The sequence below is a fragment of the Rhinoderma darwinii genome, chromosome 1 (assembly GCF_050947455.1).
Source record: "Rhinoderma darwinii isolate aRhiDar2 chromosome 1, aRhiDar2.hap1, whole genome shotgun sequence".
Lineage (NCBI taxonomy): Eukaryota > Metazoa > Chordata > Amphibia > Anura > Rhinodermatidae > Rhinoderma > Rhinoderma darwinii.
In genome coordinates this window covers 571,582,595-571,654,683 of record NC_134687.1, presented here as the reverse complement: position 1 = coordinate 571,654,683, position 72,089 = coordinate 571,582,595, and positions in this window count along the sequence as shown.

Below are 72,089 nucleotides of genomic sequence, written 5' to 3'. Positions count from 1 at the left end.
CGCTCTAGTGAGCTCTCAGCATCCCCCCCTCCTTTATCCTGGCTAGTGCCGGGATAAACGAGGGGTTTGAACGGTGTAACCTCCTACACTGTGTGTCGCCATTTTTTGAGCTAATACACAGTGTAGTAGGTTTACATACAGTAGTAAACACACACAAACACGAACATACATTGAAATCTCTTACCTGCTCCTGCCGCCGCGGCTCCCTCCGGCCCGTCCGCTCCGTTTGCTGCCGCTGGTCCAAGTGCGCAAATCCGGAAGCCGCGACCGGAAGTAGTAATATTACTGTCCGGCCGCGACTTCCGGTCCACAGGAAAATGGCGCCGGACGGCGCCAATTTCGAATTGGACTGTGTGGGAGCGGCGCATGCGCAGCTCCCACACAGACGCCGTACACTGCAGTCAATGGGACGGGAGCCGTTCGCAGTCCCTATGGGACTGTGGCTGCCGTATTCCATGTCTGTATGTGTCGTTAATCGACACACACAGAAATGGAACAAAAAATGGCAGCCCCCATAGGGAATAAAAAGTGTAAAAATAAGAAAAAGTAAAACACAAACACACAAATGAATATAAACGTTTTTAATAAAGCACTAACATCTTTAACATATAAAAAAATAATTTGTGATGACACTGTTCCTTTAACAGCAGCTCAGGCAAGATGGCTTCCCCATATTCATGTACTGAAAACAGATTTTTTAAAAACTACAATTAAAAAAAAAAAAACATATTCGACAAAACATTATGTTTCACTATCTGGTTTTAATTAGAAAAATATATGTGCAACATTCCCTTTAAAGAGATACTCCAGAAAACCCCTAAAATGTTTCCCATAACCCCTCTTGACCCAGCCCACATTATATCAAGGATTTTCTGATCCCCTCCTGCCACCTAACTTGCTTTTCAGAAGAGAATAATCCATTCTCTGTTCATCACCTTGATTGTAGAAATCTGGCAGTAGCTCTGATGACTGCATATCCCAAAATACCCTATCACACAGGAAGGTGTGACCAGATCACATATATCTGAAGTTATAGCTATGTAGATCATTTCACATGCTGACCAAAATGCTTTAGAGCCAACAATACAGGTCTAAGGCACAGGAGAGGCTGAAGTCTGTGCCCTATGCAGCAGCATGCAGGTTACAGGCAGTGTGAACACTTCAGCCCACAGTCTGCCACTGTTTTTTTTTTACAGCTTATACCAATATCATTACATGATCTTTATATCTATATTTGTAGCAGTTGTTGTGGTTACAGGGATACCAAATATGTGTATTTTTTTTATGTTTGGTGACATTTATTTAATGTAAATTGCTCCTTTGTTTAACATTTGTTTGGCCAGCAGTAGACTTAAACATTTAGTTTAAATGGACACTAACTTTTCAGAAAATTTATGCTAATTTAATAGTATACCTAAAATTGAACAACTTAAAGGGAATGTGTCGCGAATTAAACCTTTTTTTTTTATTATATTTTTTGTTTTTCTTCCACATGGTGGAAAGTATTAAAGATTAACCCCTTCCCACACCTTGCCGTTAATGCACGTCGAGGTGAGCAGTAACTTTGCGCACCTCGACGTGCAGTTAAGTCAGTGCTTTGACAGTTAACCGCCGCATGGCGCTACACCGCAGCGGAGGTTAACTGTGCAGGGTGTCTGCACTGCATTACCTGTTGCCGATCAATGGCCCATCGCCGCTGAATTCAGCAGTTAACCCCTTTGATGCGGCGGTCAATTCAGATCGCCACAATTAAGGAGTTTAGCGGAGATCAGAAGCCCCCACGTGAAATAACGGGGGCTGGCGATGGTACCCATGGCAACCGGACGCCAGACAATTGCCTCCGGACTGCCATGTACCGAAGCCTATGAGGACCAGCCGGAGGCTAGGCCTCGTAGGCTTCCTGTCAGAGTGACTGTCACGTCACAATGACAGTTAGAATACATTACACTACGTAGGTAGTGTAATGTATTCCAGCAGTGATCAGAGCTGCACGTCTAAATGTCCCCATGTGGGACTAGTAAAAAAAGTAAAAAAAATGATAACAATATATTTTTTTAAAAGTTTAAAAATAAAAGTTATAAGTGACATAAACAAGAACTGCTTTTTTTCCTATAATAAGTGTTTTATTATAGGAAAAAAAATGAACACGTAAAAAAGTACACATATTTGCTATCACCGCATTCATAACGGCCCCAACTGAAAAACTATAATATTATTTTTTCTGCACCGTGAACACCGCAAATAAAATAAACGAAAAACAATGCCAGAATCACAATATTTTGGTCACCACCTGTCAAGGATTTGCCTGACACAGCTTATGTGTCGACGCCCGTGCTTAATCAGCCTGCATCTGTTCCTAGGTCTGCTAGAGTGACTCGATCTGATACCACTCGGGCTGGTAGACTGAGGAGTGGGAGAGCCTATCGCAACCTGGCCAGACGGTTCTAGCTCCCGCCCTTGGTCTACTTATACCTTAATTTGCTGCTTGTCCTTTGCCTGTGATTCTCTTGTTTCCTGGCTCTACTGTTACCATTGACCTCTGCTTCATGTTGACCCTGGCTTGACTGACTATTCTCCTGCTCTGCATTTGTTACCACGTACACTCCTGGTTTGACTCGGCTCGTCCACTACTCTGTTGCTCACGGTGTTGCCGTGGGCATCTGCCCCACATCCCTTTGCTTTTGTCTTCCCTTGTCTTTTTTGTCTGTCATGCACATATTGAGCGTAGGGACCGTCGCCCAGTTGTACGCCGTCGCCTAGGACGGGCTATGCAAGTAGGCAGGGACTGAGTGGCGGGTAGATTGGGGCTAACCTGTCTGTCTCCCTATCCTGACATTACACCACCCCTCCCAAAATATACAATAAAAAGTGATCAAAAATTCGCAGAATATAGCGATGCAAAATGTGCAGTGTACCAAAAGATCAGGCTCCATTCATAAGTGTGACACTGGCCACATATCTGCGGATTGTTATTTATTTACCACATTATTATACCCTCTTATTATGCCCTGATGTACTCTGCCCAGCCTACATGTACCCCCACATTATAAACTGAAATACCAGCAAAACGCCAGAGCTACTACCAAGCTAAATCTATGCTCCAAAAGCCAAATGGTGCTCCCTTCCTTCTGAGCCCTACAGCGTGCCCAAACAGCCGTTTACGTCAACCGATATGGCATTGCCATACCCCGGAAGACCCCGGTTAATATTTTATTTGTGGTATTTGTGGCACAAACTGGGCACAACATATAGTGCACTAAAATGGCACATCAGTCGAAAATTTTAATTTTCACTTTGCACCATCCGCTGCACATGAAACCTTTCACGCACCATGACTTAAAGGGAATGTGTTGCCAGCAAAACATGTTTTGTTTTTTTTTAGTTAAACAGTTAGTGTATAGGTGATTAAACATTGTTCTAATTTTATTTATTTTTTTCACGAGTCAGGAAATATTATAAATTGGATTCAATTTATAATATTTCCCAGCACTGGTCACTAGATGGAGCCATTCCCAAAATTGCAGCATTGCATGTGGTAAAGCAACCACATTGCTTTATGCTGCAAAATTGGGTAAAAATCCCTCGCTCTAGTGAGCTCTCAGAATCCCCCCTCCTTTATCCTGGCTAGTGCCGGGAGAAACGAGGGGTTTGAACGGTCTAACCTCCTACACTGTGTGTCGCCATTTTTTGAGCTAACACACAGTGTAGAAGGTTAACATACAGTAGTAAACACACTGAAACACGAACATACATAGAAATATCTTACCTGCTCCAGTCGCCGCCGCTCCCTCCGGTCCATCCGCTCCGTCTGCTGCCGCTGCTCCATGTGCACAAGTCCGGAAGCCGCGACCGGAAGTAGTAATCTTACTGTCCGGCCGCGACTTCCGGTCCACAGTAAAATGGCGCCGGACGGCGCGCATTTCAAATTGAACTGTGTGGGAGCGGCGCATGCGCAGTTCCCACACAGCGGTGTACACGAAAGTGGATGGAACGGGCCCCGTTCGCAGTCCCTACGGGACTGGAGCTGCCGTATTCCATGTCTGTATGTGTCGTTAATCGACACATACAGAAATGGAAAAAAAAATGGCAGCCCCCATAGGGAAGAAAAAGTGTAAAAATAAAACAAAGTAACACATAAAACACACAAATTAATCTAAACGATTTTAATAAAGCACTAACATCTTTAACATATTAAAAAAAAAATTGTGGTGACACTGTTCCTTTAATAGCATGTCGTGGTGTGTGTGTGTGTGGGGGGGGGGTGATATATGGAGTGTCTCTCCACTGAGCCTGCGCCATACGCTGCGGGTGTCAGCTGTGTATTACAGCTGACACCCGGGATTAACGGACAGAAACAGCGATCGCGCTATTACAGGAGCATGTGAAAATGACAATACACTGCAATACATTAGTATTGCAGTGTATTCTACCAGTGATCTAACGATCGCTGGTTCAACTCTCCTATGGGGACTAATAAAATGTGTAAAAACAAAAGTAAATAGTTATAATTAGTCCAAAAAAAAAACCTTTTCACATTTTTTCTCTAAAGTAATGTAAAAAAATAAAAAAACACACAAAATTTGTATTCCTGCGTCCATAAAAGTCCAAACTATTACAATATACTATTATTTAAAAATAAAGATTTTTAATATGGCAAAATCGTTGTTTTTTTGGTCACCATTGGCTCTACCAAAAAATGTAATAAAAGTGCTAAAAAAACACCCAAAAGTACCAAAAAATTATACCAATGAAAACTACAGCTTGTCCCGCAAAAAAATAAGCCCTCACACAGCTCTATTGACGGAAAAATAAAAAAGTTATGGCTCTCGGAAAGCGGGGAGGGAAAAATTAAAAAGAAAAAGCAAAACATGGATCAGTCCGCAAAGGGTTAATTACTTTCTAATGAAAAAGCATTTATGACCACATGTGGGGTATAGCCGTACTCAGGGGAAATTGCTTTACAAATGTTGGGGTGCTTTTTCTCCTTTATCCTTTGTGAAATTGAAAAAAATTCATTTTAGTGGAAATAATGTTGATATTAATTTTCACGGCCTAATTCTAATAAATTCTGCAAAAGACCTATGGGGTCTGAATGCTCACTATACCCCTAGATAGATTCCTTAAGTGGTGTAGTTTTCCAGATGGGGTTACTCTTTGGGGGCTTCCACTGTTTTGGTCCCTCGGGGGCTTTGCATATTCGACATCACACCCAAAAACTATTCCAGCTAAATCTAAGCTCCAAAAGCCAAATAGCGCTCCTTCCCTTCTAAGCCCCACTATGGGTCCAAACAGCACTTTATTACCACATATGGCGTATTTACGTAATCGGGAGAAATTGTTTTACAAATGTTGTGGTGCTTTTTCTCCTTTATTCCTTGTAAAAATTAAAAATGTTTTTTCAGCAAAAAAGTTGATTTTTACCTTTACAGACTAATTCCAATGAATTCAGCAAAACAACTGTGGGGTCAAAATGATAACTTAACCCCTAAAAAAATTCCTTGAGGGGTGTAGTTTCCTGTTTCCATCCCTCCAGTGCATTGCAAACGCGACACTGAAAACTATTCCAGCAAAATCAGAAATCCAAAATCCAAATGGCGCTCCTTCACTTCTGAGCCCTGCTGTGGGTCCAAATATCAGTTCATTACCACATATGGGGTATTGCTATAATCAGAAGAAATTGCTTTACATATGTTGGGGTGTTTTTTCTACTTTATTCCTTGTAAAAATTAAAAATGTCTATGTTTTTTCAGAAAAAAAGTATATTTTTATCTTCACATACTAATTCAAATAAATTTAGCAATAAAACTGTGGGTTCAAAATGCTAGCTATACCCCAAGATAAATTCCACGAGGGGTGTAGTTTTCAAAATGTGGTCACTTTTGGGGGGTCTTTACTGTTTTGTCACCACAAGACCTATTCAAACCTGACATGGTGCATAAAATATATTCTAAAAAAATTAGGCCCCAAAATCCTCTAGGTGCTCCTTTGCTTCTGAGGCCGATGTTTCAGTTCATTAGCACGCATGGGCCACATGTGGGATATTTCTAAAAACTGCAGAATCTGGGCAATAAGTATTGAGTTGCGTATCTCTGGTAAAATTTGTAAATTTCACCTCTACATTGCTTTAATTCCTGTGAAACGCCTAAAGGGTTAAAACACTTTATGAATGCTGTTTTGAATACTTTGAGGGGTGCCGTTTTCAAAATGGGTGATTTATGGGGACTTTCTAATATATAAGGCCCTCAAAGCCACTTCAGAACTGAACTGGTCCCTGAAAAAATAGCCTTTTGAAATGTTCTTGAAAATATGAGAAATTGGTGCTAAAGTTCTAAGGGTATGTGCACACGACCTATTTTCAGACGTAATGGAGGCGTTTTACCCCTCGAATTACGCCCGAAAAGACGGCTCCAATACGTCTGCAAACATCTGCCCATTGCTTGCAATGGGTCTTACGATGTTCTGTGCAGACAAGCTGTCACTTTACGCGTCGCTGTCAAAATACGGCGCGTAAAATTACGGCCGCGTCAAAGAAGTGATTTTTGAAACTGTTTTTCAATGGAGTCAATGAAAAACGGCTCCAAAAACGTCCAAAGAAGTGACATACACTTGTTTGACGCGGGCATCTTTTTACGCGCCGTATTTTGACAGCGACACATAAAATTACACCTCGTCTGACACTGCGTTGTCGTGTGCACATACCCTAAGCCTTGTAATGTCCTATAAAAATAAAAGGATGTTCATAAAAATTATACAAACATAAAGTAGACATATGGGAAATAAAAACTAGTAAGTATTTTGTGTGGTATTACTATCTGTTTTACAAGTAGATACATTTAAATTTAGAAAAATGCAAATTTATACAAATTTTCTCAAAATTTTGGTGTTTTTTACAAATAAATATTGAATTTATCAACCACATTTTTTCACTAACATAAAGTACAATATGTCATGAGAAAACAATCTCAGAATCACTTGGATAGGTAAAAGCATTCCAGAGTTATTACCACATAAAGTGAAACATGTCAGATTTTAAAAATCAGCTTCATCCTGAAGGCCAAAACAGGCTCAGTCCTGAAGGGGTTAAATAATAATTTGACATATTTTCCTATGTTGGCCTCCAGAGGGAGCACTTCTCAGAATTACAGCAAGGTGAATAAGGCAATGCAGCCTGACTCACAGCTTCCGTAAATGTGGGAGGGAATCTCACCCTTCCTCCTCCTACAAGCCAGGAAAAGTTGTCTTCAAATTTCTAAGCAGTGTCCGGCTGCCATTTTGGGAGGGATTGTACAAATGGCAGCTGGCAGAAGCTATAGGACACACCAAAAGGCTAAGGGTATGTTCACACGCTTACTAAACAAAGGGAAAACAGCTCCTGATTTTCAGCCATATTTTATTTAAGGGTATGTTCACACGACAGCGTCCTTAACGGCTGAAATTGAGGCACATTTTTCGGACGTAATTCGGGGCAAAAACGCCCGAATTACGTCCATAATTACTGTGTGTGAACATACCCTAAACTTGCATTTTTGGCTGCGTTTTTGGAGCTGTTTTTCTATAGCGTCAATGAAAAATGGCTCCAAAAACGTCCCAAGAAGTGACATGCACTTCTTTTTGGCGGGCGTCTTTTTACATGCCGTTTTTGGAAAATGACCGCGTAAAAAACGCCCCGTCGGAACAGAACGCCGTATTGGGCAGATATTAGTAGGCGTTCTGCATCCGATTTTACAGCCGTTTTTCGGGACGTTTACGGCCCGAAAAACGGCATGAAAATGCAGCGTGTCTTAACAAATTACGTCTGAAATTACGGAGCTATTTTCAGGCGAAAACAGCTTCTGAATTTCAGACATTTTTGCAAGTACTCACGTTTTTTGCGGTGTCCATTACGGACGTAATTGGAGCTGTTTTTCAATGGAGTCAATGAAAAACGGCTCCAAAAACGTCCAAAGAAGTGACATGCACTTCTTTGACGCGGGCAACTTTTTACGCGCCGTCTTTTGACGGTGACGCGTAAAATTACACCTCCTCTGAACAGAACATCGTAAAACCCATTGCAAGCAATGGGCAGATGTTTGCAGGCGTAATGAAGCTGTCTTTTCAGGTGTAATTCAAGGCGTAAAATGCCCGAATTATGTCTGAAAACAGGCCGTGTGAACATATTTTTTTTGCGCATTTTACGTGCCAAAAATCGCATCAAAAAACGCCTGATTACAGTTTTTATTTACATAATTGGTAAAGTGCGCTGTTAGTACATACAACACACTTTTTTACACACACAGACACACACACACTGCACTGCTACACACAGACACACACACAGCACTGCTACACACAGACACACACACACACAGCACTGCTACACACACTCAGCTCGCCGACACACACACAGCACTGCTACACACAGACACACACACTCAGCCCTGCTACACAGACACACACACAGCACTGCTACACACAAACACACACATCACTGCTACACAGACACTCTCAGCTCTGCTACGCAGACACACACACTCAGCTCTGCTACACAGACACACACAGCACTACTACACACAGACACACTCTGCTCTGCTACACACAGACACACACTCAGCTCTGCTACACTGACACACACAGCACTGCTACACACAGACACACTCAGCCCTGCTACACACAGACACACACACAGCACTGCTACACACAGACACACACACAGCACTGCTACACACACTCAGCTCGCCGACACACACACAGCACTGCTACACACAGACACACACACTCAGCTCTGCTACACAGACACACACACAGCACTGCTACACACAAACACACACATCACTGCTACACAGACACTCTCAGCTCTGCTACACAGACACACACACTCAGCTCTGCTACACAGACACACACAGCACTACTACACACAGACACACTCTGCTCTGCTACACACAGACACACACTCAGCTCTGCTACACTGACACACACAGCACTGCTACACACAGACACACTCAGTCCTGCTACACACAGACACACACACTCAGCTCTGCTACACAGACATACACATGGCACTGCTACACACACACACACACACACACACACACACACACACACACACAGCACTGCTACACAGACACACGCAGCTCTACTACACAGACACACACACACACTCAGCTCTGCTACACAGACACACACTCAGCTCTGCTACACAGACACACACACAGCACTGCTACACACAGACACACTCAGCTCTGCTACACACAGACACACACACTCAGCTCTGCTGCACAGACACACACAGCACTGCTACACACAGACACACACACAGCACTGTTACACAGACACAGCTTTTTTCATAGAAGCCCGTCGTCTGTGTTCATTTATGGACAGTGACATCAGGAGCTTCTCCTGGAGTGGAATCCCCGGTCACAGCGTTGGCAACGCTGTGGACGGGGATTCTGCTTCAGGAGCTGCCCCTGATGTCACTGTCCATGTATGGACAGAGACATCAAGCGGAGCGCTCCAGAATCGGAATCCCAAGCCACACAGGGATTCTGATTCTTCGGGGAGCTACAGTGCGGTTTTAACATTTTGATGCAAAAATAGGTGCGGTTTTATGCTGTGGGTTTTGATGCGGTTTTTTTAAAATAAACTTGTCAGATACAATTCTGGGGTGAAAATGCAAGATAAGTTGACATGCTGCTGTTTTTTTAATTCACGTCGCAGATCAACTTACGCGTGGAAAAATTTAGCAATTTTGTGATTACTTGAGATCTAATTTTCTTTGCTGGTACTGTATTACGCTGCGGATTTGCAGTAGGAAAGTCTGCACAGCAAATCTGCACATGATACGCATAGTGTGAATGGTCTTAGGCTGAACACATGGCGGAATTTCACTTGAATTCCGCTGCGGACACTCCGCAGCGTTAAGCCGCAGCGGAGCCGTTTCTCCATTGACTTCCACTTAAATTTAGAAGTGTTCGTTTAGACGATGCGTAAAATTCCGCTGCGGAGCATAGGCTGCGGAGCAGAATTTGGTGTCCGCAGCATGCTCTGTCTGTTGCGGAGCAGTGGCGGACTGGTTGCGGACTCATGGCGGAATTTCTCCATTGACTTCAATGGAGATTCTAAATTCCGCAATGAAGTCCGCAGCTGTCATGCACATGTTATGTGTGCTGCGGATGCGTCTTGCTTTTTTGACATGACATTTCTTCATTCTGGCTGGACCTATGTATTTCTAGGTCTACAGCCAGACTGAGGAAGTCAATGGGGCTCCCGGAATTATGGGAGCGTTGCTAGGAGACGTCAGTAAATAGTCACTGTCCATGGTGCTGAAAGAGTTAAGCGATCGGCAGTAACTGTTTCTGCACCCTGGACAGTGACTACCGATCCCAATATACAGCAACCTGTAAAAAAATAGAAGTTCATACTTACCGAGAACTCCCTGCTTCTGTCTCCAGTCCGGCTTCCCAGGATGACGTTTCAGTCTAAGTGACAGCTGCAGCCAATCACAGGCTGCAGCGGTCACATGGACTGCCGCGTCATCCAGGGAGGTAGGGCTGGATACCGAAAGAGGGACGCGTCACCAAGACAACGGCCGGTAAGTATGAAATTCGTTTACTTTCACTAGGGAAAGTGCTGTCCCTTCTCTCTATCCTGCACTGATAGAGAGAAGGGAAGCACTTTTTCCGCAGTCCGCAGCAGCTAGTCCGCATCAATTTACTGCACATTTTGGGCAGATCCGCAGCCGTAATCCGCAACCCGGATTAGGTGCGGCATTGATGCGGACAGTTGCGGAGGAAATCCGCCACGTGGGGGCATGCCCTTATTGTGCAAAAAAAGGTCATATTCATATGTAACTGTAACAATAATTCAGCAGTTTTCGTTTTCTAGCATCGCTGAGGAGTTCTAATTGCTTCATTGAAGGAAGTCCTTCAAGACCTAAATTATGTCTTCATTCCACAACTTGAAGGCAATTACAGTCTGTCTGTGGGAAGGAAAGCAGAACTAGTGAGTTGGTACAATCACAGCGTGGACCTCACTTGAGGATGAATACATTTAAATGAATTAAATGTTACTGAATAATGTAGAATTGTTTTAGCATTCCTTAAGGGGAGTGCTTATTATTACTGATTATACTGATTGCTTTACTTTACAATGAAACCAAGAGATTTCAATTATCAAAACATTTGTTGTGTCATGAATGTAGGAAAAACCTACTAAATAATTGCTTCATGGAAAAGGACTGTATGTTTTTATTTACAGAAGGCATTGAATTTTTTTGTAGGGGAAAACTAAGTTTATCTTCACTTTCAGCTAGAGCTCTGTTTTTATTATACAGAGGTCCAAATCACCTGTATAGACAGAGATTAAAAAGTCAACATGCTGGTTGCCTGCAGCCGCCACTAGAGGGAGCATGGGAGTATACTGTCCACTCATTTAACTCATTGTATAAGGCTTTATTTACACGAGCGTAGTTCACGTCCGTGATATGCGCATGAAAATCACGCACCTCCCACGGACCTATCTTAGGGAATGGGGCCATTCAGACATTCCGTGATTATCACGCATCGTGTGTCCGCTGCGTAAAACTCACGACATGTCCTATACTTGTACGTTTTTCGCGCATCACGCACGCATTGAAGTCAATGGTTGCGTGAAAATCACACACAGCACACGGAAGCTCTTCCAGGTGTCGCACGTGATTCACGCTACAGTTGTTAAATAAATGAAGGGGGAAAAAAAGCACCTCATTCATTGCAGTTTCTAAGCATCAAAACCGCGTGTCATAAGGATGCCATATGCATATAAATCACGCAGCCACGCACCAGACAATGATGCCCAATGGAACTGCAACGCGCGCAAAATGCTGTGTTTTTTACGCACGCAAACCGCATACGTTCGTGTGAATTTCGCCTAAGGGTTTGCTCACATGGCTTATTTCCAGGCTGATTTTAGAGCTAAAAAGCCTTGTTTTACGCTCCAAAATACACTTGAAATAAGCCTGCACAGAGTTTCTCATTGATTATATTGAAAAATACACTGTGTTGTTCACAAGAGGCTTATTTTTACGCTGTTGAATTAAAAAAACGCCTCGTAAAAAAAGCCTCGTAAATGGATGGAGCATGTCACTTCTTGAGTCGTTTTTGGGGCTGTTTTTCATACTGTCAATTGAAAAATAGCTCTAAAAACGGCTACAGAAGAAGCCTAAAAAAATGTGTTCTGCTTCAAAAACGGCTGAAAATCAGAGGCTATATTCCCTTAAAAACAGCTCCGTAATTTTCAGCCGTTTTTAATTGTGTGTGTGTGAACATACCCTAGCGGTGCCAACAGTCCCAATTTTGGCAGGACTATCCCGCAAAGAGAGTCTCCCAAAGAGGCGGGATTTATACACATTTGCCCTAAAAGTGGGCGTTTAAATTACTTTTGGGTGTGTTCCCAGGCTGAGCTTAAATGCCCAAATTTGGTGGATTTAAATGTTAGTTATTATGCAATAAGATCTAATGCGAACATTTGATTTTTTTTTATGCAGGGGATTTGGAGCTTTGTATCAGAAAAATGAAGCTCCAAATGCTAGAAATATATATTAAGAAATTGGCATAGCACAGAATCTTGAATGTATTAAGATTTAAAAAAAAAAAAAAAAAGCCCAAAAATTTTTAGGCCGGGCATTCACTTCTAGTTTTTCCTTTTTAGCACTGAAATCTAGGTAGAATGAATTGGACAACTGGTTTATCTAACCAGTTGTGCAGTCCCTTTCGCACCAAAAAATTAATAAAAAGTGAATTCATTTAGATGTAGCGACCTTTAACTTAATGCTTAAAGGGGTTTTCCAAGATACCTTTTTATATTGTAAGTTAACCTAAGCTCTTCTCCATACTAAGGCCCCATGCACACGACAGCAAAAAACGGAGCCATTCACTTTCATTGAACACTGACACCTTTCCGTAGCACTACGGAAGGGTGTCTGTGCCGTGGAAATGTTCCGGGAATTATGGAACATGTCCGTTCTTTCGCATTTTGCGGCCCGTGCTCCCATACTTTGTATGGGAGCACGGCCCGAAAATGCGGCTGTCAGTCAGCGGCCGGCCGTACCCGCAACCGCTGGCCGTGATTGTGGGCACGGTCGTGTGCATGGGGCCTAACACTGTAATTTACTTACTTTTTTAAAAGTGCCCCATTCTTGCCTATCCCCGCGTGTAATGTGACCTGTGACTACATGTTTTCTAGGAGCCAATAGTATACGGCACTAGTTTCTTAATAGACAACTGGGCGTGTTTTTACTTTTTACCAACTGGGCGTTGTAAAGAGAAGTGTATGACGCTGACCAATCAGTGACCAATCAGCGTCATACACTTCTGATTTGCAGCAGAATGCAGGGTATATTGTATAGATATTTAGTCTCAATGATCCTAAATCCCTTCCTCCAAGAGGACATCTCACTGATTTAAGGGAGCGCTCATCATAATGTTCTATTTAACTGATCGAACTTTAACCTAGCGCAGCATCATAAAAATAATTAATATTCCTGAATTTTCCCAATCAAACAGATTAGCCAACCCCTCCGTACACAAAAATATTTGTAATACATAATCTTCATATTTTTATTTTTTCAAAAATAATTTGTACACATTTTTTTGGGGGGCATAAGGGGGTAATAATCTCTGTCCATGCATTTCTAGAAGTGATGTTCGACTCTATATCCTGACTCCTCCCATAATCCAAGTCGCAGATGTGTGGTGAGCAAGCCCTCTCAATGTATATATCATCTCCAATATCTAAAAATATTAAAAAAATTGTGAATCACCAAGTGTATATGAATTCTATTGTTTACCTGATGACGTCATTCACATCTGCTTTTATCTATGTACCTGATTGTTTCTTTTTTGGCGGTTTTTTGCCTCTTATCCCCTCCCCCTCATCCACATGTGTATTTAAGATGTATGTCTTGCTTGTTTTTTACTCAATTTCGGCCTGACGAAGACGCATGTTCTCCGTTGAAACTAAGTGTTTGGGCATCCGGTTGGCAAATGAAGTTTAATGTACATAAATTTAAAGTTATGCATCTGGGTACCAACAACCTGCATGCATCATATGTCCTAGGGGGAGCTACACTGGGGGATTCACTTGTTGAGAAAGATCTGGGTGTACTTGTAAATCATAAACTAAATAACAGCATGCAGTGTCAATCAGCTGCTTCAAATTCCAGCAGGATATTGTCGTGTATTAAAAGAGGCATGGACTCGCGGGACAGGGATATAATATTACCACTTTACAAAGCATTAGTGAGGCCTCATCTAGAATTTGCAGTTCACTTCTGGGCTCCAGTTCATAGAAAGGATGCCCTGGAGTTGGAAAAAATACAAAGAAGAGCAACGAAGCTAATTAGGGGCATGGAGAATTTAAGTTATGAGGAAACATTAAAATAGACTAAGGGGGGACATGATTAATTTATATAAATATATTAATGGCACATGCAAAAAATATGGTGAAATCCTGTTCCATGTAAAACACCCTCAAAAAACAAGGGGCATTCCCTCTGTCTGGAGAAAAAAAGGTTCAACCTGCAGAGGCGACAAGCCTTCTTTACTGTGAGAACTGTGAATCTATAGAATAGCCTACCGCAGGAGCCGTCACAGCAGGGAGAGTAGGTGGCTTTAAAAAAGGGTTAGATAATTTCCTAGAACAAAAAAGTATTAGCTCCTATGTGTAGAAACTTTTCCCTTCCCTTTTCCCGTCCCTTGGTTGAACTTGATGGACATGTGTCTTTTTTCAGCCGTACTAACTATGTACAGTGAAGGAAATAAGTATTTGATCCCTTGCTGATTTTGTAAGTTTGCCCACTGTCAAAGACATGAACAGTCTAGAATTTTTAGGCTAGGTTAACTTTACCAGTGAGAGATAGATTATATTAAAAAAAAAATATAGAAAATCACATTGTCAAAATTATATATATTTATTTGCATTGTGCACAGAGAAATAAGTATTTGATCCCTTTGGCAAACAAGACTTAATACTTGGTGGTAAAACCCTTGTTGGCAAGCACAGCAGTCAGACATTTTTTTGTAGTTGATGATGAGGTTTGCACACATGTTAGATGGAATTTCGGCCCACTCCTCTTTGCAGATCATCTGTAAATCATTAAGATTTCGAGGCTGTCGCTTGGCAACTCGGATCTTCAGCTCCCTCCATAAGTTTTCGATGGGATTAAGGTCTGGAGACTGGCTAGGCCACTCCATGACCTTAATGTGCTTCTTTTTGAGCCACTCCTTTGTTGCCTTGGCTGTATGTTTCGGGTCATTGTCGTGCTGGAAGACCCAGCCACGAGCCATTTTTAATGTCCTGGTGGAGGGAAGGAGGTTAGAGTCAGACTCATTAATTGAGTCTGAGGACAGGAGTCTTTTATACAGGTGACCATGTAAGACAGCTGTCTTTAATGCAGGCACCAAGTTGATTTGGAGCGTGTAACTGGTTTGGAGGAGGCTGAACTCTTAATGGTTGGTAGGGGATCAAATACTTATTTCTCTGTGCACAATGCAAATAAATATATATAATTTTGACTATGTGATTTTCTTTATTTTTTTTTATATAATCTATCTCTCACTGGTAAAATTAACCTAGCCTAAAAATTCTAGACTGTTCATGACTTTGACAGTGGGCAAACTTACAAAATCAGCAAGGGATCAAATACTTATTTCCTCCACTGTACCTTCACATTCCCATTTTTCTGACCTCTCAGAAAATATCTAGGAACAGCTGTGTAGATAAGAGGCAGTGCACCCTGCTATTCACAGCTGTATGGTTCGGGATGTGTGTAGCTCCTCACACCTTTTCTGAGGTGGTGTCTGCTATAGCTGCCTGTATGTACACTGGGGATATCTGTGGTTCCATACATTCATCTGATGCTCCATCTTCAAACTACTGTCCAGTAACGCCAACGTTATTAAATAATAAATTAGAAAAAGTTGGACATTGTAACATCAAGAACATAGACATTCTTAGGCTTTGTCATAAATTCCCAGGAGATATTCTCTCCCTTCTTCCCACTCAGCGGGAAAGAATCATGGCAGTAGAAGGTCTTATGTTTCATGTCAGCAGCTGCAGAGGCAGTTCTTTGGGCCTTAGGGAACTTACGACCCCTCCAGATAGAGATCCAGAACCTAAGGTAACGCAAACCTGGAGTGGTTGAACAGTAGGTGCACCTTTTTATTTTAAACTCATGAATCAGTTAGTTGTGGAAACATCTCCGTTATGGGAGGTCCTTGATCCAGCATCTCTGGATCTTGTTGACTACAGATGCATCTCAGCTAGGTTGGGAGTACGCATGGAGGAGTATACATTCCGGGGCTCATGGAGTTCCCACTAGAGGTCCATGTCTTTGATCCTCAAGGAACGCAGTCCATGTAAAGTCGGACATCATAACATGAGGCAGGGTGGCACCCGATCAGAACCCCTTGTCAGGGAAGTGGGAAAGATCTTGACATGGTTAGAGTTGAACCTACCCATCTATCTGCTGTACATATTCAAGGCTCCTTCAGCATTATTGCTGACCGACTGAATTGAAGTCTAGCAGTCCAGGTGAAATGTCCCTGAATGGAGTGCCCTTCAAGCTGAATACCAGGATATGGGAATTGCCAGTGAACGATCAGTCTAGGTCTGAATCTACCAAGAAGGCATACACAAGGGTCGAATGAATCTTTTCAGCTTGGTATTCCACTCAAGGAGTAGATAGTTCCAAGCCGCGGATTAACAACATCCCTTACTTCCTGTTGGAAGGATTCGGAAAAGGACTGAGTCTATTAACCTTAAAGGTCCAAATTTAGTCCATGTCCACCTTTTTGGGTAGAATCCTTGTCCCAAAAGCCCTTGGTGAAAAGGTTCCTGAAACGGTCCGCTAGAATGAGACCTAACATCCTCAGACCTGTGGCAAAATGGGACTTTGCTTTAGTTCTAAGAGGTTTATGCTAATCTACCACTGAAGCTCTGGAAGAAGTTGGACATAATTAAACATCCTAAAAGGTTATTTTCTCCTGGTCATAATCAGGCAGTGGTAAGCCTCCATGCATGAGGGGTATGTGGTCCCCATGCTCTCAAATAGTCTATCATGGCACATCATGTTGTGTCTCTCTAACAATACACCAGTAACTGGGAGCCACCATCTCAGTCCCTTACATGCAATGCACAGGGCTCCTGTGCAGCTCCACGTTTTGCACATGTGGTATGTCCGCCCCTGGCCGTAACATCTGTCAAAAGTATAAGGGAGCTTCAAGTCTTGTCATCAGTGGATCCATACATCAGATTCCTCCATGACATGATCTTGTTAAGGCTACTGCCAAAATTCACTCCCAAATTTCCCTCATTTGTAACCTGTAATCAGGTCAGCTCCCTTCCAGTGTTCTGGCACGAGTCTTTCTCTCATGAGGAATGTAATCTCTATTCCTAGATCTGTCCTGTAGTCTTGAGATCTATTTTGCTTGGAGTAAGAGATCAGGAAGGTTGAAAATGTATTAATTGTTTCCTAAAGGAAACAAAGGCTTAAAATCAACCAAACCTACCCTGGGTAGAAAGATTGAAGAAGCCATTAGACTGGCTTACATTGTTAGAACTCTAATAACCCTCACTTTTCTAGAGCTGACTCTACTAGAGCAGTGTTCATCTCTTGGGCTGACTAAAGTCTGTTCCAGTTGAAGGAGGGGTAAATCTGCCGAACTTCAGACTCTACTACATTGCCTCACAACTTCAGTTGGGATGGTGATTCATATCCTTTTCATCAGATCTTGATCTCAATGGATTCACATAAATACAATAGCTTTATCCAGCTTCTTGAGTCTGGACTGCTCGCTGCTTCTTTGTTTCTTACGTTTCCAACTTGTAGAGTGATGTGGAGACTCTGGGGGTATTGTAAGAGGTTGTTTAATGTGGGTTCTTCTCTTAACATCTCTCCAATATGGGGTAATTTAGCTTTAAAACCATTGAGTATGCTGAAATTTGGGAAGATTATGAAAAGGATCGGAATCCTAACAGTGAAGGATCTCTTTTTTGAGGGGGAGTTTAAGCCACTGCCACTTTTAATTCAAGAATATAAGCCTTCTAGAGACTTTTCATATAGATATCTACAGATAAAATCAGCGTGTATTGTATTTTCTCTTGATATGTACACTTGTGTGATTATGTACTGAATATATTGAAAAATAAAGTAAAATATTTTTTTTATTTTTTTTTTAAATTCTGATCCAGCTGGATCAGATTTGCTGTGCAGCTTGGAGCTCACACTTAATATTTATCAACCATTATAGGCTGAATTTTTTGTTCTCCAAGGAGACGGCTCTTGAGCTGTCAATTTTGAGTTCCACTAGGGCCCTCCCTATGGGGTTACTTCTCGCTAAATCCCCATTATTGTTTGTGCTGCTGGTAGGATGTAAGGGAAGTGTAGATTTCTGACATTAATCTGTTTTCCCTTAGTCTTAATTAATGCTACTATTTTATAATTAAACACAAGGTTGGAGTGGCTTGATGTCATTTTGTAGGGAGGGGCTCCAGTTGATTAGTGTTTAATTTGATTAAAATTTAAAATTCCTTTTGTCCTAGTAGTTCACAGGGGCAGAATTATCCCATTATGGTGCTGCTGTTAGGACTAAGGGAAAACAGATTAATGTTAGAAATCTACACTTATTGTGCAAAAGTAGTAAAACATAAAAAAAACTATACATATTTAGTATTGCAGCAGTCATAGCGACAAATAAAATAAAGGTAACATGTTATTTATCCTGCACATTTTAAACGACACAAAATGTATTATGTAAAACAACAAATTGCTGTTTATTTCGATTTCCCTCAGAAAGAGTTAATAAATGTTAATCAAAAAGTACCCCAAAATGATTCAATCCAAAAAATATAACTTATCCCTTTAAATAACAAGCTCTCATACAACTACGTTAACGAAAATACAAAAAAGTTATGGCTCTCGGAGTGCAGCTACGCAAAAGTGAAAGAAATCCTGCAGGCCTATTTGCCAAGGTAGGTTTGGTCATAAAGGTTAGCTTTCCTGACATGTCTGTTTTATTAAATGCTTGTGTTTCCTATAAAAACATGATTTTGGAGCATATATCCTTAGAACTCTATGTTGTACCTTTTCTCTGTTATTCCTCCTACAGATTTATGAATAAATTGACCATTGGGTGTTACCAGTTAGGGGTGTGTCCCTATGCAGTCTGATACTGTCCCTTTGAGAAGCAGAAAGGTAACACCCAGATGTTAATTTATTAATACATTTCTAAGAGGAATAACAGAGGAGCGGCACATGGCAGATTTTTAAGAAAAGATGCACCAGAATTGTGATTTTATGGGGAATATAAACATTTACTAAAACATACATGAAGAGCTTACAGGTCCTCTTAAATTCCTCTACAAGTCCTATCACCTAGAGACATCACCAGTCAGTGTTTTAGTGGCCCCGCCCCCCTCCCCCCATTAATCATCAGAGGCAAGTGTACAATCTTTCGTACAGGTGTTTTTTTTAAATGTACAAAAAAAAAGAAAAGAAAAAGTGTCTGATTTCACATTTTCACTATTTTAATCATTAACAGCATAAAATTGCACTAAAATAAAGTTTTGCATTTAGTTACCACATTTTAATATATGGCACATATAGTTCGACAAAACAGGAAGAGCAATGTCGTTTGGGCTAACAAGGGTTTATTTTTAATTATTATTCCTATTTTAGTTATTTATTAATTTATCCTCTTACAGTCATAAGAGACCTATGAGGGACACAACATTTGGGGTATACAACCAGTGTATATGCCAGGAAATGCTTAGAATATATGTAAAATTTATCAATAAGGTATAATGTGCCTGAGGAATGGTAAAGAATTGTCCTTTAGTATATTTCTGGGACGCATACGTCAGTACACCTTTTTTTTAACTATTGAAAATCATAGTAGACTATGGTGAAAAAAAAAAAAGTATACCACAAAGGTTTTTTTTCCCTCTTACAGTGGAAGCTGACGGATGATGTATGTAACTGTATACAGCTGCAAACATCGGGGCTATACATTCATCGTGGTGTGATTAGAGCCTCATGTTTATACTTTTAGATTTATTTTTTACATTACTGCCATATTTACAGTTACAGACTCATAGACAGTCTTATACATTTTTGCACTAATTATTTGGAAATCACTTTATATTGTATATATAGTGAAGGAAATAAGTATTTGATCCCTTGCTGATTTTGTAAGTTTGCCCACTGTCAAAGTCATGAACAGTCTAGAATTTTTAGGCTAGGTTAATTTTACCAGTGAGAGATAGATTATATTAAAAAAAACAACAGAAAATCACATAGTCAAAATGATATATATTTATTTGCATTGTGCACAGAGAAATAAGTATTTGATCCCCTACCAACCATTAAGAGTTCAGCCTCCTCCAGATCAGTTACACGCTCCAAATCAACTTGGTGCCTGCATTAAAGACAGCTGTCTTAAATGGTCACCTGTATAAAAGACTCCTGTCCACAGACTCAAATAATCAGTCTGACTCTAACCTCTACAACATGGGCAAGACCAAAGAGCTTTCTAAGGATGTCAGGGACAAGATCATAGACCTGCACAAGGCCGTTCTTTTGAACGGAAATAAAAGTTCTGCAGACTGCACTTTTGTTTCCTTTAAAAAAAACGTAAACTTAGCGAACGGAGACAAACGGAAAGCAACTGATACAAAAGAATTACCATTGAAAGCAATGGTAATTCTAATGGAACCGTTGCTTTCCGTTTAACGTATCGATCCTCTCTTCCTCTGACGGAGGAGAGGTAAACGTATATTAATGCTAGTGTGAAAGAAGCCTTAGGGCCTGTTCACATCAGCGTTGGCTTTCCGTTCTGGGGTTCCGTTGGAGGTAACCCCGCCACGGAAAGTCAAACTGAAACCACAGCTTCCGTTTCTGTCACCATTAGCGCAGTCGACTGCGCTATTGATTCCGTCACAAAAACGGAAACCTGCCGGAATGGTGACGAACGGAAACCATTAGCAATGTTTCCGTCACCATTGATTTCAATGGTGACTGAAACGGAAACTGTGGTTTCAGTTTGACTTTCCGTTGCGGGGTTCACCCGACGGAAACCTCCCACGGAACCCCGGAACGGAAAGCCAACGCTGATGTGAACAGGCCCTAATCCTTCCCCATAAACCTGCCCCCGCTAATTAAAATAAATATATTATATAATGTATATAGCGCTGTATCCTGTATCCGTCAGGTCAGCGGGTCCTGCAGGATCGTGCTGTTACCAATCACATCTAAGTTTAAAACTTAGATGTGATCGGTAATAGGCGACCTAATGGATCCAGGTCTCAGCGCAATATACAGCTGCTCTGTAAACAGGATACAAAGCAGCTGTATCTCAAAAAGTACAAATCATTTTCAATAAAAAGTAATTAAAACTTGCACCAATCGCAGTAATAGATATCTTTATATATCATAGTGACATGTCCGAAGTTTTCATCGGTGGGGGACCGAGCACTGAGGCCCCCACCGATCGCCAAAACGAAGCAGCAGAAGTGCTCGGGTGAGCGCTGTGCCGCTTCATTTATGATCGACTTTCAGCCGAGTGAGCGGTGTACGGACTCCTAGACTTTCTATTGAGCCCATACACTGCTCCAAGGAAAGCCAAACAGAATTGAAGCGGCACACCGCTCACCCGAGCACTTCTGTTGCTTCGTTTTAGCGACTAGTGGGGGGTCTCAGTGTTCGGACCCCACTCATCAAAACTTCTGACATGTCAAAAGTTTAAAAAAAAGTTGTTACACTTTAAAGAGAATCTTTCACCTGCCCACAGATTTGCATTTGAGTGCAGTGTGTAATGGTCAGGGCTGCACAAACTCTGGGGCACTTTACATTTTTTTTCCTACCCTCTTTCCTTACTTAGATATCGGTGCCGTAATGTTTGGCGCCGATATTTAAATAACCCCATGAACTGCCAATGGGGCGGTAATTGGCAAGGGGGCGTGTAACATCGCTGTGACACTGTCCAATCAGCTATGGACAATGTCAACAGCAAGAGCTGGAGAGAGGAGAGCATGTGCACGTGCACACGCTCTCACTCTTCAGCTCTCGGCAGGCAAGTACAAGACTGTGATCTCAGGTGAGAGATCAGTCTTGTCGTCCTTGTCTGCCGAGAGCTAAAGAGTGAGAGCGTGCGTGCGCGCACAGCTCCGATGCCATGAAACAGAAGAAGAAGAATTCACACTCTTCTTCTGTTCCTTAGTGGTGGCGGAGCTGCGCGCTCGCCCGCACGCGCTCTCTGTCCAGCTCTTGCTCTGAAACTGTCTGTAGCTGATTGGACAGTGTCACAGCGATGTTACACGCCCCCTTGCCAATTACCTCCCCATTGACAGTTCAGGGGGTTATTTAAATATCGGGCACCAAATATTACAGCACCGATATCTAAATAACGAAGGAGGCTAGGAAAAAAATGGAAAGTGCCCCAGAGTTTGTGCGGCCCTCCCCATTACATGCTGCACTCAGCTGTACATGTATGGGGAGATGAAAGGTTCTCTTTAAAAGAAAGGTGTTATAATTATTTATTTTTTATTTGATATGTTTTATTTTATGGGCCTAATTTTTCTTATTATTTTAATATGTTCCCGAAGGTAGATATTTATTCATATGTTTGTACGTCTGTGGGGACAGCCAACTTTATTTTTATTTTTCATATTGCTAATTTTTGTTTTGTAGGTTCCGCTGGACCATTTGGACTACGTCGTAGATTCGTTGGACTACTTCGCTGATGTAAGCTTTTTTTCTTTCTTTTTAAAATAAAATGGTTAAAGTGGATTGTGTGGAAGAGTTGTCATTTCAATAAAATAAATTACTTTATGTCTCTGTTTTTTAATACTTCATTACCGCCTTAGTAATGGCTGCTGTCTGATCGAGAGCGTCCATTACTAAGAAAAGACTTAGTGTTAGCCAGTAATAAGGCTATCACTAACCCCTATTATTACCCCGGTACCCACCGCCACCAGGAGTACTGGGAAGAGCTGGGTACGATCCAGCACCCGACCGTCTGAAGAGAAGGAAACTTGGGTGGCCGCAGGCTGGTAATATCAGGCTAGGAAGGGACAAAAACCATGGCCCTTCCCACCCTGGTGATGCTAGGCTGCTGCTGCTGCTTTATTGTATCTGGCTGGCTATGAAAAATGGAGGGGATCTCACGTAATTTTTTTTTCAATTTATTTTTAAAAAATGACGAGGGGTTTCCTCAATTTTCATAACCAGCCAGATACCATAAAGCAGCTGCAGCCTAGCATCCCCAGGGTGGGAAGGGCCACTTTTTTGGCCCTTCCCAGCCTGATAATACCAGCCTGCGGCCTAACAGTCGTTTCAGATGGCCAGGTACTGAATCGTACTCGACTCTTCCCGGTATCCCTGGCGGCAGTGGGAACCGGGATAATAATAGGGGTTAGTGATAGCCTTTTTACTGGCTAATGCTAAGCCCCAGCCTTAGTAATTGAACGCTGTCAATCAGACAGCTGCCATTACTAGGGCCATAATAAAGTATTAAAAAAAAAACAGACATAAGATGTTTTTTTTATTGAAATCAAAACTCCCCCATGCAGCCCTCTTTCAAAAATTTTTTTTTTTTAAAGTAGATCATTGAAGTAGTCCAATGAATCTACGACGTAGTCCAAACGGTCCAGCGGAACCTACCAAAAAAAAGTTAGCAGTATAAAATGTAAAAAAAAAAATAATTTGCCACAATAGAAACCCCTGCTCCGCCGTTTGCTCTTGTAGGCCACAGCCTGGTTTAGGCCTGAGGCCTACAAGAGATCGGGAGCACGCTGATGACGTCAACTGCCCGGCACGATGACGTCACTGCATCATGCCGACCACGCCGGCATGAACTCGGTTAAAAATCATAAGTCAATTAGGTAATAAAAAGGGGGCATAGAAGATGTTAAACCATTTTCAGTGTTAATGCTGCGTTGCTGATCTATGATACTAAAGTAATATAGTAAAAAGAGTTCTTTAAATCTTCTCTATACATTAAACAGCACTTTACAAATAAACAACAAATGTTTTCCTATTTATTTATTTTTTATATATTGCGTGTTTGATGTGTAAAGGTAGTAATGAGAAAACTCCGATAGATTGCGGGGGGGGGGGGGGGGCGCCTTTTTATAGTTCGCCTCAGGCAGCAGAGGGGCTAGGTTCACCCCTGGTAAGACACTGGGTGAGAAGGAGAAAACTGTTGGTGCAATAGTAAGAAAATGGAAGACATACAAAATGACTGTCAATCGACATAGATCTGGGGCTCCATGCAAAATCTCACCTCGTGGGGTTAATCTTGATCCTGAGGAAGGTGAGAGCTCAGCCGAAAACTACACGGGGGGAACTTGTTAATGATCTCAAGGCAGCTGGGACCACAGTCACCAAGAAAACCATTGGTAATACATTACGCCGTAATGGATTAAAATCCTGTAGTGCCCGCAAGGTCCCCCTGCTCAAGAAGGCACATGTACTGGCCCGTCTGAAGTTTGCAAATGAACATCTGGATGATTCTGAGAGTGATTGGGAGAAGGTGCTGTGGTCAGATGAGACTAAAATTGAGCTCTTTGGCATTAACTCAACTCGCCGTGTTTGGAGGAAGAGAAATGCTGCCTATGACCCAAAGAACACCGTCCTCACTGTCAAGCATGGAGGTGGAAACATTATGTTTTGGGGGTGTTTCTCTGCTAAGGGCACAGGACTACTTCACCGCATCAATGGGAGAATGGATGGAGCCATGTACCGTCAAATCCTGAGTGACAACCTCCTTCCCTCCACCAGGACATTAAAAATGGCTCGTGGCTGGGTCTTCCAGCACGACAATGACCCGAAACACACATCCAAGGCAACAAAGGAGTGGCTCAAAAAGAAGCACATTAAGGTCATGGAGTGGCCTAGGCAGTCTCCAGACCTTAATCCCATCGAAAACTTATGGAGGGAGCTGAAGATCCGAGTTGCCAAGCGACAGCCTCGAAATCTTTATGATTTACAGATGATCTGCAAAGAGGAGTGGGCCAAAATTCCATCTAACATGTGCGCAAACCTCATCATCAACTACAGAAAACATCTGACTGCTGTGCTTGCCAACAAGGGTTTTGCCACCAAGTATTAAGTCTTGTTTGCCAAAGGGATCAAATACTTATTTCTCTGTGCACAATGCAAATAAATATATATGATTTTGACTATGTGATTTTCTGTTTTTTTTTTTTAAATATAATCTATCTCTCACTGGTAAAATTAACCTAGCCTAAAAATTCTAGACTGTTCATGTCTTTGACAGTGGGCAAACTTACAAAATCAGCAAGGGATCAAATACTTATTTCCTTCACTGTACTTACAGTGTGTGAAATCCATGCTGACTAATTTGGTGTGTACTATTTAGATCAGTAACATTGTAGAGTTGATGTAAATAACACGATCTGTGTGCCATCCAACATTGTTGTTTATATGTAGACTAGCTGGTGATGCTATGATTTGAGATACATTTACAATTGAGATTGTTTTTAAGATTAGATTTGTGTTAAAGGAAAGGTGTCATGAATTATTATTGTTTTATTAATTTATGTGTTTTTATTTAATAAGATATTATATTGACTTTATTTACTTTTTCACACAGAATATTTTTTTTTATTAACACATTTTTACTTTACTGGGGGGCTGCCATGTTTTATTTCATCGGTGTATGTGTCTCTTAACGACACAAACACAGATGGATTACGGCAGCTACAGGGCATAGGACACAAGGAACTGGACCCGTTCTTTACATCCTGTGCTTCTGCTGTCTCGTTCTGTACTGCGCAATCGCATTTCAGAGTGACCCAGCATAGAAGCTGGTTTCTAGGGGGAAAGCCGGCACCATTTTGAAGATCGGCCGCACTGCAGGTAAGGTGTGTGTGTGTGTCTCTCACACCCCCCTCTCACGGCCCCCCCTCGCAACCCCCACTCTTGCGGCCCCACTCTTGCGATCCCCCTCTCTCGTGGCCCCCTCGTAAACCCCCCCACGTAACTCCCCCTTGGACACCTGCTGTAACTGTGTGTGTATATGTGTGTGTGTGTAGCAGAGCTGTGTGTGTACCAGATCTGTGTGTGTGTAGCAGAGCTGTGTGTGTAGCAGAGCTGTATTTGTAGCAGAGCTGTGTGTGTGTAGCAGAGCTGTGTGTGCGAGTGTGTGTGTAGTAGAGCTGTGTGTGCGAGTGTGTGTGTAGTAGAGCTGTGTGTGTGTGTGTGTGTGTGTGTAGCAGAGCTGTGTGTGTGCAGCAGATTGTGTGTGTGTGTGTGTGTGTGTGTGTGTGTGTGTGTGTGTGTGTGTGTGTGTGTGTGTGTAGAACAGGCGTGTGTGTGTATTTGTAGCAACGCTGCTTAGGTGAGTATAAGTATTTCATATTGCTAACTTTATTTTTTTTTGTTTTGCAGGTTCCGCTGGACCTATTGGACTTTTTAATAAAATGGTTAGCGAGGATTGTGTGGGGGAGTTTTTATTTCAATAAACATATTTTCTTATGTCTGTGTTTTTTTTAATACTTTATTAGCGCCTTAGTAATGGCAGTTGTCTGTTTGACGACGTCCATTACTAAGGCGGGGCTTAGTGTTAGCCAGTAAAAAGCTAGCACTAACCCCCCATTATTACCCCGGTATCCACCCCCACCAGGGGTATCTGGGTACGATCCAGTACCCGACGATCTGTTGTGATGGCCGGGAACGGGGCGGCCGCAGGCTGGTATTATTAGGCTGAGAAAGGGCCAGAAACCGTGACTTTTCCCACCCTGATAATGCTAGACTGCTGCTGCTATGTTGTATCTGGCTGGTTATAAAATAGGGGGACCCCCGCATCGTGTTTTTTTAAAAAGCAATTAATCAAAAAATGACGTGAGGTCCCCCCATTTTTATAACCAGCCAGTTACAACATAGCAGCAGCAGCCTAGCATTACCAGGGTGGGAAAAGTCACAGTATTTGGCTCTTCTTAGCCTCATAATACCATCCTACGGCCACCCACAGTGCTCAACCTTCACAACAGATGGTCGCGTACTGGATCATACCCAGCTCTTCCCGATACCCCTGGTGGCGGTGGGTACTGGGGTAATAATGGGAGTTAGTGCGAACCTTTTTACTGGCTAACATCAAGCCCATCCTTAGTAATGGATGCCGTCAAACAGACAACTACCATTACTAAGATGGTAATAAAGTATTAAAAAAATAGAGACATAAGAAAATATTTTTATTTAAAGAAAAACTCCCCCACAAAACCCTCGCTAACTATTTTATTTAAACAAAAACCGTAGATCATCAAATTAGTCCACCACATCTACAACATAGTCCAATAGGTCCATCGGAACCTGCAAAAAAAATAAAGTTAGGCGTCAAGCATAGATAGCACACTGACCCATTCATTTCTATGGAGCCATGCACAATTCCTTTTTGTTTGCAGAGTTTTTTTGCAGTGTTTATACGTGCTTTTTGCATGGTTTTTAGGGGTAGTTAGGACTCCCACTCTGGGAAGATTTGGCACGTTTTACATGTAAAGGAATTGAGTCGACACTTCTTTATTTACAGAACGCGTTTTTCAAAAACGCGTGTGTAAAAAAGCGCTTTGTATGTACTAACAGTGCACTTTACGAATTATGTCAATTAAAAGCGTAATCAAGCTTTTTTTATGCGGTTTTTGGCACGTAAAATTCGCCAAAAAAGCACATCAAATACACACCATGCGAACCTGTCAATTGAAAAGTCATTCACTTCACTTTCATCATTCTTCGCCTTTTGGTGTGTCCTATAGTTTCTACCAGCTGCATTGTAAAAGCTCAAAAAAATGTTACGGACAATATGGGAGCCGGACAATGCTTAGCAATTTGAAGACACCTTTTCCTGCCTTGTAGCCAAAAATAGGGAAGGGGGTGAGATTCCCTCCCACATTTACAGCAGCTGTGATTCAGGTTGCTTTCCCTTATTCACCTTGCTGTAATTCTGGGAAGTGCTCCTTCTGGTGGCCAAAATAGGAAAACATGCCAAATTATTATTTCATTTTTAATACTTCCCAGCATCTGGAACAAAATAAAAATACAGCAAAAACCTTAAAAAATATAATAAAATATAATAAAAATAAGTAACTGACTTCAACAAAACTTTCAGACAGAATTAATTTACGGGAACTCCAGTGAAAACTAAAGTTTTCTATATGAATGCTCACCTGTAATCATGATGATGCAGTCTCTTGAAGTTTTCTAAGCAATAAATCATCAGACAGAATGTGTAACAATACGGTAAAACTGAATTCATCATCTTTCCCCAACTCACTCATCCCCTTACCAGAACTATCAATCACAGTTAATGACTCCACACTTTCCCCAGTCCCACAAGTCTGCTGCCTTAGGATAATCTTTGATTCCACCCTGTCTTTCAAATCTCACATATGAGCCCTTCCTTCCTTAAAAATTATTTCTTGAATCCACTCTTTCCTCAACCTTGAGTCAACAAAAAATGCTCGTACATGCCCTCATTACCTACCACTTAGACTACTGCAACATCCTTCTCTATGGCCTCCCATGAAACACTCTTGCAGCCCTCCAATCTACCTCTTTCCTCATTTTCCCTCTGCCAATCCCTTAACTGGCTACCCATTGCTCAGCGAGTTCAGTGCAAAATATTAACAATTACCTACAAGGCTGTCTACAACCTGTCTCCGTATATCTCTGCCTAATCTCCCGAAACTCGTAATCTCTGGTCCTCACAGGACCCTCTGCTTTGCTCTTCTCTTAGCTTCTTCTCACATCATCATCTCCAAGATTTCTTTTAGGCATCCTTCATACTCTGGAACTCTCTACCACCATCCAAACCTTCAAAAGCAACCTGAAGACCACCTCTTCAGAAAACCTTTCTACTTGCAATAACCCTTCTGACACTTTTATACCAGATGAACAGCTTCTATACTAACCTAATGCTTCCTTCCCCCTTCCCTTTTAGATTGTCAGCTCTCACGAGCATGTTCTTCTCTCCTCCTGTTCCAGTCTGTCATTCATTAAGCTTATGTTTCTTGTACTTGTTTTGGTCATGTCATGTGCTTAAACCCTTTTTCATACTGTATGTACAGTGCCCTGGAATTAATGGCTCTTTAAAATGACAACCCAAAATCATCCTAGTCCTGTGTTTTCTGATGTTGTCATTGAATTTCCTCCAGGCTGCTTTTTGCTTTAGAAGAGGTAAGGTTATTGCCCCCGTCTTCGCCCTCTCCTGCAGTGGGCTGGAATTTGCTCACTGCCTGTGACATGCATGCTGCTGCACACTGTACAGTCTACAGCCTCTCATGTGATTTTTTTTTTTCCTGTGCCTTAGACCTGCATCTGTGGTTCTCCAGCATCCTACTGACACTGGAATTGTTAATACAACTATAACTTCTAATATATAACTTTTCCTATGCTGTGCCTGGCAAGCAGCTGGACAAAAACTGTATTATTATGTTCTGAAAAGTAAGTGGTGGCATGGAGAGAAACAAAAGAGTAGAGATGAGCGAACCGGGACAACCGAACCCGGTTTCGGTCCGAACTTCCGGTAAAGTTCGGTTCGCAGCGAATCCGAACTTCACCGGGTTCGGCCGAACCCGTTTTGACCGAACCCGGTCAAAAACATTATACAAATCGGCAGCCACTTATCTCTATCAATCACTGATAGAGAAAAGAGGCTGCTGATTAAAAATAAAATGAAAAGCATTTCATACGTACCCGGTCGTTGTCTTGTTGACGAGTCCCTCTTCTTCCTCCAGTCCGACCTTTTCTGACGCGGCAGCCTGTGATTGGCTGCAGAGGCCTCTGCAGCCTGTGATTGGCTGCAGAGGCCGCGGCAGCCTGTGATTGGCTGCAGCGCTCACATGGGCTGCATCGTCATCAAGGAATGTCGGGCCGGATGTCGAGAGGGACGCGTCACCAAGGCAACGGCCAGGAGACCGGACTGGAGGAAGCAGAAAGTTCTCGGTAAGTATGAACGTCTTTTTTTTTACAGGTACTGTGATCGGTAGTCACTGTCCAGGGTACTGAAACAGTTACTGCCGATCAGTTAACTCTTTCAACACCCTGGACAGTGACTATTTAGGGTATGTGCACACACACTAATTACGTCCGTAAATGACGGACGTATTTCGGCCGCAAGTACCGGACCGAACACAGTGCAGGGAGCCGGGCTCCTAGCATCATAGTTATGTACGATGCTAGGAGTCCCTGCCTCTCTGCAGGACAACTGTCCCGTACTGTAATCATGTTTTCAGTACGGGACAGTAGTTCCACGGAGAGGCAGGGACTCCTAGCATCGTACATAAATATGATGCTAGGAGCCCGGCTCCCTGCAGGGTGTTCGGTCCGGTACTTGCGGCCGAAATACGTCCGTCAATTACGGACGTAATTAGTGTGTGTGCACATACCCTTACTGACGTCGCCTAGCAACGCTGCCGTAATGACGGGTGCACACATGTAGCCACCCGTCATTACGGGGCCTCATGCACACGACCATAAAAACACCCGTTATCACGGGTCGTAATTACGACCCGAAATAGCGGGCCCATAGACTTCTGTTAGCCACGGGTACCTTCCCGTTTTCTCACGGGAAGGTGCCCGTGCCGTTAAAAAGATAGAATATGTTCTATTTTTTTATTTTACGGGCCGTGCTCGTAATTACGACTCGTAACTACGAGCACGGCCGGCCGGCCACGGGCAGCCGGCCGCTTTTGCGAACCGTGCTGTCATTATAATTATAGCAGCACGGCCCGTAAAATAGAAAAATAGAACATGTTCTATTTTTTTAACGGCACGGGCACCTTCCCGTGAGAATACGGAAAGGTACCCGTGGGTAACAGAAGTCTATGAGCCCGTTATTGCGTAATAACGGGTGTTTTTACGGTCGTGTGCATGATGGGAGCACGGCTCGGAAAAACGAACGGCTGCCCGTGCTCATCTCCTGAAATAATCTGTGCTGCCTTAAACTCTGTGGACAGGTCAGGATCCTGTTTCTTTTAAATGCTGCTAGGGAACCCGCTCGATCCACTATATAAGGCTACGCTACAGTGCAGCATTTAAAAGAAACAGGATCCTGACCTGTCCACAGAGTTTAAGGCAGCACAGAGTATTTCAGGAGATGAGCGTGCAGATTCAGTGCTGTTGTGAACTCTGCTCTTACCATTACGTAGCTCTCAGTCTGTTATCTCTCCTCCACTCCTGTCCTCAAGAACACCTTCACATGATTGGCAAGTCACCACGTAATGGTAAGAGCAGAGTTCACAGCAGCACAGAGTATTTCAGGAGATGAGCGTGCGGATCTTGTGCGTGGTGGTGACTTGCCAATCATGTGAACGTGTTATAGAGGACAGGAGTGGAGGAGATGTAACAGACTTAGCTACGTAATGGTAAGAACAGAGTTCACAGCAGCACAGAGTATTTCAGGAGAGGAGCGTGCAGATTCAGTGCTGCTGTGAACTCTGCTCTTACCATTACGTAGCTCTCAGTCTGTTACCTCTCCTCCACTCCTGTCCTCAATAACACCTTCACATGATTGGCAAGTCACCACCCCGCACAAGATCCGCACGCTCATCTCCTGAAATACTCTGTGCTGCTGTGAACTCTGCTCTTACCATTACGTGGTGACTTGCCAATCATGTGAAGGTGTTCTGGAGGACAGGAGTGGAGGAGAGGTAACAGACTGAGAGCTACGTAATGGTAAGAGCAGAGTTCGCAGCAGCACTGAATCTGCACGCTCATCTCCTGAAATACTCTGTGCTGCCTTAAACTCTATGGACAGGTCAGGATCCTGTTTCTTTTAAATGCTGCACTGTAGCGCAGCCTTATATAGTGGATCGAGCGGGTTCCCCAGCAGCATTTAAAAGAAACCGTGTTTGTGTATGTGTGTGTTTGTGTATATATGTGTGTTTGGGTATGTGACTTTGTCTGTTTTTGTTTTTATATGTGTGTGTGTATATATGGGTGTGTTTGTGTATATGTGTTTTGTGTATATGTTTGTGTATATATGGGTGTATTTGTGTATATGTTTGTGTGTAGATGTTTGTGTGTGTTTTTGTGAGTGTGTGTTTGTGTGTATATATGGGTGTGTTTGTGTATATGTGTGTTTGGGTATGTGTGTTTTTGTTTGTATATGTGTTTGTGTATATGTGTTCGTGTATGTGTGTATAACTGTGTGTGTGTGTGTGTGTTTGGATATGTGTGTTTTTGTTTGTATATGTGTGAGTTCGTGTATATGTGTGTGTTTGTCTGTTTATGTGTGTGTGTGTGTGTGTGTGTGTGTGTTTGTATATCTTGTTGTGTTTGTGTCTGTGTATGGTTGTTTGTTTGTGTGTGCGTGTATATATGTGTGTAGGTGAGTAGAAGTATTGGTATTGTTCACATTGATAACTGTTTTTTTTTATGTTGTTGCAGATTTTGATGTACCGATTGGACTACATCTTCGATTCGTTGGACTACTGCGTAGATCTGCGTTTTTTCAAATTTTAATAAAATGGTTAACGAGGGTTTTGTTGGGGATTTCTTATTTCAATAAAAAAGAATTGTCTTTGTGTTTTTTTTTCAAACTTTATTAGTGCCTAGATAATGGCAGTTGGCTGATTGACAGCGTCCATTATTAAGGTGGTACTTAGTGTTAGCCGGTGCAGAGGCTAGCACTAACCACCCATTATTACCCCGGTACCCACCACCACCAGGGGTGCCGGGAAGAGCTTGGTACGATCCAGTACCCGACCATCTGTTGTGATGGTCGGGTACTGGGGCGGCCGTAGGCTGGTATTATGAGGCTGGGAAGGGCCAAAATCAGTGGACCTTCCCACCCTTGTAATGCTAGGCTGCTGCTGCTGTGTTGTATCGGGCTGGTTATAAAAATGGGGGGGACCCCCACGTCGTTTTTTTTTGGGAATTTAACAAATTTAGCAATAGACGGGTCCCCCACATTTTTAATAACCAGCCATATACAAGGCCGCAGCAGTCTGGCATTACATGGGTGGGAAGGGCCACTGGTTTTGTCCATTCCCAGGCTAATAACACTGTGTTGTATGTGGCTGGTTATGATAAATTGGGTGGAACCCCATGTCTTTTTAAAAAAAAAAATGTAAATAAATAAATAATTTAAAAAAATGACGTGGGGTCCCCCCCACTTTTATAACCAGCCAGATACAACACAGCAGCAGCAGCCTAGCATTACAAGGGTGGGAAGGTCCACTGTTTTTGGCCCTTCCCAGCCTCATAATACCAGCCTGCGGCCGCCCCAGAGCCCGACCATCACAACAGATGGTCGGGTACTGGATCGTACCTGGCTCTTCCCGGCACCCCTGGTGGTTTTGGGTACCGGGGTAATAATGGTGGTTAGTGTTAGCCTCTGCACCGGCTAACACTAAGCCTCGCATTAGTAATGGATGTTGTCACTCAGACAGCGGCCATTACTAAAGTGGTAATAATAAAATTTGAAAAGAAAAAGACAAAGATATAGATAAAATATTTTATTGAAATAAAGCACCCCCAACACAACCCTCATTAACCATTTTATTGTAGAAAAAAAAACGTCATCTAAGTAGTCCTCGAAACCGACGTAGTCCAAACACCAAACCTGTAAAAAAAAAAAATAATGAAATAAAACATGTCGTAGGCTTAGATTCAGTTTAATGTGTGATACTGACTGTTATACCATGTATAGAAGCCTCCCGTGAAGTTGACTTAGATACAGGGCGCCAGCAGACAGTATCATACATGGCCATACATACATATATACAAACATACATACATATATACAAGCATGCACATATATACATGCAAATATACATACATGCAAACATACACACATATATACATGCAAACTATCATACATACATGCATACACACACACATGAAAACATACATACATACAAACAAACATGCAAAGATACATACATACATATATACAAGCATGCACAAATATACATGCAAACATAAATACATGCAAACATAATTACATACATGCACATATATATAAACATACATGCAAACATACATGCAAACATAAAAACATGCAAACATACATACATGCACATATATACATACATACATGACAACATACATACAAACATACATGACAACATACATACATGCAAACATACATACATGCAAACATACATACACACATGCAAACATATATACATGCAAATATACATACAAACATGCACATGTATACATACATGCCAACATACATGCAAACATACATGCACATATATACATACATACATGACAACATACACACATGCACATATATACATACATGCCAACATACATGCACATATATACATACATGACAACATACATACATGACAACATACATATATATATATATATACACACATGCAAATATACATACAAACATGCATACATACATGCAAACATACATTCATGCAAACACACATACATGCAAACATACATACATACATACATACATACAAATATACATACACACATGCACATATATACATACATGACAACATACATACATGACAACATACATGCAAAAATACATACATGCAAACATACATACATACATGCAAATATATACATGCAAATATACATACAAACATGCACATATATACTTACATGCCAACATACATGCACAGATATACATACATACATACATGACAACATACATACATGCCAACATACATACATACATACATACATACATACATGCCAACATACATACATGCCAAAAAATAATAATAATACGTTCATACTTACTTTCCTCCTGTCCGGCCTCCAGCGATGACGTTTCATTCATGTCGCCGCTGCAGCCTGTGATTGGCTGCAGAGGCGGTCACGTGGGATGAAGCGTCATCCTGACGTGCGTGACCGCCACTACAGCCTGTGATTGGCTGCAGCGGCGAAAGGGATGAAACGTCATCGCTGGAGGCCGGACAGGAGGAAAGTAAGTACGAACGTATAATTTTTATTTTTTTATTACATTTAAATGGTATTTTCCGCGCGCCGAGCATGTACTGTGAAGGTTGCTGAAAGAGTTAGTGCAGCCCATTAACTCTATCAGCACCCTGGACAGTAGCATGCTCGGCGCACGTAAGTGACAGGTTCGGTCAGAACTAGTTCGGTCCGAACCGAACTTTTTTGTGAAATTCGGCGAACTAGCCGAACCGAACTTTTGATAAGTTCGCTCATCTCTACAAAAGAGCACTCTTTATTTTATTTTTTTATATCATTTCCCAAAGTTCATTTATTGTTTAACACTATTTGTCTTTTTTTAATAATATTTTTATTTACCTTTATTTAGGTTTCAGGCATTGTGAAAGATGGGATGTTCTTAGGCCTCATGCACCCGACCGTATTTTTCATCTGTAATTACGGACCCATTCATTTCAATGGGCTACGGACATCTTTCCATAGAAATTATAGAACATGTCCTTTTTTTGTCCGTAATTACAGCACGGACTCCCCATAGAAGTCTATGGATGCTTCTGTAATTACTGATGGCTATATGTGCATGCGTAGCTGTCCAGAATTACCGAAGCGTTGCTATGCGATTCCTCCCTGTTTTTTTTGCAGATCCATAAATACGGATGCAATATGGTCCGTATTTACGGACACAGTTCTGTATATGCGGATGTTGTATGGATGACTATAAATGACTACGGATCCATATTTACGGATAGTATTTACGGATGGATGAAATCTACGGACATGTGCATGGGGTCTTAATCCTTTTATACCCCTAGGCACCAGATGGAACTCTCAATAACGAGAAAAAAGACACTGCAGTCCATTTTAAAAATTATTACACAACCATCCCAGTACAAGAAATAGGAAAATTGAAGAAGATGGTTAATGTTATATTATATTAAATTCTATCAAAGCAGTTCAATAAATATACATTTCGTACATCTAAATTTAGAAAAAAAGAGTTAACACTGATAGAAACCAGTACGTGTAAATGATGTACTTTTCATGTGGTTATTAGAACATTTTTGCAGAGCATCTGTTAAATATAAATTTTCGGTTGGCGTGTTTTCATGTGACTAATTCTGACAGTTTCCCCTTTTCCTGCCTTTTCTCCTGTTGTGTCTAACACTTCATGCATCCAGCCAGATAACCTCATGCTGTCAGACAAGTGAGGACTGACATGTATCATTAACCTCTGAAGATTGGAAGAGTAATCGAATATGATCTGGCATTATACATCATATTATTCCAAATGACATACATTACTATGATATAAATTATAATGTACAGAGAATAATATCGCCATTATGACTCTACAATCAATAACCACTAAAAGATGAATATTTCATAAGAGTAGCCCTGTCCTGCTCTAAATGTCATGCAAATATCATGCAAATGAAGCAAAATTTTCAGTGCACACAGTGCATCCAACTGTGACTTTATCATAAAATACACATAGCAAACTGTATATACAGTATATACTTAACACCCCTCTTGGGTGATAAAAAAGAACATGATATTATTTTCAAAAGCTTTGCTTTAATTTACGTCTCCTCATTCACATCACACCTGATCCTCACAAAGTCTTAAGAAAGATTTTGGGCACGTTTTAAGTACCTTTTTCTGGACTTCTTAGAGTCCTGTTCAAGCTTCAGCTTCAGCTGCTTTTCTCAGCCTGTGGGAGGCTTAGTTTGCTTGTCTGATTGTTGCTAACCCTCGTGCTGTACAGAGATCCCTGCACAAGCTGTAATGTAACATTAGGAGGATCTCTTCACTCTAAGGGCTTGTTCAGACGAACGGGATATACGTCCGTGCAACGCGCGTGATTTTCACGCGAATCGCACGGACCTATATTAGTCTATGGGGCCGTGCAGACATGTCCGTTCTTTAGGCGCATCTCGCGCATCACGCACCCATTGAAGTCAATGGGTGCGTGAAAATCACGCATGCCACACGGAAGCACTTCCGTGGGACAAGCGTGATTCGCGCAACAGCTGTGAAAAGGATGAATGAAAACAGAAAAGCACCACGTGCTTTTCTGTTTACAAACATCCAAACGGAGTGTCATAATGATGGCGGCTGCGCGAAAAGCATGCAGCCGTGCATTATACGGGGCTGTCACACGCAGCTGTCAAGTGCCTTTTGCGCAGCGTTTTTTGCGCGCGCAAACGCACACGCTCATGTGAATCCGGCCTAAGGGTAAGTTTACACGGATCAGATTTGCTCTGGACAACTATGCAGCAAATCCGAACCAGATAACGCTGGAAATTCCAGTTTTATGAATTATTTTCCGCTGCGGACCACAGATGAGGGGATAACAAAAAAAGTCCATATTCACCTCCCCCTGGTCTCCCATAGCGATGTGCCACTCATGTCAGGACTGGTGTCTGTCTGCCGGCCTACTGGGATAACATTTTCTCCCATGTGACCATTGCAAACGGCAGGAACGCTACTGGAGGTGAGTATGAACTATTTTTATTTTAAAGTGGAGCTTCTTACTTGCAATTTTTACTTTGATTTCGCAGGTATTCTGCAGCAAAAATCACACCACTTGCTATTTCTTGCAGAATTTCCCTTTATCCCTGCAAAGTAGGAGATCATTAATAAAGTTGCCATACACTAAACATTGTTAAACTATTTAATTTATTAATGTACAAAGTAAAATTGTCAATGTAGGATTTACTTACCAGTGCATAGTGCCACTTGAATATAAGCTTCTAATATTTGAGTCTTATGTATTATTTACCTAACAAATTATCTTCAATATAATTCATTAGACCTCATCTCTTTATTACTACATCCAGTAAAATATTCTCTTCACCCATCGGGCTGCTATATTGAACTCAATGGGGTAAATCTGCAACAAATAGGCAACCATTCCGCAGCATAAATTGACAAACTACAGATTAACAATCTGCACTGCGGGTCATTTTCGGCATAGAAATTTTCTGCAACGTGCGTATGAGATTTTTTAAATCTCATCCACTTTATGCGACTATAATACGCTACGGATTATTTATCTGCAAATCCAGATGGAAAACCCACAACAATTATGTTACGCATGAATGTGGCCTAAAACTATAAGGGCAAGTTCAGACGTGGCAGAATTTTTCCGCTGCAAATATTGGTGCAGATTTGGGGCAATTACGCAACGAATCTGCACCAACATTTGCATATTTGATAGGTAATTCAGACATGGCAGATATCACACGGACTTGCCACAGATTTCAGTTTTTGCATTGCAAAGGCTGAAATCCGCAGTGAAATTCCGCCTCTTCTCCGCAACGCCATGAGCAAGCTGCGGAGGGAAAATTCTGCACCGCAGTCTAATTTCCGCAGTTATTTTCTGCAACGTCTGAACTAACTTTCCTAAAAATGTATAGAAACAAATGTAAAAAATGGCTGCTGCAGAATTCCACTGCGGACTGTCCACAGCGGAATTCAACAGCAATTCCGCCAAGTCTGAACGTGCCCTAACTCTGCCCTTTCTTGAACTAGAAAGTTTGAGACTCTAGAAGATTAATGCCCTTAGGTCTACCTGGAAAAAAGGGGGATACAGGTTTTGCAGGTAATAGATATTTCACTTATGCTGCATTACAATGCCCAATGAAACAGGAATGAGAAGGAAGGAGTATGTGTGGAAGTGGAGAATATTATGTGCAGTGCTTGGGACACAAGAGAGTGGAGCATGACGAGGTATATCAGGAGTAGAACTGTGGCAATAATCATGGCATGGACGTGTACAAAGACCTCTATAGCCACTATTACGAGAATGGCCTATCAACAAATAATGAAAATTGGGCCATTGATAGAAATAAGGGAAAAAGGTTAGGAAGGTCTTATAGATATTGCTTAACTTACATTTATTATTCTATTTTATTACTTTAAGTCTCAATCCCAAAGCAGAAAGTTCTTTGAACTCTGTGTTGAGATATATTTCAGACCATATTATATCAGTTCTTTGTATTCGTGGCTCACAACCTGTCTTCTCAAACATAATCAAAGTGGACACGAGCTACCTCCTACACACGAGCTACCTCCTACACACGAGACACTTTCATCTGTTGCTGCGAATATTACAGTCACCTGATTGGCTATTCAGTTTTTTTTATCCCGTCAAAGCAGGAGATCATGAATAAAATTACCATAAAGTAAAAATTATTAAATTATTTAATTTATTAATGTACATTGTAGAACTGTTAACGTAGGATTTACTTACCAGTGCATAGTGCCACCTGACAATAATCTTATGTACTATTGACAAAACATATTATCTTCAATGTAATTCATTAGACTTCATCTCTTTTCTTCGACATCCACTAAAAAATGGCTGCTATATTTTACTCATGCTATCTTTATTACATCTCAATTTCTTGGCAGCATCAACTTTATCTCTTTCAGACACCATGATTGTCGTATTCAGCCAGACAACATTCAGCTTTATAGTCCTGGGTGTTTGATGACGCATGACAACGCTCAGTGGGACATCACCAGTCATCACACACTGAATTGCTGATGTATGATCATAGAGTTAGGCAGTCAGAAGTGTTCAGAGGAAATCTTACCAGCTTAAGAAAGGGAAAACCACCTCAATCCACTGCAGGTCCTGTGGCCTAGAGAAGTCATTTATCTTTAGAGTTGGATAGGGAAGGTCAGTTGGTGACAACTCATGAATTTTGTTACTAAAGTCAAAATGGTTCGTTCCATCAGAGCATTGCAGCAGCAGACTAAGGAGGCAATATAATATTCTGTAGTGCTGGATACACTTGTCTACTCATATTTGTACTGCTATTATTTTTTATCATATGAAATACCGTAGTACTAATATACAGCTGTAAAAAGTATACAATGTCTTTTTGAAAGTAATTTAGGAAATTTGGTCCTTGACTTCAGGGTGTTCCTTTTTTATCCATTTATCAATTTTTATTAATGAACCTTTTATATAGTACATTGCTCAATCGTCTGGAACAGAGCAGTGGGGGACCAATAAAAAGTACTTTTTCTTTAAAAGTTTTACTCGTCACATTAGTCCTAGTTTCACTGTGCAAAATCCCTGAATTCACATCATCAGTATGAACAAATGTTTCCACTTTTTACGAGTAATGTCTATATTTCTAGTATCATATATCTATATATCTATATATATATATATAATATTTAAATGAAGCAGCACTCGTGTAATAAAGTGGTGGGTGCAAAGCAACTAGAGATTAATCCACAGCTCAGAATACCATACAGGAAAAAATATTGCAGTACTCCAGCAAGGTCCAGTAAAAAATAGCTTGAAAAATGTTCCATGGTGGAACTGAAATGTCGCTTGGCTCTAAACCTGGGCAAATATTTTTTTTTACTGGACCTTGGTGGAGGGCTGCAACCTTTTCTCTTATATACAGTGGAGGAAATAAGTATTTGATCCCTTGCTGATTTTGTAAGTTTGCCCACTGTCAAAGTCATGAACAGTCTAGAATTTTTAGGCTTGGTTAATTTTACCAGTGAGAGATAGATTATATTTAAAAAAAAACTGAAAATCACATAGTCAAAATTATATATATTTATTTGCATTGTGCACAGAGAAATAAGTATTTGATCCCCTACCAACCATTAAGAGTTCAGCCTCCTCCAGACCAGTTATACGCTCCAAATCGACTTGGTGCCTGCATTAAAGACAGCTGTCTTACATGGTCACCTGTATAAAAGACTCCTGTCCACAGACTCAATTAATCAGTCTGACTCTAACCTCTACAACATGGGCAAGACCAAAGAGCTTTCTAAGGATGTCAGGGACAAGATCATAGACCTGCACAAGGCTGGAATGGGCTACAAAAGCATAAGTAAGACGCTGGGTGAGAAGGAGACAACTGTTGGTGCAATAGTAAGAAAATGGAAGACATACAAAATTACTGTCAATCAACATCGATCTGGGGCTCCATGCAAAATCTCACCTTGTGGGGTATCCTTGATCCTGAGGAAGGTGAGAGCTCAGCCGAAAACTACACGGGGGGAACTTGTTAATGATCTCAAGGCAGCTGGGACCACAGTCACCAAGAAAACCATTAGTAACACATTACGCCGTAATGGATTAAAATCCTGCAGTGCCAGCAAGGTCCCCCTGCTCAAGAAGGCACATGTACAGGCCCGTCTGAAGTTTGCAAATGAACATCTGGATGATTCTGAGAGTGATTGGGAGAAGGTGCTGTGGTCAGATGAGACTAAAATTGAGCTCTTTGGCATTAACTCAACTCGCCGTGTTTGGAGGAAGAGCAATGCTGCCTATGACCCAAAGAACACTGTCCCCACTGTCAAGCATGGAGCTGGAAACATTATGTTTTGGGGGTGTTTCTCTGCTAAGGGCACAGGACTACTTCACCGCATCAATGGGAGAATGGATGGAGCCATGTACCGTCAAATGCTGAGTGACAACCTCCTTCCCTCCACCAGGACATTAAAAATGGCTCGTGGCTTGGTCTTCCAGCACGACAATGACCCGAAACATACAGCCAAGGCAACAAAGGAGTGGCTCAAAAAGAAGCACATTAAGGTCATTTAGTGGCCTAGCCAATCTCCAGACCTTAATCCCATCAAAAACTTATGGAGGAAGCTGAAGATCCGAGTTGCCAAGCGACAGCCTCGAAATCTTAATGATTTACAGATGATCTGCAAAGAGGAGTGGGCCAAAATTCCATCTAACATGTGTGCAAACCTCATCATCAACTACAAAAAACGTTGGACTGATGTGCTTGCCAACAAGGGTTTTGCCAACAAGTATTAAGTCTTGTTTGCCAAAGGGATCAAATACTTATTTCTCTGTGCACAATGCAAATAAATATATATAATTTTGACAATGTGATTTTCAGTTTTTTTTTATATATAATCTATCTCTCACTGGTAAAATTAACCTAGCCTAAAAATTCTAGACTATTCATGACTTTGACAGTGGGCAAACTTACAAAATCAGCAAGGGATCAAATACTTATTTCCTTCACTGTATATACGAAACAAAGTTCCCCAGGAGTCACCCAAAGGAGAGGAGGCGGCACACCATCTTGGATTCAAAGGTGTTTATTCACCCAGTGTATACATTTTCAAGCACTTTCCTTTGGGTGACTCCTGGGGAACTTTGTTTGGCTTTGTCTGAGATCCATGGTCCGGATCTCCTGAGGTTAAGCACCCATTACCACTTGTTGTGCAGCTCCTTTTTGCTCTCTATTTGGACATATATATATAAATATATATATATATATATATATATATATATATATATATATATATATATATATATATATATATATATATATATACACTACCGTTCAAAAGTTTGGGGTCACCCAGACAATTTTGTGTTTTCCATGAAAACTCACACTTATATTTATCAAATGAGTTGCAAAGTGACTAGAAAATATAGTCAAGACATTGACAAGGTTAGAAATAATGATTTTTATTTGAAATAATATTTTTCTCCTTCAAACTTTGCTTTCGTCAAAAAATGCTCCATTTGCAGCAATTACAGCATTGCAGACCTTTGGCATTCTAGCTGTTAATTTGCTGAGGTAATCGTGAGAAATTTCACCCCATGCTTCCAGAAGGCCCTCCCACAAGTTGGATTGGCTTGATGGGCACTTCTTGCGTACCATACGGTCAAGCTGCTCCCACAACAGCTCTATGGGGTTGAGATCTGGTGACTGCGCTGGCCACTCCATTACAGATAGAATACCAGCTGCCTGCTTCTTCCCTAAATAGTTCTTGCATAATTTGGAGGTGTGCTTTGGGTCATTGTCCTGTTGTAGGATGAAATTGGCTCCAATCAAGCGCTGTCCACAGGGTATGGCATGGCGGTGCAAAATGGAGTGATAGCCTTTCTTATTCAAAATCCCTTTTACCTTGTACAAATCTCCCACTTTACCAGCACCAAAGCAACCCCAGACCATCATATTACCTCCACCATGCTTGACAGATGACGTCAGGCACTCTTCCAGCATCTTTTCAGTTGTTCTGCGTCTCACAAATGTTCTTCTGTGTGATCCAAACACCTCAAACTTCGATTCGTCTGTCCATAACACTTTTTCCAATCTTCCTCTGTCCAATGTCTGTGTGCATTTGCCCATATTAATCTTTTCCTTTTATTAGCCAGTCTCAGATATGGCTTTTTCTTTGCCCCTCTGCCGTGAAGGCCAGCATCCCGGAGTCGCCTCTTCACTGTAGATGTTGACACTGGCGTTGTTAGGGATCTGCCAGGTACTTCATCTAGCTATACTCCTGGGATTAATCAATCCACACCTGAGGCCAGACCTGCTCGACTGACACCATCTCCCACCAACCAGGGTGGCAGGCTCAGGAGTGGGAGAGCCTATCGCGGCCTGGTCTCTCGGAGTTAGCTCCGCCCCCTGCCCTTTATTACCTGCCCTGTGCTCTCCCTCAGTGCTTGTAATTCTTTTGGATTCCTGGCCCCACTGCTGCTTGCTCCAGCCTGCTTCTGCCGTGCTTCTGCCTTGCTGCAGTTCTGCTTGACCTGCTTGCTTGCCCTGGCTTGCTTCTGTCTCCGTGCCTGCTCGGGTGTACTCACTTCGTCCTGGTCCTGACTGTTCGTTCGCCGCCCCGTTTCCTCGTGGCGTTCCGTGGCTACTGCCCCTTCCCTTGCGTGTTCCCTGTTTGTCTTCCTGTGCACTTAGCCAGCGTAGGGACCGCCGCCCAGTTGTACCTCGTCGCCTAGGGCGGGTCGTTGCAAGTAGGCAGGGACAGGGCGGTGGGTAGATTAGGGCTCACTTTCCCTTCACCTCCTTCCTGCCATTACATAATTACAAGCCCTTACCTAGTCTACCATTTCTCCTACGCTGACGCTATCATGGACCCCCTTGAGACCCTGACCCAGCAGATGCAGGGCCTCTCCCTACAGGTCCAGGCCCTGGCCCAAAGGGTCAATCAGGGTGACGCTGCTTTGGTAGTACCCCTCACCTCACCTCTAGAACCCGACCTCAAGTTACCTGACCGGTTTTCAGGGGACCGTAAGACGTTTCTCTCCTTCCGGGAGAGTTGCAGACTGTATTTCCGCCTAAAGCCCCACTCCTCAGGTTCCGAGAACCAGCGGGTGGGTATCATCATATCCCGACTCCAGGAAGGGCCCCAAGAGTGGGCCTTCTCCTTGGCTCCTGACGCTCCTGAACTTTCCTCTGTTGATCGCTTTTTCTCTGCCCTCGGACTCATTTACGACGAGACTGACAGGACTGCTTTAGCCGAGAGTCAGCTGGTGACCTTACGTCAGGGTAGGAGACCGGTTGAGGAATACTGTTCTGATTTTAGGAAGTGGTGCGTAGCTTCTCAGTGGAACGATCCGGCCCTAAGGTGCCAGTTTAGGTTAGGATTATCTGACGCCCTGAAGGATCTGCTGGTTAGCTACCCCTCGCCTGACTCCCTTGACCAGGTTATGGCCCTAGCAGTACGACTTGACCGACGTCTCAGGGAACGTCAGCTAGAACGCTTCAGTGTGCTCCCCTCTGACTTTTCTGCGATTCCCCCCGAGGTCCCGTCTCCTCTCCCCTCCACGGAGGACTCGGAGGTACCTATGCAACTCGGGGCCTCCATGTCCCCTCGACAACGTAGAGAGTTTCGCAGAATGAATGGTCTCTGCTTCTACTGTGGGGACGACAAGCATCTACTGAACACCTGTCCCAGGCGCAAGAATAAGAAGCCGGAAAACTTCCGCGCCTAAGTGATCATCGGGGAGGTCACTTGGGCGCACAGGTATTTCCCGTTAATGTGAAACGCAATAAAATTTTGCTTCCCTTTCAGGTCTCGTTTGCTGGCCGGTCTGCCACGGGCAGTGCTTTCATGGATTCTGGCTCATCTGCTAATATCATGTCTGTGGATTTTGCTATGTCTCTAAAGATGCCTTGTATTGATTTACCTTATCCCATCCCTGTAGTAGGAATCGACTCAACCCCCCTTGCTAATGGTTATTTTACTCAGCATACTCCTGTTTTTGAACTCCTGGTTGGCTCCATGCATTTGGAGCAGTGCTCTGTACTGGTGATGCAGGGATTATCGTCTGATCTGGTATTAGGTCTTCCCTGGTTGCAGTTGCATAATCCCACATTTGATTGGAATACTGGGGATCTCACCAAATGGGGTAATGAATGTCTTATGTCATGTCTCTCTGTTAACTCTATTTCTCCCCGGGAGGAGGTAAACACGCTTCCTGAGTTTGTTCAGGACTTCGCCGATGTGTTTTCTAAGGAGGCCTCTGAGGTGTTGCCCCCCCATAGAGATTACGATTGCGCTATCGATTTGGTGCCTGGTGCCAAGCTTCCTAAGGGTAGGATATTTAATCTTTCATGTCCTGAACGTGAAGCGATGAGGGTGTATATCCAAGAATGCCTGGCCAAGGGTTTCATTCGCCCCTCGACTTCTCCTGTAGGTGCTGGCTTCTTCTTCGTGGGGAAGAAGGATGGTGGTCTTAGGCCGTGCATTGATTATCGTAACCTGAATAAGGTCACCGTAAGGAACCAGTACCCACTTCCTTTGATTCCGGATCTTTTTAATCAGGTTCAGGGAGCCCAATGGTTTTCTAAGTTCGATCTACGGGGGGCATATAACCTTATCCGCATCAAAGAGGGGGATGAGTGGAAAACTGTGTTCAACACACCCGAGGGTCATTTCGAATACCTGGTCATGCCCTTTGGGTTGTGTAATGCCCCTGCTGTCTTCCAGAATTTTATTAATGAAATCCTGAGAGAGTACCTGGGTAATTTTCTTGTTGTGTACCTTGATGACATACTGGTCTTTTCCAAGGACTGGTCCTCCCACGTGGAGCATGTCCGGAAGGTGCTCCAGGTCCTTCGGGAGAATAATCTGTTTGCTAAGACTGAAAAATGTGTCTTTGGGGTACAGGAGATACCATTTTTAGGGCAAATCCTCACTCCTCATGAATTCCGCATGGACCCTGCCAAGGTTCAAGCTGTGGCGGAATGGGTCCAACCTGCCTCCCTTAAGGCGTTACAGTGTTTTTTAGGGTTCGCCAACTATTACAGGAGATTTATTGCCAACTTCTCGGTCGTCGCTAAGCCTCTTACGGACCTTACCCGCAAGGGTGCCGATGTCCTCCATTGGCCACCTGAGGCCGTCCAGGCCTTTGAGACTCTCAAGAAGTGCTTTATCTCGGCCCCCGTGCTGATTCAGCCCAACCAAGAGGAGCCATTTATTGTGGAGGTTGACGCTTCCGAGGTGGGAGTGGGGGCCGTCTTGTCCCAGGGTACCAGCTCCCTCACCCATCTCCGCCCCTGTGCTTACTTCTCTAGGAAGTTTTCGCCCACGGAGAGTAACTATGATATTGGTAACCGCGAACTTCTAGCCATTAAATGGGCTTTTGAGGAGTGGCGGCACTTCCTGGAGGGGGCCAGACACCAGGTAACGGTCCTTACGGATCACAAGAATCTGGTTTTCCTAGAATCGGCCCGGAGGCTTAATCCTAGACAAGCTCGGTGGGCACTATTCTTTACCAGATTTAATTTCTTGGTTACCTATAGGGCTGGGTCCAAGAATATTAAGGCTGACGCTCTGTCACGTAGTTTCATGGCCAATCCTCCTTCCGAGAAGGATCCCGCTTGTATTTTACCCCCTGGTATAATAGTCTCTGCCACGGATTCTGATTTAGCTTCTGATATCGCGGCTGATCAGGGTGCAGCTCCCGGGAACGTCCCTGGGGACAAACTGTTTGTTCCCCTGCAATACCGGCTGAGGGTACTCAGGGAAAACCATGACTCCGCTCTATCTGGTCATCCTGGCATCTTGGGCACCAAACACCTCATTACCAGAAACTATTGGTGGCCTGGGTTGCCTAAAGATGTTAGGGCTTACGTCGCCGCTTGTGAGGTTTGCGCTAGGTCCAAAACCCCTAGGTCCCGACCTGCGGGCCTACTACGTTCCTTGCCCATTCCCCAGAGACCTTGGACCCATATCTCCATGGATTTTATCACCGATTTGCCTCCATCTCAGGGCAAGTCGGTGGTGTGGGTGGTAGTCGACCGCTTCAGCAAGATGTGCCACTTTGTGCCCCTTAAGAAGCTACCTAACGCCAAGACGTTAGCTTCTTTGTTTGTGAAACACATCCTGCGTCTCCATGGGGCCCCAGTCAATATCGTTTCTGACAGAGGGGTACAATTTGTTTCCTTATTTTGGAGAGCTTTTTGTAAAAAGTTGGAGATTGATCTGTCCTTCTCCTCCGCCTTCCATCCCGAAACTAATGGCCAAACGGAAAGGACCAACCAATCCCTGGAACAATATTTAAGGTGTTTCATCTCTGACTGTCAATTCGATTGGGTCTCATTCCTTCCCCTTGCTGAATTTTCCCTGAATAACCGGGTCAGTAACTCGTCAGGGGTCTCCCCGTTTTTCTGTAATTTCGGGTTTAACCCAAGGTTCTCCTCCGTCTCCCCTGGTTGTTCCAATAATCCTGAGGTAGAGGAGGTTCATCGGGAACTGTGCACTGTCTGGGCCCAGGTTCAGAAGAACCTAGAGGCGTCCCAGAGCGCACAAAAGATTCAGGCGGATAGTAGACGTTCTGCTAACCCCCGGTTTGTCGTCGGGGATTTGGTCTGGTTGTCGTCCAGGAACTTGCGCCTTAAGGTCCCGTCCAGGAAGTTTGCTCCCCGATTTATTGGACCTTATAAGATCATTGAAGTCCTCAACCCTGTATCCTTCCGTCTGGAGCTCCCCCCATCCTTTCGCATACATGACGTCTTCCATGCCTCCCTCCTTAAACGCTGCTCCCCGTCCTGGTCCCCCTCGAGGATACCTCCTGTTCCCGTTCTCACCCCTGAGGGGGTGGAATTCGAGGTGGCCAAGATTATGGACAGTAGGATGGTCCAGGGCTCCCTCCAGTACCTGGTCCATTGGAGAGGATACGGGCCGGAGGAGAGGACTTGGGTACCTGCCCGTGATGTTCACGCTGGGGTATTGATCAGGAGGTTCCACCTCCTCTTCCCCACTAAACCGGGTCCCCTTAGTAAGGGTCCGGTGGCCCCTCATAAAAGGGGGAGTACTGTTAGGGATCTGCCAGGTACTTCATCTAGCTATACTCCTGGGATTAATCAATCCACACCTGAGGCCAGACCTGCTCGACTGACACCATCTCCCACCAACCAGGGTGGCAGGCTCAGGAGTGGGAGAGCCTATCGCGGCCTGGTCTCTCGGAGTTAGCTCCGCCCCCTGCCCTTTATTACCTGCCCTGTGCTCTCCCTCAGTGCTTGTAATTCTTTTGGATTCCTGGCCCCACTGCTGCTTGCTCCAGCCTGCTTCTGCCGTGCTTCTGCCTTGCTGCAGTTCTGCTTGACCTGCTTGCTTGCCCTGGCTTGCTTCTGTCTCCGTGCCTGCTCGGGTGTACTCACTTCGTCCTGGTCCTGACTGTTCGTTCGCCGCCCCGTTTCCTCGTGGCGTTCCGTGGCTACTGCCCCTTCCCTTGTGTGTTCCCTGTTTGTCTTCCTGTGCACTTAGCCAGCGTAGGGACCGCCGCCCAGTTGTACCTCGTCGCCTAGGGCGGGTCGTTGCAAGTAGGCAGGGACAGGGCGGTGGGTAGATTAGGGCTCACTTTCCCTTCACCTCCTTCCTGCCATTACAGGCGTTTTGCGGGTACTATTTAATGAAGCTGCCAGTTGAGGACCTGTGAGGCGTCTATTTCTCAAACTAGAGACTCTAATGTACTTGTCTTGTTGCACAGTTGTGCAGTGGGGCCTCCCACTTCTCTTTCTACTCTGGTTAGAGCCTGTTTGTGCTGTCCTCTGAAGGGAGTAGTACACACCGTTGTAGGAAATCTTCAGTTTCTTGGCAATTTCTCGCATGGAATAGCCTTCATTTCTAACAACAAGAATAGACTGTCGAGTTTCAATGAAAGCTCTCTTTTTCTAGCCATTTTGAGAGTTTAATCGAACCCACAAATGTACTGCTCCAGATTCTCAACTAGCTCAAAGGAAGGTCAGTTTTATAGCTCCTCTAAAAAGCAAAACTGCTAACATAATTCTACAAGGGTTTTCAAGTGTTTTCTAATCATCCATTAGCCTTCTAACACAGTTAGCAAACACAATGTACTATTAGAACACTGGAGTGATGGTTGCTGGAAATGGGTCTCTATACACCTATGTAGATATTGCATTAAAAACCAGACGTTTGCAGCTAGAATAGTCATTTAGCACATTAACAATGTATAGAGTGTATTTTTGATTAATTTAATGTTATCTTCATTGAAAAAAACTGTGCTTTTCTTTCAAAAATAAGGAAATTTCTAAGTGACCCAAAACATTTGAACAGTAGTATATATATATATATATATATATATATATATATATATATATATATATATATATGCCATCAAATGGTTTAGTGCTTATGCCTGGGTGTCAATTGCTTTAGATATTTGTAATCAATTGGCTTAATGTCCAAAACCATTGACCTACTTCCCTTCATTTGGAGTACATTAGTTCAGCATCTTTACCATTAACCCCTATGCGCACCATGATGCAACTGTACGTCCTGGTAGCCAGTGTCGTAGCGCACCAGGACGTACAGTTACTGCATGGTTCCCGGTGCACACTGTCACCGACAGCTAACCACGAGTTCAGCTGTCACTGACAGCTAACACTCCCCAGTCACCGGCAATGGACTCGTAAAAGCGGTCCAATGCCGGTGATCGGTGTAATCGGTGGATTTGTACAGATCCACCGATTGCATCATTCCTGTAAAGAAAGTGTAAAAAAACATTTTACTAACTTCGTTATGCAACGGTTTGTTACAGCTACGTGTGTATAAACTACATATATACACACAAATGAATAAAATGGCTGCGAAGCGTTACACCGCTGAAGAGGCATATGCCATGATCACATCCGATATGGACTCAGCGAGTGGTGAGGAACCAGAGTTCTTTCTCTCGTCGTCCTCCTCCTCCTCTAGTGTCAGTGAGGAACCTCCTTGTATTTGCAGGAGGGTTAGTGCCCAGGTTCTGCCTAACCCTGAAACTGTCGTTCTGCCTGACCCTGTTATTGCCAGCAGTGATTGGTCACCACCAACCAATTACACCCCCCAAATCCCAGAATTTACTGTTGCGGCATAATTCATGTGCAGACGGAAGGGCTGCCTGTAATTGCATTTTTCAATTTGTTATTAACCGACAATTTGGTAGAACTTATGGTGGACCAAACCAACATCTACGCCCACCAATTTATAGCCGAACACCCAAACTCCTTTTATGCCCAGTCCAATCATTGGCAACCGACTAGTTGTGCAGAAATGCAAAAATATTGGTGGTTAGTCCTCAACATGGGTCTCACTAAAAAGCCCAAAGTGAGATCCTACTGGTAAACGGACATTTTATATCATTGTCCGTTGTACCAAAATACTATGACCAGACCCTGATTTGAGGCCCTTCAAAAATTTCTGCACTTTAGTGACAACTCCCAATGCCCAGGATGATGCCAATTCTGACAGACATTTTAAAATTAGGCCCCTCATAAACATTTTCTCCAAAAAAAAAATCTGAAATCTACACACCCGACAAATAAATTTCAGTTGATGGTGCACTTCAAGGGCAGACTGAAGTTTCACCAATATTTGCCCAAAAAGCGTGCTATGTACAGGATCAAGGTCTACAAGCTCTGTGAGTCTGCGACCGGATACACATACACTTTCCGGATCTATGAGGGGAAGGACTGGACAATACAGCCCCAAAATTGTCCCCCTGTCCTGTCCACAACAGGGAAGATAGCGTGGGACCACCTGCACCCACTGTTAGATCAGGGGTACAAATTGTACTTGGACAACTGGTACACAAGTGTACCCCTGATCAAATGTCTAAAAGACAAAAAAACTGTGGCGTGTGGGACAGTCTGAAAAAAACAGCGGCACCTTCCCAAGACCCTCATCGGCCAAACCCTGCAAATTGTAGAAAGCAGGGCATTGCTGCTGGATGGGGTCCTGTGTCTGAAATATCGGGATAAAAAAGATGTATGCATGCTGACATCTATGCATGACGCCAGCTGCACCCCTGTCCCCACACGTGGATTCACAATGTCCACGATGTGAAGCCTATATGCATTCAGGCATATAATAAATTCATGGGGGGGTTGACCTGAATGATCAGGTTTTAAAACCCTACAGTGCCATGCGAAAAAGTTAAATATGGTACAAGAAATTGGCAGTGTACAGTTAATTTTTAATTTTCCGTAAAGCTGGCCATTCGGGTACCTACTTGGAGTACCAAGAAAAAATTATAAAATTTCTTCTGCTGGAAGACGAGGTGGGGGAAACTTCTGCTGCTTCAAGTAGTACTTGCCGTATCGTTCTGTGCAAAAAGAGGTTTCCGTAAGGATATCATATATCAGTGCGACCCCTGTCCATCAAAACTGTATGTATGTATGAAGAACTGCTTCCGGATCTTCCACACCTCTCTGGATTAAAAAATGTATACTTGTAAAACACCCACCCCTTTATCATTCTGATCTTTTACCCATTTTTAAAATTGGACACTCTAAAAAAAGGTATAACAAAACGAAAAACCCTTATTATACCTCTAGATAAATACATAATACTATAACAAATGTGTATGATCTGCACAATTTTTTTTAGACCTATGCTTGTGGCTAAAAATCATCCAAGTAAAAATAAGGCCTCAAAATCCTTGTGGTGCTTCTTCACTTCTACTGCTATGTGTCCAGACAACATATTTAGACAACTTGGGGGTATTTCTGAATTCAGAAGAAATACCACAATAAATATTGAGGTGCTTTCCTTCACTGAAAAATCTGCCCAAAAATGACATGACACCTGAAAACCATTCCAGCAAAATCTGTGCTCCAAATGGCGCTCCTTCTCTTCTGAGCCGTGTCGTAGGTCTAAACAGCAGTTTATTACCACATATGGGGTATTGCCGTAATCGAGCGAGATTGCTTTACAAATGTTGGCGCTTTTTCTCTTTTATTGCTTGTAAAAATAAAATAAAAATTATGTTTTTTCAGAAAAAAAGTAGATTTTCATCTTCACAGACTAATTCAAATTAATTTAGCAAAAAAACTAAGAGGTCAAAATGCTAACTATACCACTGGATAAATTCCTTGAGGGGTGTAGTTTCCAAAATGGTTTCACTTTTAGGTGGTTTCTACTGCTTTAGCACCACAAAACCTCTTCAAACCTGACATGGTGCCTAAAATATATTCTAAAAAAAAAGGAGGCCCCAAAATCTGCTAGTTGTTTCAGTCTATTAGGACACTAGGGCCACATGTGGGATATTTCTAAAATCTGCAGAATCTGGGCAATAAATATTGAGTTGTGTTTGTCTGGAAAAACCTTCTGTGTTGCCGATTTTTTTTTTTATTACAAATGAATTTTGCCAAAAAAAATGAAATTATAACATTTCACCTCTACATTGCTTTAATTCCTGTGCAACGCCTTAAGAGACTTTGAGAATGCTGTTTTGTATACTTTGAGGGATTCAGTTTTTGAAATGGGGTGATTTATGGGGACTTTATAATATATAAGGCCCTCAAAGTCACTTCAGAACTGAACTGGTCCTTGAAATAATAGCTTTTTGAAATTTTCTTGAAAATGTGAGAAACTGCTGCTAAAGTTCTAAACGTTGTAACGTCCTAGAAAAATAAAAAGGATGTTAAAAAAACACTGCATACATAAAGTAGACATATGGGAAATGTGAACTAGTAACTATTTTGTGTGGTATTACTATCTGTCTTACAAGCAGATACATTTAAATTTAGAAAAATGATATTATTGACAAATTTTCTCAAAATTTTGGTGTTTTTCACAAATAAATATTACATTTGTCGACCAAATTTTTTCACTAACATAAAGTACAATATGTCATGAGAAAACAATCTCAGAATCACTTGGATAGGTAAAAGCATTCTAAAGTTATTACCACATAAAGTAACACATGTCAGATTTGAAAAATCGGCTGTGCCACAAGGCCAAAACAGGCTGTGTCCTAAAGGGGTTAAGTAAAGATCAAGTGGCTGAGTGAATTCATGGTAAGTAAATTTAATTGTGTCTCTTGTGATGTCATAGAGCTGATGTCAGACAATCTCAACATCCAACACAATCTTCCTGTCACAGTTTTTCTCTTCGACTGATGTTGAAGAGTGATGAGGGAACAGCTGTCAGTTGATGGGTGCTCCATTCTCTGTGATTGGGCTGGAACACTTACCATACATGAGTAGTCCTGCCAAGTCATCTAATTGATGCAACTGCACCCTAAGGATCCTTCACTCATTCCGTTCAAAATACTATTACAGTGCCTAGCAACAACCCTGGTCATGACTCTGATCGCAAAGACGGGGCAGTATTTTAAATAGAAAATAAATTATATAAAAAAGCAATTACTCAGGGTTAAGTGTAAATGATGCATAGTGGAAGCAGAAGGACACTGTTAGGAATATCATCAGCCATTTCCATCTCCAGCCAAGCCACAAGAGGCCACTATGACTCATTGAACTTGCCTTTTTCCAAGATGGCCAGTTTTACCTCAGAAGAATCCATCTTGGTTCCTGTTTCCTGTTTGGGCCTATAAATAGGTACCTCCTGAATATAGCCTTTGCTTGTGTATCTGTTTGCTCTGCTCCTGCTGCCTTACACTTGCTCCTGTTGGAATATTTACCTACTTGTGTACCGACCCGGCTTCCCCTGACTACCTGCTTGTGTACCAACCCGGCTTTATCTGACTACCTGCTTGTGTACCGACCCGGCTTCCCCTGACTACCTGCTTGTGTACCGACCCGGCTTCATCTGACTACCTGCTATATCTGTGTCAGGGATCATTACTATGTATATTGTTTGAAAAATATTATCCTCACACATATGTATATACATTTCAGTTCTTTGTGTAATATACTGATATATATATAACAAGTTCTTTGTTCATGTCAGACACACCTATGGAAGACACCGCCCCCTGGAATGCAAGAAGAGTGAGTCTGAAGTTACAGCTGAGAAACTTGGGGCACTCCCACATCTCTGGGAGGAGGCATGTGTCTCTTTCTGTGTTTCTTTGTTCTGAATAAAAAGTTTTTCTTCAGTCTTCCTCCTGGCTGAGAGAGGAGCTGTACCAAACATTACTCTGTGTGGTGTACTTCTCTCCAGGCATGCCTTCAGCTTTCAATTTACAGAGGTGGTTATTCGGTGTGAAATACGGACCTGACATTTTAGCACCCCAGATGGGACCTCACTCGAGGAAATATCAAAATCCGGACAATCGACAATCACAGGGTGAAACAGATAACACAAAGTTGCCCACTGAAGGAATTTGATCACCTCCGCAATAACACGGTAAGCGAATTGATTTTATAAATCTTCGTCTTATCTGTGTTAGTGGACAGTCTTGTGGCGATCTGTAGAACCCTTTTGTTGATTTCCTGGACTATCTCAGGCGACAGAGGTGATATTTTCCGCTGTGAGGTAAAAAAACCTGTGAGACCTTAGTCGCGCCCGACTAACCATCCTCTGGGTAATTAGGGACTAGATAGAAAATACGCGGGCACAATATATATGTGTGATAAGTCGTGGATAGTATTATAACCTGTCTTATACAGGGGCACGCGGGCATAAGTACATGTGTGATAAGTCGTGGATAGGCACGCGGGCATAAGTACATGTGTGATAAGACGTGAGACGCGGGCACGCGGGGTGAAATGCACTGATAAGACGTGCGATAAGACGTGAGACAATGAATAAACACTGATAAGTCATGTGATAAGGCATATGCGGGGTGTATAAACTGAGAAAAAAAACTGTTAAGTCGTGTATTAAATTGTAGGTAATATAGTTGTAGACCGAAAATTTTTATATAACTTACGTGTATAATATAGACTGTTAGAATGGATGGTTTATGGTCCATATTCAAATCATCAGGATCACCCGATCCTATTCATGATTTGGTGAAGTGAATGGAAGTTAGTAATAAGAAAGGTATTGTATGTTATATGTATTAGAACACACAGGACCAGCCGACGCCCGGTAATGGCTTCCGTACCTCATGTTGAGTGTGTCCTCATTGTGGTTGGGGAACCCCCCCCCCTCACAGCTGCACAATGTGTTTCCAATGGGAGAGGCTGCCCCCACCACCCACCCCTGATGTGGCCACGCCCGGCCCAACCATATCAGTATGAAATAATCGCCTTGTTAATTTTGTCATTTGTAGTGTTTTTTTTTTCTATTTACAGAAGTTCCAGTCTAGTTCACTGATGAAACAACACGTCATCATAATATAGAGATGGTGGCCGACAGATTGTACTGTTAAAGATTATGTTTTTGATGTTTAGATAATTCCTTTACAATGGTGTGATGAATGATTGCAGATACGTATGTTGTTTTGCCGGCATTGAAAGTGTTAAGATTGTGAGACTAGAAGTTGTGAGAAATGAGTGTGTAACCCCCCCCCCCCTCCCCCCTGTAGTGTGCTGTGTTTGGGAGGAGGGGGGCTGACTGGGTGCAATCTGCAGGGTTGATGAGACAAAGGGATTTCAATATGCACTGCTGAGATATATATATATATCAGTAATGTCTACAAACCTAAATAAATTTCTTCTCTTTTGTGCATGCGCTGTTGTTTATAAACGTTCCGATATTTATGTGTTATGATGTGATCAGATTTCATGTGTTTTGATGTTAATTCAGATGTATTAAACTTTAGATACTGTGAGACACGGGGTTTTGAAAATGTATGTGCCCCCACCGTTCCCTATTTATATATACAGTTTATTGGTTTGCAGTAATTAATGTTATCAGAGATAATATTTTCTGTTTTATTGAATAACTAACTACAATTGTTTTGTTTTTGATTTCACATATAAATTATGTCATTGTAAAGATCAAATGTATTTGTCAGGAAAAAGTCATTTTTTTTTCAGGCTGTTGTACATTACAGGGGGTTAAACTAGTGTTATGTTGAGATGTAGTTTTGAACTCTGCTACATTACTCTCGCAGAGTCCACAAAGGGGGGAAGGGTGAAGGAACTGATCAGGTACAATTTTGTTTTATGTGTAAGAGACCATCCCCCTCCAGCAAAGTTACACAGGAGGCAGAGGTGACGTCACTCACAGACGAGTCTTTATGGATTTAGATGAGGGAGAAGGCAAAACAAAAATTGTCTGGACATTGTTAATTTGATGTAAAGTTTTTAGGAATGTTTTATTTTTATATGTTTTTGTATTCATCAAGTATTTGCAGAATCTGATAAAAGTGAGATTCTCAAAGTATTCTGGATTATCAGATGAGTGTGGAGAAGTGTATAACATTTATTTTTATTTTAGAGGATGAAGACGCCACCCCTTTGAGGTGTTCTATCTATATGTGACATGGGTTTTTAATATAAATTTGTAATAAAGAGATATTTTATTATACAATATGTACAAGACAGGATACGAGGCACCAGGTAAATTACCCAGAAACCACTCTCACCTTCTTGTTCATCTCAAGGAGCAGAGCTGGAGGTGCTCGCTGAGGCTGTAACCTGGCAGAAGGTAAGACGGCCGACATTTACACTGACTCTAGGTACGCTTTTGGCATCGCCCACAATTATGGGCCCATTGGTAGTAGGAACTTTATTGGATCATCGGGTAAGCCAATTGAGAGAGCGAGAGAAGACAGAACTGACAACAAGGGTAAGTGCAGCCAGGTATCAGTAAATTGGCTTGTCCCTAGATACAATAATGCCACCACTAGGTTTGTAGCAGCCGGCAAAGGTACCTGTGAAAAGTGCAGCCCGGCCAGATTAACAGTCCCAGCGACTGCAGAACATACAACTACCGGAGGTAGAAGTGTATGACAATGTGCTCGTGTGTGTAGACCTGTTCTCAGGGGGGGCCTGAAGCCCGGCCGATATCTTCCCCATTGCAGACATTGTGTGTAAGTGACGGGGGAACAGTGCTTATCCCAAGTATTGAACTGGTGTTTGTACAATGATAAGATGTCAGCAGTTCTCTAGACATTGTCCCAAGGTTAGTTTGTTTAATAACTGTATTTAAGAAGGGTTGTGGGAATATTAAATACTGAGGTTAAGTTTTATGTAAAGTTCTAGACTAGCCTCAGCATTGGACTATTAGAGTCATGCGTCAGATAAAAGGTACAGAAGTGGAATATTCCCATTAGAAAACATTTTTATTTGTTTATTTTTATTTTTGTTGTGAAAGGGAAATTTTAGAGCAGAGAATTCTGTGCAGTGTATATGTGTATGTATAGATATGTATATAATGAAGAAGAATCAATTTGTAAGTTTTAGTTACTGACCAGTGTGAACGTTTGATGTAAAGATGTTATTTGTTAATGTTTTTCTTCAAATTAATTATTTGATTAAGATCAATTAATGTTTATACAATGAAAAAGCTTGTTCTCCACAGGAAGAGTCCAACTGGGAGCGGAAGGCATGAGAACCAGATTCTGACAGAATGTGGATGGATAAAGGAAGGTAAACCGGTACCACCCAAGGCACTCTTGATGGCTTTTGCATTGATGGTGTATGACCTCACATACGCCCCAAGACTGCAAGGATCGATTTGGTAAGATCTAATTGGTATGTCCCAGGTTTTACAGCTGTTGCTGCTAAATTCTGTTAGAGCTGTTTGATTTGCCTACAGAACAGTCCTGGCAGACCGGTGCCAACCTTATCATACCCGCCTCCCACGAAGAGAACCGACCTTAAGAGGCCTTCCCAGGTAGAACGAACCAGATTAGAGTAAGAGAAAAATTGGTTTGAGACACTTGTCAGATACACATGTGGAATCTGTGTATATTTCTGTGAGGAGGAGATGTTCCAGGCAATCAGCTGAGATCAAGGTACAAATCCTGCTGAAAGGGTATCACCAAGTGCAAATGAAATGTACCCAATAAGTTACATATCTTCTAGGTGCCCTGTCCATTGTAACAGAGAAGTTTTTCCTTATATAAAGGTGTTTGATCTCATTTAGGGGCCTGACATTATTGTATGTACTTAGAACAACGTTTATAGTGTATGCGGATGATGTTATCACCAGATTAGTATATTTTAATAATTGACAAGAGTTGGGGGTCCCCAGCAAGTGCCAGTAAATATGAACTAAAAGACTTTTAACACGATGAACTCCATCACTGAGATGCGGCAGGCACAGCCTGAGCCAGTACAACGTGTTTATCATGAACTGACGGCAGTGTCACAATTCTAAGCGGCCGCCCAGACAAGTAACTTGCCAGAGGAAGAGTACAGATGCGGAGGGTTTGATAGTCACAATACAACTCCACTAATCCGCCTACGTGGGATCTCACCCCAGGCTCACAACATGAGGTGCTATGTACAGCCTGATGACGTAAACTAAAGGAGACCGTGTCCGGCAGATGAGAAGGACCAAACCAAGTCCTGATGACATCGGCAAAGATCAAAGTAAAGACCAAAGACCTGAGTGAATCCGTCAGCAGGATCAAGTGTTTTGATAAGTAAGTGGCTAGGAGGGGGTAATAATAACTCCCCCACTGGACACCAACGTAGTCTGACTCCACAATTGTGTGGGTTACCATGAGGGTGACAGTCAGTGAAGAGCAGAAGACAGGAGAAGAAGAAGACGATGGTGTACAGGACTGGCAATGAACTGATGGGACCCGAAACCTGAGGGTGATAGCATTATGATTATTAGTTGAGGCCCTATTGTTTATAATGTCTGAGGTTTATAATTATAATGTGTGTAAATATGCCACGGTGCTGCAAATTACAATCTGAGGAGTTTTATGTGAAGGTGTGAGGTGAAGGTCACTGTGCTACCCATGACCTGTTATATCTGCAGGGGTAAAAGTCCCATTAGGACAGTAAGTGACAGTGCGACAATTATTACTGTTAATAAAATGTAGACCGGATTAATTATATATATTACAACCAGCAGCGGTTTGTAGATTATATCAAGACAACCATCCTGTATCCAGAGGAGAATAGGGAAAGTTAGGACCACTCCGACACCTTGGAAGTCCAGGTACAAAGGGGGGTTACTCATCAGGAGTAGCTCGTCTCAAGCTGGTGAAGAAATCCAAAACCCCTACCCGCCTGGTTCGAGTGGTCAGTGGTAGGTTGCTAGGCAAGACTCAGGGATAGAATAATATTTTTAGGGGGGACTGTCAGGGATCATTACTATGTATATTGTTTGAAAAATATTATCCTCACACATATGTATATACATTTCAGTTCTTTCTGTAATATACTGATATATATATAACAAGTTCTTTGTTCATGTCGGACACACCTATGGAAGACACCGCCCCCTGGAATGCAAGAAGAGTGAGTCTGAAGTTACAGCTGAGAAACTTGGGGCACTCGCACATCTCTGGGAGGAGGCATGTGTCTTTTTCTGTGTTTCTTTGTTCTGAATAAAAAGTTTTTCTTCAGTCTTCCTCCTGGCTGAGAGAGGAGCTGTACCAAACATTACTCTGTGTGGTGTACTTCTCTCCAGGCATGCCTTCAGCTTTCAATTTACAGAGGTGGTTATTCGGTGTGAAATACGGACCTGACATTTGTATGTTTGCTCTTCAGCTAAAAGGACCCAACTTAATACACCAGTATCGTGACAGACACATTAGAAAATATGCTAGTGATGTAATGTTTCTGTCAAGTTTATTTTTGAAAATATAGTGATATCAAACACATTACTATTTTTTACAATGTTTTTATACAACTTCTTCCTCTAAAAAGAACAAATCAACATTGTACCTCCAAAAATGCACAAACTGTTGATCCTTGCTGCCCAATGTAGATATTCTTGTAAATTAAGCACAGACTCTATACACAATATCATTCTTTGTGTTATGTAAAGTGGAAAAATCAATATCATTTACAGTAAAATGAGTCATGATTAGTTCCAACACAAAACCGTAAAGTAGAGCAATCACTGGTAGCCAACAGACTGGCCGAAAGCAAGTTCAGCTTTTCATTAGATTTCAAAACAAGGTCATTGATCAACTTATATGAGATCCTATCTGTTCACAGCAGAATGTTCATCTACCTCAGATGTTACACAATTACTAAAAACACAAATGTGTATATGATTTAATATATTAAACATTAGTTTTCAGAGGATAAAAAATTAAAATTTAAATATTTCTGCCCAAAATGCTAAATATCCAAACTTCTCAATACACTTACCTTTAGAATTGTTCCCCATTTCTGCTGTTTGGGTCCCCCGCTGCATCTTTTTTGTGTGATGGCTGCTACATGAGCTAATCCTGTCCCGCTGCAGTGACATTAATACCACAGGCCGTTACTAGTTAGTGAACTCATGTGATGTGTCGTTCTTATGGACAACATGTCATCACACGGATTTGTAAACAGAGAGGGGGCTGGGGATCCAAACAGCGGCAGCGAGGGAACGGAGAAGAGATCTATAGGCAAGTATATTGAGATGTTTTTGAGCAAAATTTAAAAAAAAATTATCTTTGGAAAACCCTTTTAAAGTCTAATGAGTCTGTCAAGATGCTCAACTAATATTGCAGGAGTTTAATGTTTAAATAAAGGGCTTCCAGATAGAGGCTACAAAGAGTGTCTCCCTCTCTCTCTCTCTCTCTCTCTCTCTCTCTCTCTCTCGTGTTTGCCACATCATGTGTGACAGGGGTTGGGTGACCCCTGTTCTGGAGATAGGTACAGGTCCCAGGGCTGGGACCCTCAACTATTAGACATTTATTTTTGTCAACATGTTCAATTACAAAGTGACAAGTTATTGATTAACTAAATTAACTAAGTGATTGGTGCCAACCAATGAATTCCCTTCCCGGTGTCACTTGGCCATTTTATTTGTTTTAATCTAAAAATCCTCTATAAAGGTCGTCTGGTTTAAAAAAGCAATTCAAATATTCTATTAGGCAGTTCTGAGTTAATAGAGGAGCTGTCCCATTATTATTATCATTATTATTATTGTTATTTAAAGCTCCTTTAATTCCTGGGCGCTGTACATATGAAATAAGACTTTGAGTACATGACATGAGACAATAAAAGCAAGTACAATAAACATGTAATGAATGACAGGGAGGACCCTATTTGCGAGGGGTTACAATCTACAAGGGACCCTTATCTATTAGCTAGAGTAGAGTGTCTATAGTGTCAGTGCATTGCATGGACAGCTCATTGATTTCAATTAGAAATCCTTCATTTCCCCTTTGATGCCGCTGCAGAGAAATTCACTGGCTGCCGGGTTCCCTCACAAATTGCAGCTGAACACTGGGGGTCTCAGCAGCGGAACATCCTGCCATTAGCTTATTGTCAATCAATCCTTCTAACAAAAAGGGATTGTTCAAAGTTTACATTCCCTTTAAAGGTCCAGTTTGTTCTTGAAATATCTAAAATGATGATCAAATTACAATTTCAGTATAAAATGGATTGCCTTATTGTAATGTGTATTGTTTTAAATGGATACTTGATCATGAACATGAAGATGACATCTCATGGAGAAGGATTAAGGTACTTTTACACAGCCCATCATGTGCCGTGTAAACGAGCGCCGGTTGAGACAACTCGTTGATCGGTGCTCGTTTGCTCCTTTGACGAGCTATGTATGTTACTCCGATCGCTCGTCCTCATATATTTCTATCATGTCGGCATGTCTCCTTGTTTACACAGGGAGATGTGCTGCCGACAATGATGATATTTAAGGCATTTAAAACTATACAAGCAGCCGATGAACGAGTGTTTGCTCATTGATCGGCTGATCGTTGCCCTGTTTACACAGGGCAGTGATCTGGAACGAGACTTCTGTGAACGCTTGTTTGCCCGATAATTGGCCCGTGTAAAAGGCCCTGAAGAGTGAAGAGAGAGGTAGAGAAAGAGAGGGGAAAAAAGACAAAGCATATAAGAACAATACAAAAAAAGACGGTAGAAAGAGCAGCAAAGAGTGGGTTAATCAGTCCTGTATGTACAAGTCAAATTATTTAAATAAGTAAATCTACCCCTGTCAATGTGAATACTATATTAATAAAGAATCCATAACACTATTGTATCCCCATCAAACCATGTCAATACTGAGCAAGCTGCGTGAGGAATCAAATATTGTATACACATTGATTTGCTGAGCAAGGAGAGAGCTAGGAATGGGATTGAGCTTAATCTGACCTCAATAATTATTCCTCATACAGCTGTGGCCTGTGATATGTACTACTGACTGACACATCACACAATGCAATATACTGTATATGAGAGCTCCACTTCTCTTTGTCCTCCCAATTACTGGCGTAGCTATAGGGGTCGCAGCGGTCGCAATTGCGACCGGGCCCCGAAGCCAGGGGGGCCCACGGCCCCCCCCCCCGCACCACATCAATTAAAAGTTACTATAGTAACTCGGGCCGCGGGCCCCTGTTACTATAGTAACAGACTGTACTTACCTTCCTGGTTCCGGATCGCAGCGGAGGTCCTGACGTCAAGCGCTGTGCGCAGCGCATGATGTCACAGCGCTATGCGCCGCGCACAGCATCGAGACGACAGAACTACCGCCGCGGCTGAAGAGGAAGATAAGATTAGCCCTGACTGGCGGGGTCCGTCTCCCGGGACCCGCCAATCAGCTGTTTTGAAGGGGCCGCAGCACTCGTACGAGAGCTGCTCCCCTTCATTCTGGTCACTTCATTCCGGTCACACTGTGAATCGGTGTCGGCGATTCACAGTGTGAGCGAGTAGTGAAATGAAGGGGAAAGCAGCTCTCGTACGAGTGCTGCGGCCCCTTCAAAACAGCTGATTTGCGGTCCCGGGAGACACATCAGCTATTGATGGCCTATCCTGTGGATAGGCCAGCAATGTTTAGCGACTGCACAACCCCTTTAAGCCTACGATGAAGCAGGCTTAGGGGGCCCATGAGACAGGATCACAGAATGTGTGATCCTGTCTGCTGGGCCCTGTATCTAAGCCAATCACAAGGTAGGCTTAGATACATGGCCCATGTGTGATCCTGTCTGCTGGGCCCTGCATCTAAGCCAATCACATGGTAGGCTTAGATACATGGCCCATGTGTGATGCTGTCTGCTGGGCCCTGTATCTAAGCCAATCACATGGTAGGCTTAGATACATGGCCCATGTGTGATCTTGTCTCATGGGCCCTGTATATAAGCCTACCACACTGTAGATTTAGATACAGGGCCCCAGCACACAGTAATCTTATACTGTATAAGATTACTGTCTGCTGGACCCTGTATCTAAGCCTACGTTGTGGTAGGCTTAGATACAGGGTCCCACAGACCGTATCCCACATGGGCCCTGTATCTAAGCCTAACACATGTTACTAATCGTTTTTCTTGTGTGTTTTCTTACAGGTTCGGTCGTTGGACTACGGCGGATTCCAGGACTACTTCGATGACGGCTTTTTTTTATTATCAATAAAATGGTTAATGAGGGTTGTGTGTGTTTTTTTTTTATTTCAATAAAATATTTTTTCTATGTCTTTGTGTTTTTTTTTAAACTATATTACTACTGCCTTAGGAATGGCCGCCGGCTGATTGACAGCATCCATTGCTAAGGCGTGGCTTAGTGTTAGCCGGTGCAGAGTCTAACACTAACCCCCTTTATTACCCCAGTACCCACCGCCACCAGGGGTGCAGGGAAGAGCCGTGTACCATCCAGTACCTGACCATCTGTAGTGATGGTCGGCCACTGGGGTGGCCGCAGGCTGGTATTATCAGGAGGGGAAAGGCCAGATACAGTGGCCCCTCCCACCCTGGAAATGCTAGGCTACTGCTGCTTTATTGTATCTGGCTGGTTATGAAAAATGGGGGGACCCCACGTCATTTAAAAAAAAATAATTGGAAAGAACGATGTGGGGTCCCCCCCAATTTTCATAACCAGCCAGATACAACACAGCAGCAGCAGGCAGCATTACCAGGGTTTGAAGGGCCACTGTTTTTGGCCTTCCCCAGCCTAATACTACCAGCCTGCGGCCGCCCCGGTGCCTGCCCATCACTACAGATGGTCGGGTACTGGTTCGTACCCGGCTCTTCCCAGTACCCCAGGTGGCTGTGGGTACCGGGGTAATAATGGGGGTTAGTGTTGGCCTCTGCACCTGCTAACATTAAGCCCCGCCTTAGTAATGGAGGTTGTCAATCATCCAGCGGCCATTACTAAGGCGGTGATAATAAAGTTTAAAAAGATACAAGCACATAGAAAAAATATTTTATTGAAATAAAAAAACACAACCCTCATTAACCATTTTATTGAGAATAAAAAAAACGCCGTCATTGAAGTCCTCGAATCCTAAGTCCAACAACCGAACCTGTAAAAAAAACACAAACACACAAAAAATAATCAGTAACACATAAAGAAGCAGAATTATTATTCTTACCTTTCCTGGGTCCAGCGCTGGAGTCGCAATGTCAGCGAGCTGAGTCCTTTATCTAATCCGATCATATGTGATACTGTCTGCTGGGCCCTATATCTAATTCAATCATGTGTGATACTGTCTGCTGAGCCACTGTATCTAATCCTATCATGTGTGATACTGTCTGCTGAGCCACTGTATCTAATCCTATCATGTGTGATACTGTCTGTAGGGCCCTATATCTAATCATCTAATCCAATCATGTGTGATACTGTCTGCTGAGCCACTGTATCTAATCCTATCATGTGTGATACTGTCTGCTGGGCCCTATATCTAATCCAATCATGTGTGATACTGTCTGCTGGGCCACTGTATCTAATACTATCATGTGTGATACTGTCTGCTGAGCTACTGTATCTAAGGCTGGGTTCACACAACCTATTTTCAGACGTAAACGAGGCGTATTATGCCTCGTTTTACGTCTGAAAATAAGGCTACAATACATCGGCAAACATCTGCCCATTCATTTGAATGGGTTTGCCGACGTACTGTGCCGACAACCTGTCATTTACGCGTCGTCGTTTGACAGCTGTCAAACGACGACACGTAAAAATACAGCCTCGTCAAAAGAAGTGCAGAACACTTCTTTCAGACGTAATTTGAGCCGTTCTTCATTGAACTCAATGAAGCACAGCTCAAAATTTACGGCTGTCAGAGAAGCCTCACAAAATGCGAGGAGGAGCATTTACGTCTGAAACTAGGCAGCTGTTTTCTCCTGAAAACAGTCTGTCATTTCAGACGTAAAAGCCTGCTATAGTGTGCACATACCCTAATCCTATAATGTGTGATACTGTCTGCTGGGCCCTATCTCTAATCCTATCATGTGTGATACTGTCTGCTGGGCCACTGTATCTAATACTATCATATGTGATACTGTCTGCTGGGCCCTATCTCTAATCCTATCATGTGTGATACTGTCTGCTGAGCCGCTGTATCTAATCCTATCATGTGTGATACTGCCTTCCGAGCCACTGTATCTAATCCGATCATGTGTGATATTGTCTGCTCAGCCACTGTATATAATCCTATCATGTGTGATACTGTCTGCTGAGCCACTGTATCTAATCCTATCATGTGTGATACTGCCTTCTGAGCCACTGTATCTAATCCTGTCATGTGTGGTACTGTCTGCTGAGCCACTGTATCTAATCCTATCATGTGTGATACTGTCTGCTGAGCCACTGTATCTAATCCTATCATGTGTGATACTGCCTTCTGAGCCACTGTATCTAATCCTGTCATGTGTGGTACTGTCTGCTGAGCCACTGTATCTAATCCTATCATGTGTGATACTGTCTGCTGAGTCATTGTATCTAATCCTATCATGTGTGATACTGTCTGCTGAGCCGTGTATCTAATCCTATCATGTGTGATACTGTCTGCTCAGCTACTGTATCTAATCCTATCATGTGTGATACTGTCTGCTGAGCCACAGTATCTAATCCTATCCATAGTTTATAGGGTCGTAGTGCTATAGATATGCTATGCTGTCTCCTATACACACATTTTTTTTGGGGCGGACACATATGTATTGGGGCTATTTCCCCTGACATTTTAAGCCCTGAGGGTATGTTCACACTTTGGCTATGTTCACACGGCAGCGTCCATTACGGCTGAGATTACGGAGCTGTTTTCAGGAGAAAACAGAACCGTAATTTCAGCCGTAAAGGCATGTGCAGGCGTCTTTCGCTGCGTCCATTACGGACGTAATTGGAGCTGTTTTTCCATGGAAAACGGCTCCATTTATGTCTGAAGAAGTGACAGGCACTTCTTTGACGCGGCCGTCTTTTTTACGCGCCGCCTTTCGACAGCGGCGCGTAAAAATAATGACCGTCGGCACAGAACATCGTAAGACAAATTCTAATGAATGGGCAGATGTTTGCCAACGCTTTTGAGCTGCATTTTCGGACATAATTCAATGCTAAAACGCCTGAATTACGTCCGTAAATAGGGTGTGTGAACCCAGCCTTAGTGACGCCCCGGCTGCTACTTCTGCATTGTTGGGTCACTTAGGAGACCCAACGATGCAGCTGAAAGCTGCGGACCGTCGGCCATGAGGAGTTTGCGGGGGGGGGGGGGGGCCCGATAAGAACTTTTGCATCGGGGCCCATGAACCTTTAGCTATGCCCCTGCTCCCAATCGACATGAATATTGTAATAAAATAGTCAATTGTGAAAAATATTGAAAACATATAAAATGTCACCAATAACAATTCAGACATCTGACTGCAGTTACATACAGCAATATTATATATTTTCAATAGAAAGATGGCTGCTATAAACCAGAAAGCCCAAAAAAAAAAAAATCATTCTACATCAAGCCAAACTGTACATACTAGTTCCATAATGTAATACATTCACTAGACAGTTAATGACAAACTCACATCAGTGACATAATAATTGTATTTTACAGATTTAGCTGAGTAAGTTAATTGTAGCAGTGCTAGGAGGGGGGGGGGGCACATTCTGATACCCCTGTGCCTGCCTTAGATACCAGGAGAACTACTCCAACCCCTGAATCTACTTCATTATCGGAAAGAATCATCAGAATGCATAAGCAATGCGGCACCCAAGGGGTTAAATTACAAATTCGGCTTTACTAAATCTGTAAATGGCAAGATTTGCTTGTTGTAAATGTATTTGCAACAAATACCAATGACTTGATTCATTTTGTTAACACTTATGTTGGGTTCACACAGGTAATACAAAATTCCTGTAAATATAATTTGCTGATCAGTTTCCTTATATGAACTTTTTTTTAGTGTTTTTTTCAGCCATATCTAAGTCTGGAGCAGCTGGATCACAATACATACTTGAGCTTTTGTAGCTCCCACATGGGTTGTCATCCAGATTTCCCAAAATAGCCGAAAGTATATTGATACTTGAAAAAATTGGATATGTCACAGTGAATTTGATGTTCAAGGACCTGGAAAACCTGGGTGACTACTATAGTGGGAGCTGCATGATAGTTGTCATCCAGATTCCCTTTAGGCCTCATTTACACGAGCGTATTATACGCGCGTGCGACGCGCGTGCTTTTCACGCGTGTCGTACGCACCTATAATAGTCTATGGGGCTGTTTAGACGATGCGTGAATTTTGCGCTGCGTGAGTGCGTTGCGTAAAACTCACGACATGTTCTATATTCTTGCGTTTTTCACGCAACACGCACCCATTGACTTCAATGGGTGCGTGAAAACAACGCATGCCACACTGACGGTCCTGCGTTGCATGCGCGAAAATCACGCAAGAGCTGTCAAACTCCTGAATGTAAACAGAAAAGCACCACGTGCTTTTCTGGTTACAAACATCCAAACGGAGTGTCAAATTCGAGATGAGCGCACCGAACTTCACCGGGTTCGGCCAAACTCGTTTTGACCGAAACCGGTAAAAAATGTTCGGGTACGCGACGTCAGGAGACAGTCACTGTCCACGGTGCTGAAAGCGTTAAACTGGTTCAGCACCATGGACAGTGACTTCCGCTCCGAAAATCCATGAACCTGTAAAAAAAAAAAAAAGTTCTGACTTACCGATAACTCCGGTCCGACCTCCCGGGATGACAGTTAAGTCCAAGTGACAGCTGCAGCCAATCACAGGCCAAGCACAGGCTGCAGCCAATCACAGGCTGCAGCGGTCTCATGGACTGCGGCGTCATCCTGGGAGGTGGGGCCGAATGACAAGAGTGGGACGCGTCACCAAGGCAACGGCCGGGAGCCCGGACTGGGGGAAGCAGGAAGTTCTTGGTAAGTATGAAAGTCTTTTTTTATTCACAGGTTGGTGTATATTGTGTTCGGCATTCACTGTCGAGGGTGCTGAAAGAGTTACTGCCGATCAGTTAGCTCTTTCAGCACCTTGGACAGTGACGGGCGTCGACTAGCCTCATCTCTATGATGGCGGCTGCGCGAAAATCACGCAGCCGCGCATCATACACGGATGACAAACGGAGCTGCCAAGTGCCTTTTGCGCGCGCAAAACGCAGCGTTTTTTGCGCGCGCAAAACGCACACGCTCGTGTAAATGAGGCCTTAAACATATAGCTAAGAAACAGATTATTAAAAGACATCGTACAAAAGGGAATTTTTATTTTATATAGACTGATGTCCTTTTAGTTATTTTAGTAAGGCCACATTCAGACGTTGCGGAATTGCTGTTGAATACCGCTGCGGACAGTCCGCAGTGGAATTCTGCAGCAACCGTTTTTTACATTTCTTTCTATACATTTTTAGGAAAGTTAGTTCAGACATTGCAGAAAATAACTGTGCGGTAATCAGGCTGCGGTGCAGAATTTTCCCTCTGCAGCATGCTCATGACGTTGCGGAGAAGAAGCGGAATTTCACTGCAGATTTTAGCCTTTGCAAAAACTGAAATCTGTGGCAAGTCCGCTGTGATATCTGCAACGTCTGAATCTGAATTACTTGTCAAATATGCCAATGTTGGTGCAGATTCGTTGCGTAATTGCTTCAAATCTGCACCAACATTTGCAGCGGAAAAATTCTGCCACGTCTGAACATGGCCTAATAATGTTTGTTAAGGGGTTTTCCCATAACAGAGCTTTAAGGCAATTTATTAGAATCTACCTCCCCGATCCTGAGACTAGGATGGCTTTGTCCCCGCCACTAGTGAATCGGAGACACTCTGCACTTTCCGAGATTCCCTAATTTAGCTGTAACTCCTATTTATTTTTATGGATATCCTATTGACATATCAATAAACACTTTTATGGAAAACCCATCTGAATATTATAAATGATTTATGTATACTTTAATTAATAACTAGGACGAGGTGTTAAGATCTTAAATGATACTATAATACATCCTGATCTGCCAAGTCTCCAGATAACCTGACATAGGACCATGATATACATGGCAGTCCTTTGAGTCAGTTCTTACAGAACATTGAAAACATTGTACAGACAAGTGTTTGGAGAGCATCTCACCTAAGGCAAAGTGTTTCCTCCTGTGTCGAGTTCTTCAGCACAGGTGAGCATTCTGTTCAGTGTGTCTAGTACATTAGAACAACTTGAAAGACACAATGCCCTTAGATGATACAATCAATGCACTGCCACATCAATGCTTAAAGAGAACCTGTCAGCTCTTCTGACATGCCTGTTTTAGTAAATACTTGTATGCCCATAATATAACAATGATGCAATCTATTCAGTGTGTCATTCCTCAGTTACTCTTCCTGGAATTTTACAAAAAGATTAAAATCTTGGTGTTACCATTCCCCTTGTCAATAGGGTGTATCCCTACACATTTTCACTCTGTCAACACTGATTGGACAATGTCAGACTGTATAGGGACAAGCGTCTTGACAAGGTAAATAGTAACATCTAGTTGTTAATTTAGTCATAAATTTCCAGGAGGAATTACTGAGGAATGGACCGATGTAGAGTTTTAAGAAAAGCAGCTCCAAAATGTTTATTTTTTGAGGAATACAAGTATTTGTTAAATCAAACAGCTAGAAGTGCTAGAAGGTTCTCTTTTTGTTAGGGCTCATTCAGACGAGCGTGTGCTGTGCGCTGAAACAACGCACAGCACACGGCCCCATTGCTTTCAATGTGGCTTTTCACACATGCATGAGTTTTCACGCAGCGAGTGTCCGTTGTGTGAAACTCACTGCATGTCCTATTTTAGTGTATTTCACGGACATATGCCGTGTTATACGCATCAATTGCATTGAAAAAAAAAAGATGTGCTTGCTAGTGCGTGAAAAACGCATGCCACTCGCAAAACACACTGATGCTTAACGCAACGCACACGGACAGATTTACGCATGTTTTTTTGTTACGTGTGACTGTAGCCTTGGAAGTATCCTCTGATTAGCTGTAATCTGCAATGGTTTTATGCCCCGACAGCGCCACCACAGGGGAAATTAATCAGTATACAGTTCCTAAGGAAATCAATGGACTGTATGTGTAATACACAGACATGCTGGGTCCTCCAGAGAGACACTCTTTCTAATCGCTCTCCACTCTCATAGATGAGAGTCCTCAACAGATCATCCCCTAATAAGGTTTTTGAAAAGTTCTTTACGTCAATGGTGATTGCATGTGCAGTCATTAGTCTTGTCTGTTTTAGTAATGTACAACATAGTTAGAGTACATCCTGTGGTTGAAAGCTATCTGCCATACATTGCAGTTACCTAGCTGACAAACTACTCTAGATCTCACAAGATCATTGTGTTCTAAGCAGGAAGAAGAACAACATAAAGTAGTTGATGTGAGCATGAGCATAACTACCAAGGTAGCAGGCATAATAATGGTTATGGGGCCCAGCATCTAAGGGGGTCCTCCTCCCATGTATGAAGAGTAACAGAGGTGATGATGAGGATGAGGATGATGATGATGATGATGATGATGATGATAGAGAAGGAAAGAAATTGAGAGTATTGGAGAAGGAAGTGGATGAAAAAGTTTAGGGCACTGGAGCAAAAACCACATAAGACAGTATAGACCACTATGACTTGCTGATGTTGGTCATGAGGCCCCATTCTATTTTTTTGTAATAGGACCCCATGATTACTGGTGAAACCACTAGATGTGGAATCACAATATTCTCTATTGTACTGTTCATCCAAATACAAAACTCTTGGCTCAGAACCCCCCCCCCCCCCATGTTCACATGTAGATGACTTGAAGATTACAATAAAATATAGACTAAGGAATGGACCAAACTCTAACCCCATTCTTAGACCCCTCAATTTCATAACATTGTTTATCAGAGAGTAGTTTTTCTTATTGTATTCAGATTGTACAAAGAAACCTCCATCACTTCTTATTTCTATGCATTCAATTATATTTAGAAAATATGTAACATGTATTAACTAGACTTGTTTTGCTGCCAGCGTTTCTGTTGCTATGTCTCACCAGATATGCCAGTCTATGCTCAGTATATACTGTATTCTCTTGTTGCCACGGTAAGATAGTCACAGAAGCATAAGATTTAAGAACTGATCACTATGTTCAAGTTACATAAGACAGGGGAATGATGTCTTTATAATATTAGGTTATATTTTATGCCGCTCTATGTCTATCTCTTCTGCTATGAATCATGGTCTATAATAATTTCCTCAAAATGTACATTTTCTAGCTATAATGTTCGCATTCCGTTTTTTACTGTATAATAAACTATTCTATACTGTACACTAATGGAATTTACTATACATCTCTATATGGAAACTTGAGATGTGATACACGTGGAGAACAATGATAAAAAATGTATGTGAGTCGTGGGAGGTTTATATCAGGGAACTGAAGAATGAGATATTCAAAGTCAACTCCGCACATAATAAAACAAAAATCATCAACGTCAATGAAACCATCATCTGAAACAAGTGACACTTTCCACTATTCATAAATGTCACCATCCATGTACAGATCATTTACTTCTCCTCCTTATGAGTGACTTTTTCCGTCTTTTGGACGATTCAGTCTAGTGTGGGGGCGAGTTGTAAACTTGTATTGTAGGTAGGAGGGGGAGGGGACGACCGATCAATGATTCACATGAGTTATACAATCTACTGGCTCTTTAAATTTACAAGAAAAGTATTGATTACGTTCTAGAAAGAGAGTGAAGAGCAACAGCGGGAAACATTTTAGGTTTCTCAAGAAGTGGGGTAGACTTCTCTAGTTTCATTCTGTACAGTTGGGTGATGGCAGGAATCAGTCAAGCAGAGAAAAAAAGAAATGAGAGTGTTCAAGAGCAACATGAGGTTATAAAAATGACAAAGGGATATTGGGAGGTAGAAGAGCAAGACATTTTAAAGAGAGAAGATGTAGTGTTAGTAAAGTAGTGGA